This window comes from Miscanthus floridulus, chromosome 8 (genome assembly GCF_019320115.1).
Source record: "Miscanthus floridulus cultivar M001 chromosome 8, ASM1932011v1, whole genome shotgun sequence".
NCBI lineage: Eukaryota > Viridiplantae > Streptophyta > Magnoliopsida > Poales > Poaceae > Miscanthus > Miscanthus floridulus.
The window spans coordinates 47608710-47680798 of NC_089587.1; the positions used below are offsets into that span (position 1 = coordinate 47608710).

Here is a 72089-nt window from a genome sequence, read left to right on the forward strand (position 1 = left end):
CCCTCGGGTTCTCAATAATCCGGCCCGCCGTCCTTGGCTCTGTTTTAAATCCGATTTAGATTTATTTTATTTCAAAAATAAGATTAATCTATTTACAGTTTTACCACTAGTTTTATTTAAGCTATAACTTCTTCATTTTAACTCCGTTTTGATCCGTTCAAGTTGTGTTAGATTCGTAATTACGTAATCTACATGTTCATACCACTGTTAAATATGTTTTCAACTTTTGAAAATCAAGATTAGTTTTAATCTATTATTTCATTAAAGGAAATCTTATTTAATTCATAACTTTTTCGTTATAGCTCCGGTTTTTGTGATCTTCGCGTCTATGTGTTCATAGCGAGACGTAGATTCGTTTTACAAACTTTTCATCTTGATTCTAAGTTGTTGGTGTACTGTTCTAATCTATAGCCTTTGTTTGCTATGCTTGATTGCTTCTGGATGCTTGTATGTTGTTGTGTTGATCGAGTATAGACGGTGAGCAATTCGTGGGTGATCAAGAGTACTACTTTGACGAATAGGATCAGCAGAAACACTTTGATCAAGGAATATATAACATGGAACTATCCTTGTTTCCTATTAACCGTAATACATTTAATTCATATATGCATGTGTCCCCTTGATAAGGATTTCCTAGAATTGTACTCATACCTTGTCACCTATGGGATACGCATTGGGTAGCTATTACTAGTGCTCAACAAAACCATGATCTTGTAACGACTAATGTTATATGCAACAAACATAAAATATGACTTTTTAGCAACTTGATAAAAGGGGTTGGAGTATTTAGCTACTTTCTAAATGCTTCAGGTTCCTTTTCTTAAGGACTTATCTGTAAGTGATCATCGGGGACTTACAGTACAACTGTGAGGGCCATATGGCTCTGGCTTTAGCTCAGTACAAGGACCTTTTCTAGCTTGTTAGAGGTTACCGAAAGGCACAAATGGGGTGTGTTTTGGGGTGGGTGTAGTGCGGCCTCTGTCCTTGTGTGTATAGCCTACGCGGAATGTGCCATCGGGAAGGGGAGCCCTACATTTGCAGGGCACAGAAACCTAGCGGACCTAACTTGTTAGACGAACCTTTGAAAGGCTTCATAGTGTACCCTGCCTGCTCACCTTGGTAGTGTTTTGGGGACTTGCAAACCCCGAGCAAGTGGGAAACACGACTCATAGTGAAAGTGTACAACCTCTGTAGAGTGTAAAACTGGTATATCAGTTGTTCTCACGGTCACGAGCGGCCTTAGAACCCTTATGGAATAGATGATCACTATTAATTATTTATTTATGCTATTCATTAATCATGTTTACACTGATCATGTGTTTACTATGGGATTATGACAACTTGATGCTATTCATATGCTAAAATTGTGACAACTAAAAGCTAAATGTTGTTAAACCTGTGTCAAGTCTTTTGAGCCTCATAAACCCCATGTTACACTTGTTGAGTATGACATGTACTTACGCTTGTTTATTTTCATTATTTGGACAAAAATCCTGGATGGGTAACAGATTGCTATGGTAACAACGACTTTCCTAAGAATTATAAGTCTTGTGGTCAACCAGTTGATGTCCCTGTGCTATGGAGCTTCCGCGAGAGAGTTATCTTTATATTTTCGCTATATTTATGTGAAGACTATGTGATAATATTCATGATGTAATAAACACTTGCGATGGTACTTTTCATAATTTGTCAGCTTATGTATGTGATTGATCTCTGGGCGCACATAACATTATGCATCATATTTTATCTTTAAAATTGTGTGTGACAAATTGGTATCAGAGTCGTGTTGACTGTAGGATGCAAGCCTAGTTTGTAATGGTCGTTTTTAGCCTCTTATGCTCCACTCATTTCATGCTTACTACCTCACTCTTGTTATTTGCTAAATTTTATGCTTCTTTCGTCTCACTGTATTATGAAAATTATTGCTTCTAATCTAACTAAATCTCACTCTGTAGATGCCTTGTGCCAACAAGACCGCTTGCATCAGCACCGAAGGCTACTACCCGCCTCGTTCCTTCTATGAACCTATGGAACCACGTGAAGAGGAACCCCAGGAGCAGGGGAACGCCCGCCTGCACCTGCACCCGTGCCGAAGCTACTCCAGGAAGAGCCAGAAGTTGAGGAAGAACCTGTGGAGGTCATTGTAGTGGAAGATGATGATGACGAGGAGGACACCGCTCAAGGAGATGGCCAACCCCCGTCACCACCACAAGATGATCTAGCTAGGGAAGATGTGCCGCCCCTGCCTTAGGGTGGACTGTGAAGACCTATGACAAGCAGGGATGTGACTCCTCCACTTCACACTACCGACTGGTGGGGATCCTCCTTGCCTACTACACTGACTAGAATGTATCTATGGAGTATGTTTGCAATGAGTATACGCACCCTCTAGAGGACACTTATTGGAAGTCTAGGGCATGCATCTACATTAAGGATGAAGAGAACGGTGCATACCAGCTAGACACGAACTATTCCCATTGGGGTCGTCGTGCCACCATGGAGGATAGCATAGAAGACGCAACCTTTGAAGCATGCTCGGGTCTCTATGGCCACCGCTTTGATGATATGAAGGGGGATCAATATCGTTTCGGCCCTTGCCAACACTCTGGATTGGAATGGGCAATGATGGACCCTGAAGGCATGGATCCAACCACTCAAGTGATGGTAGATTTTGCCTATGATTTAGTGAAGAATAATCGGCGGTTGGAGGGTCAGTTGAAGGCACAAGGGAAGTCTCTCAAGAGGCGCCAACGAGTGATAGATGACCACAGGGTGTGCCTCAACTTGCCAAGGATTTATGAGAAGATTCCCCATAAACCTCGTCAATAGGTGTTGGAGTCCCTTTATGTAATAAAACACTAGTAGCACGGGTTGAGTTGAGTCAAGTTGAGTCTAGTAGTGTTGTGTGAACTTTGGTGTGTCTAGTTGATTTATTATTATGTTTATGTGTGAGTTGGATTTTTGTAATGAGTGCTGGGACCTTGCGGGCATGTCCACAAGTTCCATAGTTAAGAATATTAAGTTTATGGAATGAATAGTTGGGTTAGTTTATTCTGTTCTCTTAGTTTTGTTTTTCGGAACAGTCTGCCTTTATCACGATGCCTATTTAAATATGCTAGACCAAATGTTATCAAATTTTTATGGGAATAACTAGACTTAAGTATCTTTCAAATACCACTGGAATCACCTTTTATTTGATCTAGTTCAAGAGATATAGCTGTTTAAGTTGAAGTTTTTGCGCCTAGTTTCGGTTGTGTCCTATTTTTATTAACATAACGATAGAATCTTGGCATGTGATCTAAATAAAAGTTGTAGATAATTTCTTAAGATTTCCAGCCATATAAAGAATGCCTCTTTTGGATATCTAAAACTCAAGATATGATTGTTTTACCGAACTGCTGATGTTGTAACTCGCCCAGAAAGTTTTTAGATTGCATTCTTTATCTCTATAAGTGCCTTTAGCTTGGAAATCTCAAAGTTTGAATGTTTGTGTTGGATGACAGATGGCTAGAAGAGGAAGAGGCAGGGGTCATGGAGGTATTCCCCCAAATCCACCACCAGCACCGCCACCTATGATTGAGCAGCTTTTGGTGGTGCAGACATAGCTTATGCAAGCTCTGGTGCAGAATCAGCAGAATCATTCAATTGGTGGGGCACCGCGTGACAAGCATGGTGAATTCTTGAAGGGCCATCCCCCGATGTTTTCTCATGCCACTAATCCACTAGAAGCAGATGACTGGCTTCGTGCGATGGAAAAGCAACTGAATATAGCGCAGTGCGATGATCAACAGAAGGTGTTGTACGTGTCGGAACAACTTCAGGGAGAAGCTCAGGACTGGTGGGAGGCTTTTGAGTATGGGCGTCCCAATAATGCTCCTGCTATCACTTGGCAGGAATTTAGAGAGAATTTCATATCCTACTATATACCTGAAGGATTGATAGAGCTAAAGCAGGAGGGATTCAGAGCTTTGAAGCAGGGATCTATGTCTGTAGCTGAGTATTATGACAAATTCACTCAGTTGTCATGTTATGCTCCGAATGAGGTGGCTGATGATGCTAATAAGCAGCATCGCTTTCTTAAGGGTCTGTATGATGGGCTCCAACTCCAGCTTATGACCAATACATACCTCAACTTCTAGACGCTCATGAATCGCGCTATTGTGATTGACAATAAGCGCAAGAAGATGGAAGCCAAGAAGAGGAGGTTTTAGGGATAGACCTCTGAAAGCAACACTCGTTCACGCACCAACCCTCAGCAAGGCTTTCAGCAAAGGTACCAGGGACCACCAAATCAGTGGAACTATGGTCAGTACCCTTCGTGTAATTAGTTCCAGCAGCATCGGCAGAATCAGCAGCAGGGCAGCCAGTAGACACAATGCCAGGGAACACCCAATAACACTCCAATGAAGACCAGTGCCCCTAGTACTCCCAACAAGTGTTTCCGCTATGGTAAAGAGGGGCACATGTCTTATAAATGTCCTGAGAAGTCGAACCAGCAAACGCCCCAGAGGTAGAATGTAACACCCTCGATGTTACACTTTAAATTATTTACTAAAACATGTCATGAGCATCATGTTTATGTGTTAGTGGCTTAGTGCATGTGATAAAGTGTGTAGATCAATTTCTTGTAACCTAAAATAACTAATAATAATGTTAAACAAATGTTTATTCAATAGCTCATGTATATCAAGTAGGGTTTAAAACTAATTTTTATTGAACAAAAATGCTATAGAACATATATGTGGCCTTTAAATAAAGATTGGAATATGAACTTTGTAGATGATAATGAAATACTTGCTGTAGAAAAATAACATTGCTAGCCAACATTTCTAATAGCTTAGAAATGCAATTTGGAATCAAGTTCAGCTCAAAAGACTTAGAATATTTTCAAGTATGTTGACAGTTAGACAATGCCATGTTTGGCAATTTATTTTGCGAAATCAAGTTAAGAAAAGGTGTCATGTGTTAGCTCGGTTTGGTAGCCTTATATGTCATCTTAAGCATGATGAAGGTGGTTTAGGTCCAGAAGCAACCATTTAGTTTTTATAAGTGCTTTAAAATTCATGCACGATATGGTCTCGGGCTGGTTGGCCGCATAGGCGCGGTCACCATGTTCGGGCGCTCGGCGTCACCATGCTGGCTGTCCCACGAGCACACGCGCTGCCACGCATGGCCGGCCACAGCTGCTCTAGCCTTGGTATGGCCTGGCCATCGCTGGCTCCTGGCGTGCGAAGCCGCCGCTGCTGCCGTCGACCTCGCCGCACTATCGACCCACCCCACGCCGTCACGCAGCCGCTACCAGTGCCATTGCCTCACCATCATGTCTGTGCCTCTCTCTGCATCTCTGCGCCGCTGCCAGCCCAGTGCGATGTCACCTTGTCATTGATCGCACTACGGCGCGCAGGCCACGCCGGCCGCGAACGCTTGCGTCTGTCTACTAGCACCTAGATGTGGGTCTCCATGGTCGCGCCAACCACATCCAGCCAAGGCGCGCACAAGCCAAGCCACCGGCCATACCCCACCACTCTCTCTCTGTTTCTCATCTCTTTGTCGCCGTTGAGCCACGCCCACGTGTGAGCCAGAGAGCGGTCACCTCTACTCAATTTCGCCCATCTGGACCTTCGCCCTCCTATCTTCTCACCGCCCAACCCCACACAGACATGATGATGCCCTGGCCAAGCGCCAATTTGGCTCCTTTCCATGGGCGTGCCATTAAGGTTGCGTCCGGTCGTGGATGAGGGCAGCCCTTCTACCGTCCCTCCCGAGTCAATTCACTTGCACCACTAGCTTCGCCTTACCTCCTTATCCACCTTGCGCACGTCAGTGGAACCACTACCGCCTCCCCGTCATTGTAGACGTGACTGTGCCGCTGCGATGCGTCGCCGCATGGCTTGGCCGCATGTGGATAGCCCTCCTCCGTCATCCTCTGCCCCAACCATCATCTCGGCCTGGTCCATGGTAGCCTCCTGATGCTCACGCGCTAACCAATTAGGCATGTAGCTACCCCAACTCACCAAAATAGTGTCGCTACCATCGTGGATGGCCACACGCTGCTGCAGCCTTCCCTAGCCAGTCATGTCACCCCGCACCACCGCTTAGCGTAGCCGCTCGGGTCGGAGATGGTGACCGGCCCGTTAGGTGGTATGTCGCAAGTACCTGGTGGTCGGCACAACCGTGCTGTGTCACCGGCTGTCGCACCGCCGTGCGTTGGGTTGCCAGGGGTGTGCGCGGGATAATTTGTTTTTCGTTTGCATAAGGAATTAGAAATAGTTTTCTAATTTAATTTCTGAGCTGATCTTTGTCAATTAATATAAAATCATGTAGGTGTCCAAAAATTATAAAACAAATTTTGTTAGGCTCCTAAAATTGTGCTCTATCTGATAGTGTATTTAGTTCACACACACACACACACACACACACACACATATATATATATATATATATATATATATATATATATATGTTGATACCTGGAGCTATTAAATCATTTGAGAGTGCTCAATATTATTAGGTTAAATATTGTAGGAATTTTTGTGGTAAATTGGTGATAGCTTTAGTCCTAAAATTTTTATAGTAGCTTCATTGTATTATTATGTTCTCACTATAATTTTTGTAGCCTTAGAATAGACTAAGCATTAGGGTAGTTAAATGCTCTTTGTTTTAATATACATTAAATCACTAGTAGCAATAAAGATATATCCTTAATTTGCCAAGCTAAGGGTTTGTTAGTTCAATCCAACACCTTGCTTGATGAAGATGATAGTTAGCTTAGTACCTTAGTCATTAGAGCTAGCTTAGTAGCTTAGTATGCATATTCTTATTTTAAGAATTGTTGTTGCCTAAATGCTAAATGTTGCATCATCATCGCATGCATGTAGAGACCGAGTTGGTGGAGATAGTGACCACAGACGATCACGAGTTTGAGGAGATCGTCGAGGAGTACAAGGAGGAGATTCTTGTGCAGGAGGAGGTCCTAGAGCCACCGATGACTGACTCAGCTAACACCGCGCCAGCCCAAGGCAAGCCCCGGTGCATAACCCTTATTTTTTATAATCACTGAATATATATATGTGATGTGCATTTACGTTACAGGAATTTTATAAAAACCACATGTATATATATATATATCTGTCCTATGAATCTTACTAGTGCAGGTTCGAGTAGATGCTATGCTTAGGTTTTCGATAGCGTGAGTAATCTACAGTTACTCATAATAAGTGATTATTATATTTACTCTCATGATAAAATGATGAAAGGAAAAATGGAGACAGGGCAGGGATATGGTATGGGTATTAGGGGGTGACGAGTTGTGTCCCATGGCCATGGGGCTTAGCTTGGTTACACTATTTTCCCTGTCCATGTCGATTGAGGACCATCCGTTGCTGTGGATGGTAGTCAGGTCACAGACTTACTATCCTTAGCACATACTTGCTTATGGGAGTGAGAAGGCTCGTTACGCTCTTGTCATGGGTTCTGGCTCTTTCCAAACCGACTGATTGGAGGTGGGGAAAGGTGGAGGTCTAAGCACCATATTGAGATCGGGTCTCAAGTGTCGGGGCTTGGAGTCCAAGTTTGGACGGGGACCTAGACCCCTTGACAGAAGTGGGATGGGTTGGTCTTGTTTATGCCTAGGGTACAAACAGGGCGTGTGTTTTGGGGTATCCAGCTAGGATACATTGGTTCGTGAATCGCCATTTCCGTGAGACGGTACGACTTGGCTATGGTCTAGCACCGTAGTAAGAACTAGAAGATGAAAGATGGTAAAATGGTTCTGATTGCTCAACCCTTGCTTAAAAGTAGAACAAGTGCTTACCTAGAATGGTTAGCTAATGAAGTAATCATGACTGCTAATAAAACTTGATCTTAAGGATGTACTTCTAGTAATGCTTTTTGCAAACAAAAAGAAAATAGCAAACCCATATTGCCTATCATACTTCTTGGAGTCGGGAAACTATTCTCACTAGTTGGGTAAGTTTTGTGAGTACATTGTGTACTCAGGATTTATTTTACCCCTATTGTAGATGCAGCTTGAGGAGTGGCTCCTCTATGGAGGATTCTTCTGGTGGGCACAGATGGATCCTTGTATCGTTTTTGCTAGATGTTTATTTTATTCCGCTGTTTTATTATCGCACTTTGAACTATGGTATTATAATAAATAATTTCCAAGAACTCTTGTTGTATGAAATGGACTAAGTATTGTAAACTCGTACTCATTATCGGATTCTAGAGGTAAAACATGGATTGGTTCGAGTTCTCTCGTGGTGTGTGCTCGACGGAACTGTCTAGTGTAGCTAATTTTTGAGGTGCTTAGTGTCTAGTGGAAGATGAGTACCTCTGAAAGTGTGTTATTTTGAGCGGTTCTGTCACACTTAATAGCAACCAGAAGCCACCGCATTATGGGAAGGTGAACCATGTGTCTGCCAAAATAGCGCTGGAGGCACCAGAAGACATGCTCGGTACGTTCAACGTGAACTCTACTCCTACCACTGTTCTTTTTTATTCTGGAGCTTCATATTCTTTCATATCACAAGCATTTGTTAGAACGCATAGCATACCCTTATGTGCCATGAAGGATTCTATACTAGTCAACTCACTAGGAGGAAGTATGCAAGCTTCTTATCATTGTCTCCCTGCTAGTTTATCCTTAAGTGGGGTAGAATTTAAAGTGGGACCCATTGTGTTGAGAACATCTAGCATTGATGTGATTCTAGGTATGGATTGGATGAAGGAACACCGGGCAGTGATTAAGTGTCAGGAGAAAGTTGTTGTTGTGACCACACCTAAAGGGGATAGAATCAATGTTGATGTGGTGGTGCAAGCACAACCGACAGCCACAGTGAACCATCTTGATGATAGCACCAACAAGGAGGACCGTGTCGTGGATGAGTTTCTAGATGTGTTCCCCGATGACTTGCTAGGTATGCCACCTGACCGTGACATTGAGTTTATTATTGAATTATTACCTAGAACTACACCTATAGCTAAGCGTTCATATAGAATGGGGGTTAATGAACTAGAGGAACTTAAGAAACAAATAAAGGAGTTGCAGGAGAAAGGTTTCATTCATCCTAGTTCTTCACCTTGGGGAGCACCGGTTATATTTATTGACAAAAAGGATGGTCCCCAGAGGATGTGTGTTGATTATCAATCACTCAATGTGGTCACTATCAAGAACAAGTACCTGTTGCCTAGGATTGATAATTTATTTGATCAGTTGAGAGGTGTTTGTGTGTTCTCTAAGATTGATCTTTGTTCTGGCTATCATCAATTGAAGATTTGTGCAACTGACATACCCAAGACAGCTTTTACTACACGGTATGGCTTGTATGAATACACCATTATGTCCTTTGGTTTGACCAATGCACCTACATACTTTATGTACTTGATGAATAAGGTGTTCATGGAGTTTCTGGATAAGTTCGTGGTGGTATTCATTGATGATATACTGGTATTCAAGTGTTCGGACCGGATGTTCTAAGAGATGCAGAGAAGCTAGTACATATGATTAGAGACAACTTGAGAATGGCATAGTCTCGACAGAAGAGTTATGCTAACACTCGAAGAAGAGAATTAGTTTTTGAAGTAGGAGATTATGTTTACCTAAAAGTGTCAACAATGAGAAGTGTGAAAGGTTCAATATGAAAGGAAAGTTAGCACCAAGGTATATCGGACCTTTCAAGATTCTAGAGAGACGTGGTGGAGTGGCTTATCAGTTGGAACTGTCTGAGAGTTTGTCATGTGTGCATGATGTGTTCCATGTGTCCCAATTAAAGAAGTGTTTGTGTGTACCGGAGGAGCAGATACCATTAGAGGAGCTTACAATTAAGGAAGATCTCATCTATGAGGAGTTTCTGGTAAAGATTTTGGAAATGGTAGAAAGGGTTACAAGAAGCAGGATTATAAAGATGTGTAAGGTCTAGTGGAATCGATGTACAGAGGATGAGGCTACATGGGAAAGAGAAGAGGATCTGAGGAAAACTTACCCACAACTTTTTGAGTAAGCATCGTTTGAATCTCGAGGACGAGATTCATTTTAAGAGGGTAGAATTGTAACACCCTTAAATTTGCATCATTTTAAAATAGGATAATTTGATTTATTTATGTATTTATGTGTGCATACAAACTTAGAGAAATAATAACTTTTGTTAAATTAAAATCAACTATAAGGTCTAGCTACATGTTTGTGCATACATGTTGCTGCATATTTATTTTTGTGATGATTGGGTTTGATCAAAACTGCAAAAGGATTTAAATTTAGCTGAATTTGGTTTTAAAAAAGTGTTTAAGAAAAAAAGGATTTTTTTCCTCACTCTACCTCCTTTCTCGGCTTTTGGCCCGAGCAGCCCAGCTACCCAGAGGCGAGGCCCAACTCTCTCCCCTTCTCCTTCTCGGCCTGTTGGCCCAGCCGGCCGCCTTCCTTTCCCCATAGGCCCGAGCTCCTGCTCTTGGGCCGACCCAGCGAAGTAGTGTGGGCACCGCTTCCCTCTCTCCCTTTGGCTTACAGCCCGTCCCCACGCCGAGGCCCCTCATAAATAGAGGCCCCTACGACCGTTGCCTCCCTATCCAACCCAAGCGTCAGCCGCCGCCTCCAATTGAGCCCGCAAGAGTTGCCACAACCCTAAGCGCCGCGCCGAGCTAGGCCTTCGTCGTTTCGCCACATCGCTACCTCCATAAGCTTCTCACCGAGCTTTGTGTCGTGCTTGTGAAGCCGCTGGACCTCTTTTCCCTCTTTTTCTCGCTCTAGGTTGTTCGCTAATCTTCGTCGAACTCTGCAAAACTTCGCCGTCCGCCGTCCTGAGCCACGTGTCGCCTCCATCCGCTCCTTGCCGCTGTGATTTGCCGTGGTGAGTTTGTCGTCTTCCCCTCTTTCTTTTTGTGCTTTTCCCAAGTCAAACCGAGGTCTCTAGGGTTGGTTTCAAGATCGCCAGTGAGCTCCTTCGCCGTCGGCAATGGCAACCGCCATGCCGGTCATGGTTCCAGTCAGTTGTTCTCTCCTTCCCGATCTAATCAGATCCATCCAAATCTAATCCAATGGCTGTCATTCGCCCGTACCCCTTCGCATGTTACTTTTGCTAAAGAGCCCCTCAGGTTCTCAATAATCCAGCCCGCCGTCCTTGGCTCTGTTTTAAATCTGATTTAGATTTATTTTATTGCAAAAATCATATTCATCTATTTACAGTTTTACCACTAGTTTTATTTAAGCTATAACTTCTTCATTTTAACTCTGTTTTGATCCATTCAAGTTGTGTTAGATTCGTAATTGCGTAATCTACATGTTCATACCACTGTTAAATATGTTTTCAACTTTTGAAAATCAAGATTAGTTTTAATCTATTATTTCATTAAAGGAAATCTTGTTTAATTCATAACTTCTTTGTTATAGCTCTGATTTTTTTGATCTTCGCGTCTGTGTGTTCATAGTGAGACGTAGATTCATTTTACAAACTTTTTATCATGATTCTATATTGTTGGTGTATTGTTCTAATCGATAGTATTTGTTTGCTATGCATGATTGCTTCTAGATGCTTGTATGTTGCTGTGTTGATCGAGTATAGATGGTGAGCAATTCATGGGTGATCAAGAGTACTACTTTGACGAGCAGGATCAGCAGAAACACTTTGATCAAGGCAGGTATAGCATGGGACTATCCTTGTTTCCTATTAACCGTAATACATTTAATTCATATATGCATGTGTCCCCTTGATAAGGATTTTCTAGAATTGTACTCATACCTTGTCACCTATGGGATACGTATTGGGTAGCTATTGCTAGTGCTCTACAAAACCATGATCTTCTAACTTGACTAATGTTATATGCAACAAACATAAAATATGACTTTTTAGCAACTTGATAAAAGGGGTTGGAGTATTTAACTACTTTCTAAATGCTTCAGATTGCTTTTCTTAAGGACTTATCTGTAAGTTATCACCCGGGACTTACAGTGCAACTGTGAGGGCCACATGACTCTGGCTTTAGCTCAGTACAAGGACCTTTTCTAACTTGTTATAGGTTACCGAAAGGCGCAAATGGGGTGTGTTTTGGGTTGGGTGTAGTGCAGCCTCTGTCCTTGTGTGTATAGCCTGCGCAGAATGTGCCATCGGGAAGGGGAGCCCTACATTTGCAGGGCACAGAAACCTAGCGGCCCTAACTTGTTAGATGAACCTTTGAAAGGCTTTATAGTGTACCCTCCCTGCTCACTTTGGTAGTGTTTTGGGAACTTGCAAACCCCGAACAAGTGGAAAACACGACTCACAGTGAAAGTGTACAACCTGTGCAGAGTGTAAAACTGGTATATCAGCCATGCTCACGGTCACGAGCGGCCTTTGAACCCTTATGGAATAGATGATCACTATTAATTATTTGTTTATGCTATTCATTAATCATGTTTACACTGATCATGTGTTTACTATATGAATATGACAACTTGATGCTATTCATATACTAAAATTGTGACAACTAAAAGCTAAATACTGTTAAACCTGTGTCAAGCCTTTTGAGCCTTATGAATCCCATTTTACACTTGTTGAATATGACATGTACTTACGCTTATTTATTTTCAGTATTTGAACAAAAATCCCGGATGGGTAACAGATTGCTATGGTAACGATGACTTTCCTAAGGATTATAGTCTTGTGGTCAACTAGTTGACGTCCCTGTGCTATGGAGCTTCCGCGAGAGAATTATCTTTATATTTCCGCTATATTTATGTGAAGACTATGTGTGATAATATTCGTGATGTAATAAACATTTGTGATGGTACTTTTCATAATTTGTCGACTTATGTGTGTGGTTGATCTCTGGACGCACATAAGTTCAAAATGATTATATGGACATTAGTGAGCAACATTACCGTGGATCCATACATTTCAAAATAACATACCCTCCCACTGTAATCTTTCCTGGGACAAACTCAGAAATCTTTAATATAAAATCTAACAGTTCAGGTTGATATTTATTTACCAAACTAATTCAGAAGTTACCTTGCAAGAACAATGCAAACTAAATCTTGCTTGTGAGGCATTGCTGCTTTCTCACATATCTCTGTAATGAGGGCAGGGCATGACTTTTTGAGGTCCTCGAAACCTTGGCTTGTTGCCACATCATCCATTCTATTAGAAGAGTTGATAAATTGAATGCAAGCATCTTTGAGCTTGTAGCAGCGACACTGATCAGCTGCAGCTAGAGTAGCAGCCACGTCCTGAACAGCAAGCCTGTTGCAAAGGATGCTCTCACACATCAACTTCATCCTTACCAATCCATACCTATTTGCAGCCACAAGCAAATGTCTCACGATTTCATCATTCTCATTGCCATCAAGATCACCCATAGAGGGCAAAGAATCAGTGTAGATGAAGCGAAGCAATGCATTGAAAACAGGAGGCTCCATATCTTCAACTATTATGCTCCGCTTTCTCTTGTCCCTCGTAAGCTCAGCATTGAAGACAGGCGACCTCATCTTTAGCACAATTTTGTGGGCTCTGAAAAGCTCGTTTTTAACCTTGAAGGTCACATCCATCCCCTCCCCAGACTCCAGCAGTTTGCCAAGATTATCCTGCAGATCTGACGGTGGCAGATCAATGTCGTCCCACTTGATAACGGTGAGATCGCACTCGATCTCGAGACACTCGTCCTTGAGGTATCCCAACGTTTCCAGGTCGTCCTTCTTCATGAACTTTTTTCTACCCCAGGTTGTGATTGTAGCGTTGTGAACCGCCTGACATGTGAATACGGATGTTGAGATCCCAGTTGTCTGGTTTACAAGCCTGAACTCGAGAAGACTCCTAGCCTCAGTGTTTTTACTCATGAGCTCGAGGAAGATGGAGACGTAGTCCTTGTCGTCCTCGGAGTTTCCATCTGGGTAGTAATGGATGCACCAATTGTGGCCTCCGGCGGAGAAGGGGGCAGAGCGGATGCACCTTCCGACGCCGAAGTTCTTGTGGAGCCCGTTGCCGACGATCTTGAACGAGTGCGTGACCCGCGCCATCTCCGCTGCGACGCACATCGATGCTGTCCTCGTGCCTGGCATCTTGAGTGCCGTAGACATGGAGGCGTTCACGCTTGCGGCGCGGAGGAACCGATCGTTGCGGGGAGGTGAGGAGGCGGCGGCGATGGCGAGGGGAGTTGAGGCGGCGGCGAGGATTTTATCAGCAAGCAAGGAAGCTAGGTTCCCCAAACCTCGGTGACGGATGGAAGGAAGCTATTCCCTTTTCTTTCGCCTAGACAGTTTGAGCCCAGCAGCGGCATCAGAGGTGACTGCCAGGCCTCGCGTCAGCTCTCGGCCCAGAAAGCCCAATTCTATTCTCTTGGGCGTTCTCCAACGTAGATGAAGAAATCGCCAGTGACGTAATAAACTCCAAAAGAACGTCAAAACGTAGAGCTGTGCATGCTGTGAGAGATTTTATTTAAAAGATGTGCCAGACTAGTTAACGTTCTCTCTAGCACGGTACCACGTCTCTCTCGTCCAATAGAATTTTATTTTGAGTAGCAATTTGGTCTCTGTTGGTGACATCATCATGGAAGCGAGTGGATCAACTAAGGGCGTGATTGGCTCGTCTCTGGGAGCCAGGCTCCCGAGAGACAGGCTGAGCGCATACAACACTATCATGACATTTGGTCTCTGTTGCTTGTATGCTTGTCCGAGTTAAGGTGGTGTTTGGTTGCCCATATAAGGATATATTACATAAGATAAATTATTATTGCTTGAGCTAAATAAACATTATCATGACATTTATTATGTGCAACTATTTTTATTGCTCTTAGTTTATCATATTGTTCCTAAAAATTATTTAAAATACATTAATATCAGTTAATATATACTAATCATGCATTAACAATGTTGGTATATGAGTAATTGCTCGTTGAGCCTGGCCTTGGAGAGAAACACTCAAAATCTTCATATGTTGGGAGCCAGGCTGAGGAGGGTGTTGTCGATGTTTCACCACCGATAGCCTGCCACGGGGGTACCCGGGGCAGTATGTTCGGGCTTCGGCGTATGCCGAACTCGATGGTTTACGCAAGAGACAGCCGATTTATCCTGGTTCAGGCCCTCGATCGTAGATTGAGTAATAACCTTACGTCCAGTCGGCCTTAGCCTTTGCGTTGGATTGATTGTCAAGTGTCTTGTTGTACAATTGTCCTTCTCTCAGGAGCCCTGCCCTCCTTTATATAGTCAGGAGGCCAGAGTCCTAGTCGGTTTACAATGAGATTTCCTAATAGGATTACCTAATAGTTCTACTACTACGATTATATGGGAAGAATCCTAGTTGGATTAGATCTTCTTTCTCCCTTGTGGGGTATCCTATGGGTCCCGCATCGACAAGCCCCCGAGCACTTCATGGTTGAGCTCTGAAAATCTCGCTCTGCTCCTTCTAGTCTTGTTGAGTAGGAACAAAATGTCATCCGAGTGTTTTCTGGAGTGAAACCTTGTAGCGCTTCTTGGGATTTTTGGGTGGTGAGTGCTTTTTGAAGAAAAAGTGCATCCATCTTGTTGTAGCCCCGAGCCTCTTGCTATTTGGAACAAGGAGCTGGAGGATCTTATCTTGAAGTTGCTCTGATTGTTCGTTGAAATTTTATCAAAAAGAACTCGAACATGGCTTGTTCCGGGTTCTTTTTGCCGTAATGTCTTGAAGTGGTCTGCGTTGAGGAAGCCTATTGGTGACGTGCGCTTTTTCGAAGAAAAAGCGCACTCACTGAGTGTAGCCCCCGAGCCTCTTGCTATTTGGAACAAAAAGTTGGAGGGTCTTGATCCTTTATGTTGTTTGAAAATTTGTGTTCTGAAGTAGTCCCCGAGACTTGGATTATGTCATCATCCGAGTAGTTTTGCGGTAAGCAGCCTCCGAGCTTATGTCAAAAAATTGCACCCACTGAGTGTAGCCCTCGAGCCTCTTGCTTTTGTTTGCAAAAGTTGGAGGGTCTCCTACGGCCCCGTGCTTTCTCCGAGTTCTTCTCTTTAGAAAAGAAGTCGGATGAAGAGTCTTGATGTGTCGTCGTTGTAGTCTTGAGTTTCTTGTATTCTTGGTCCTTTGTCTTTGGTTCCGAGCCTCCGGGAGTAGTTGAAAATGAAGGCCGAGCTCCCTAGCTCAGTGTTGTTTAAGCTATGATGCTGGCCGAGCCCCCGAGCGTATATCCGTGTTGTTTTGTTCAGGAAGAACTCGGATGCGTGGTTTTGGCGTATTCTTTGATAGTCTTGCTGTTGTCAGATGTAGTTGTATGGTGGTGGTTAAGTGTAAATGCCTTTTGTTCACGGGTTGTACTGTGCTGGTATATTCTTCCGAATATGCCCGTCTTCGAGTACTGCTTCCTCTCGCCTGAGTCGTCCATTATTGTGTCCTGTCTTTTTACTGTGTCCTTTGTTAGGCCTATTTCGTTGGTACTCCTAGTCCATGTGCACCGATCCTTTGGTCTATAAATACTGTCCCTGAGTGCTTGTTTTCATTCATTGGATATTCTGTTGAAACCTTGGTGGTCATGAACATGGTAGTTTGTGAAGTAGAGCAGCCTCCGGGCATGTTTTGTAGTTTCTGTGTGTCTTGTCGTAGCTGGAGGAAGTCTTGTGATAGGGATTAGAGGTAGGCTGATCCCGCGACAGCATTGTGCCAGGATGTATGTGGTGGTAGTTGGAGGAAGTCTTGTGATGTGGGCTTCGTTCCTTCATCCGGCAGTTCTGGGTTGATCCTCGTCGCCTGTCTTGAGACCGTCCGGTGCAGATCAACACCATATCCAGCATCACATCGGTCTTGGGTAGACAGATGCCTGCTGGTCTTCTATGCTCCATGTTGCCCTGCCGTGCTGTCGATTTCCGCCTTGGATGCACTACGTCCATCCTTTCAAGAAAACAGTGTAACTGATGGCGGTTTGTCCTTCCGAGTAGCAATTTGGGACACGTAGTCGTTCCAGAGCCTAGTCGTGTCCGTGTTTCTCTTTGCTACTTTGCTTTTCGTGGTGCTGAGTTCGTTGGGTCTTGTAAGATTTGTAATCTTCTATTTTTGAAGTCGCTTGTAATGTAACGAATCTTGTCTTCTGAGTTGTCTTTGACTTTTCTATTGTGATCCCTGTCGTTCATGAGACTACCGAGTTCTTTCTTACATAACCGGGTTCTTTTGTTCCTCGTGAGGTAGCCCTTTCTTTCTTCTTTCTTTCTTCTTTCTTTCTTCTTGGTTTGACGGGTTGTTCTTGTATCAATCTGATAATCCTGCCGTGGCGTTGGACGGATAAGTCTGAAATCTGCCCGTTGGTTTTTACCGTTGTGAGGATTCATGCCCTCCGTCGTTTTAGCTGCGTCGGTAAATGGACCGTTGCGTTCCCACACTGTGGTTTAACGGGCCTTGTGGGCCGTTTGTATCACTGAGAAATCTATTTAAAGACCTTTTATCTTCCTTTCCCTTGTCGCCCAGCTCTTGCCTTTAAACCCTAGTTCTCAGAAATCCATCGCCGTCATTGTCGCCATCACCCGAGCACCATCATTCTAGCTTCATCTTCCTTAGCGCCTTTTTTGCTTCCGCTAGTTCATGGGAAAGAAGAAAACCGCAAGCAAGTCTCAGGCGACCTTCGTGGACGAGGAGTCATCCCTGTCTTTGATTGAAAACCAGGAGTTCGTGGCCATGAGGGCAGCTCAGAAGGTTTGGCCGGCTCCAACAACAAGCGAAGACTAGCTGCGCGAGCTCGTTAGTGATGGCTTGATCCAAAGCAAAGTCATCGTTGAATGGAGAGTTCCGGGCGAGCATCGGGTTCCGGCTCCGGGTCCTGGTGAGATTGTCCTTTTTGTTTCCTTTGTCTGCGCTGGACTTTGTCTTCCTGCTTCCGCCTTCCTTCATCAGTTTCTTGGTTATTTCGGGGTTAGTCTGAACCATCTAACCCCCAATGCCGTTCTCCATCTTTCTGTTTTTGTTCACCTTTGTGAAGCCTTCCTTGGGATCCCTCCTTCTCTATCTCTTTTTCGCTTTTTCTTTCGTCTGAAACCTCAACCCCGCCGTGAAGAAACCAGTGCCCTCGGCGGTTGCGGGATTCAGTTTCACCAGGGTCTCAAAATTAAGTTTTTTGATTATGACCTGGTTGATTCTGTCAAAGATTGGCGTGCCGAGTGGTTTTACGCTGCCAATTTGATCCCTTCTCTTGTTGTTCACTCCGGATCTGGTCCTGTGGTGAATGACCGATGGGACAAGAAGCTTGAGTCACCTGCTGAGATTCAAGCGATCCAGCCACTCCTTGATAGAATTAGCATGCTGAAACAGCAGGGATTGACCGGCTTTGGTATTGTTTCAAGCTTTCTTCGTCGCCGGGTTCAGCCCTTGAAAGAGCGGGAACATCTCGGCTTTGAGTATTCTGGGGCCGAGGATCCTTCACGCATGGTCCCAGCTCTTGAGCTGACCGGTGACTCGATGAGGAGGTACTCGAGCGCCTCCAGAAGATGCTGAAAGGAGTAAGCGTCATTCCTCCTGCCGTCTCTGAGTTCTCGGCCATCAACCCGCCCCCAGCTATGAGTTGTCTATCTTTTTTATTTGAGTTCTTTATGTACTCTTGCTGCATCCGTTCTTGCTTAGCTTTTCCTTGTCTCGGTGTTTTATCTTTTTTCGCAGGAGCTTGGGCGGAATTTTGTCGATCCGATCCCCCTTGATGTTCTTCCTGCCGTGGCGGAGACTAGGGATCGTCTAGCTGGTACTTCTACAATTAGTAAGTCTCAAACCTTTATAGCCCTTCCTGGGGTTTCTTTCAGATTTGTTGATGTATATGAAGAGTATGTTCCTCGTCTAGTCCCTCGCGGTCCTCGTAGTGTCCCGAAGAGGGGGCGAATGGACGGGTCTTCATCTGGCTTGCCTGTCTCCAAGAAGCCTCGCAAACCAAGTACTCCCTCAGGTACTCCAGTTGTTGCTAGCATGCTCTTAGGTGAGCACATTTAATACTCTTTGTTCTTTTATTTTCATGTTTCTCTCTTGAACCGAGTACTCTTCATCTCCTTTTCAGCGGGTGCTCTGGTTTCGTTGGCTGAGGAAGAAGAGGATGATGAAGTCCCCCTCATCATGCGGTGGTGAGTTGTTTTTCATATTCTTGTTGCATTGAATTTCTCCTCTTTGTTTTGAATTTTAGTCTTGGACTTTTTGAAGTAATCGGAGGTCGGGTGTGAGTTCTTCCGAGGCTCCCGCGCTGACTTCTTCTGAAGCTCCGGTGTCGAGTTCTTTGGTTGCCTCTATCCCGAGCTGTACCGCTCCTTCGGTGCGGAGTTCTTCTACGGCTCCAGCCCCAGCTTCTTCTACGGCTCCAGCCCCGGCTTCTTCCACGGCTTCAGCCCCGGCTTCTTCCGCGGCTCCGTTGTCTGCTGTCCCGCTCCCGTCGCCGGGTGGCGGGGACGTCTTCGCCGTCGTGGTTCCCCCTGCGAGGCCTTCTCTTGGCTTCACGAAGAAAAAAGTAGTCGGGTGAGTAGATTCTAGCTTTATCTTTTTGGCTTTTATCTTCCTTCTTCTGGTTCTTATTGGTGCTTCCTTTTATCACTTTTCAGTGTTTTGTCTTCTCTAATTTCTTCATCGACTTCTTCTCTGCCTCTCGCCGTGCCAACGAGTTCCGAGCCTCGAGACTCACAACATTGTGTTGATGAAGTCGCCGCGGGGGCTTCAGAGCTACCTGGCAGAGTTGCGGACTTGGTCGCTCCGGAGGTAACTGTGGCCGTCGCGCTGGGTTCTTCTGAGGGTTTGGCTCTGGCTTCCCTGGAGGTTGCTTTGGTCATTCCTCCTTCACCCCAGCCGGCCTCTCCTTCCCCTTCTCTTGTCTCTGGCGGCCCCTCCTTTTCCGGTGACGTGGTGCAACAGTTCGATGCCACTCATCGGTTATCGGAGCTGACCGTAGCCTGGGGGAGCTTGTCGACCCTCGTGACTTCTTTTGGTGAAAAGCTCCAGGTAGGTTTTACTGCCGCTCCTCTTTTGCATGCTTGTTTTTTCTTCTATCCTTACGCTTTGTTTCTCTTTGCTTCTTTTTGCTCAGTCTTTTTCTCGTGATCATTCTGGCTTCTTTTTCTCATCTGAAAATGAGAGGAAGTTGTCTTCGGAGGTGGACGCTCTGAAAGCCAATCTTGACCTCCTCCGGGCTGAGTTGGAGACGGAGCGTCAAATGCACCAAAAGGAGGAGAAAGCCCTTCACGCCCGGGTAGTGGAGACGGAGAAACAGAGAGATGCTGCGGTGGAGTCTGCGAAGAATGAATGCAAAGGTGCCGTGGGTTCTGCCTGTTTCTTCTTGTATTTTGACTTCTTTTTCCGCTGACTTGTTCTTGGGTGTTCTGTCTAGCTCTCCGAGTTGAGAAGCAGAAGCTCTCGGAGAGTATTGATGAAATGAGGGCCCTTGTCCGTTCTAGTCATAATAGAGCTGAGGAGGTAATTACTCATGCTGAGGAAGAACTCGCCCTTGCTAGGCTGATTAGGCGTGGAGCTGACAAAGATCTTGTGCAGGCCCAAAAAACTATTGAAGGCTTGTCCGGGAAGCTAGCGATGGCTACTGAGAATTGGAATGCTTTGTGGAAATCTTTTCGTTCAGTAGCCGATGTCCTCTGGACTCCAGCGGATGACCGGCAATCTTGGGCGCAGTTCATTCCCCGGATTTCGACTCGTTTCCAAGAGTTCGCGAAGAGGTGTGCCCAAGTATGTACCAAGAATGTGCTGGCCTAGGTCCGGGTCCTTGCTCCAGAGGTGCCTCTCTCCAAGATAGCAGAAGAAGCTGAAAGCCAAGAATATCTTGACGCCGTTGAAAGGATGGAGCCTGAGGTTGAAGATCTAGCCAGTAGGGTTGTAGATAGTCTAAATATTGATATTTCCCTTTCTGATGACAACGCCTGACTCAATTGAGCGTCCTCTTGTAATATTACACTTCTTTTTAAATGAAGATTCTTTATTTTTGTCGATGTATTCTTTGCCTGGGTGCGGTTGAAGTTACTTGACTTGCTGAGTACCTTGTCTTGTTCCCGTCTCTGCTCCGTAAAACAACTCTGTGCGTTATTCTGACGAGGCCCCTCGATTTGTCGAGTACTTTTCTTTTCTTCCTCCTTTGTGATCCGTCGAGTGCTTTGTCCATGCTATGACTTGTTAGATGTAGATCTTTGCGTTAACAACCTTTTGCTTGCGCTATGTAAAACGACTTGGTATAGAATGTTGCCTCAACAAACTTCGGCATCCGAGTGCTTTCTTGAGTGGCGCTTGTGCTTTTCTGAGGAAAAAGTATTCCTATCTGGATGTAGCCCCCGAGCCTCTTGCTTTTCGGAACGAAGTGCTGGAGGGTCTTTTGAAGTTAAAATTTCGGTCGACTCAGCCAATTTGCTTTTTGTTAGCTTTTAGCTACCCTCATCGGCGAGTTCAAGTGTTTTTTCAGCTATTTTGCTCTTGGCCGGGATGCTCAGGCATGTTTTCAGCCATTTTGCTTTTTGTTTTGGGTGTTAGCTTTTAGCTACCCTCATCGGCGGGCTCAAGCGTCTTTTCAGCTATTTTGCTCTCAGCCGGGATGCTCAGGCATGTTTTCAGCCATTTTGCTTTTTGTTTCGGGTGTTAGCTTTTAGCTACCCTCATCGGCGGGCTCAAGCGTTTTTTCAGCTATTTTGCTCTTGGCCGGAATGCTCAGGCATGTTTTCAGCCATTTTGCTTTTTGTTTCGGGTGTTAGCTTTTAGCTACCCTCATCGACGGGCTCAAGCGTTTTTTTCAGCTATTTTGCTCTCGGCCGGAATGCTCAGGCATGTTTTCAGCCATTTTGCTTTTTATTTCGGGTGTTAGCTTTTAGCTACCCTCATCGGCGGGCTCAAGCGTTTTTTCAGCTATTTTGCTCTCGGTCGGAATGCTCAGGCATGTTTTCAGCCATTTTGCTTTTTGTTTCAGGTGTTAGCTTTTAGCTACCCTCATCGGCGGGCTCAAGCGTTTTTTTAGCTATTTTGCTCTCGGCCGGAATGCTTAGGCATGTTTTCAGCCATTTTGCTTTTTGTTTCATGAAAACAACTCGTTGGAAGTCATGACAAGACATGCTGTGGATGAATATCATCTTTATTGATCATGAGTATAAACTAATACATATGTTGTTGAAGAGTATTGTCTTTCGTTGATTGTGAACGTAGGTCCCTTGTGGCTTGCATATCTATTTTTTCTTGAGTTGTTTTTACGCGTAGAATCTTCTTAGCTGGCTGATGTGCCATGTATTGCTGACTTCTTTTCCATCTTCGGTTATTAACTTGTATGTGCCTGGTCCGGTGACTTTTGTGACAATGAACGGGCCTTCCCAATGACTGAGTAGCTTATGTCGTCCATCAGTCTTGTGTATCCTTCTTAGCACTAAGTCTCCAACTTGTAGTGATCGAGGTTGGGTACTCTTGTTGTAGTGCCGTCTTAAACCTTGTAGGTATCTGGCTGATTGGAGGGTAGCGTTTATTCTGACTTCTTCTGAGCTGTCGAGTTCTAATCTTCTTGTGTGTTCTGCTTCTCCTTCATCATATTGTTCTATTTTTGGGGATGTCCAGATCAAGTCGGCGGGTAGTACGGCCTCTGACCCGTAAACTAGGAAGAAGGGTGAGTGGCCTGTTGCTCTGCTTATTTGAGTTCGTAGCCCCCATACTACTTTCGGTAATTCTTCAATCCATTTGGACCCATAGTCCACTAGTTCTTCGTATAACCTTGGTTTTAATCCGGCTAGTATGAGTCCATTAGCCCTTTCTACATGTCCGTTGGCTTCTGGATGTGCAACAGACGCATAGTCTATACTGAAACCACAGTCTTGTGCCCAGCTCTTGAATTCTGTAGCTGTGAAGGTGGAGCCTAGATCTGTGATGATTCGATTGGGCATGCCAAAGTGGTGCATAATGTCTTGGATGAACTCGACTGCTTTGGTTGCGCTGTATTTCGCGAGTGGTTTGTATTCAATCCACTTGGTGAACTTATCGATTGCTACAAAGATGTACTCGAAGCCGCCTTTTGCTTTTTTCAGGGGTCCTACTTGATCTAGCCCCCAGCAGGAAAAAGGCCAAGCGGGTGGGATGCAGATAAGATTGTGAGCTGGTACATGGGCTTGTCTTGCAAACATTTGGCAACCTTTGCATTTTCTGACAAGCTCTTCTGCGTCTTTCAAAGCGGTTGGCCAGTAGAATCCGGTGCGAAATGCTTTGACAACCAGTGTCCTTGAAGCGGCATGATTTCCACAGCAACCTGAGTGTATTTCGTCTAGGATCTCTTTACCTTCTTCAAATGAGACACATTTTAGGAGTACTCCTGATGATGCTGCTCTTCTGTAAAGTTTATCTCCTACTAGAACGTAGTTTTTGCTTCTGCGAACAACTTGGGTGGCTTCTGCCTTATCTGCTGGTAATTTGTTTTCTTTGATATAGTCGATGAAAACTTGGGTCCATGAAGTGTTGATTATCAAGACCTGAACGCCTTTAGCCTGAATTTCATGTGTTGTTTCACCGGGTTGTTTGATAGAGGGAACTGATAGCTCTTCTATGAATACGCCGGGTGGAACCTTTGCTCTGTCTGATCCGAGCTTGGCAAGGACATCTGCTGCAATGTTGGAATCGCGTAGGATGTGTAAAATTTCTAATCCTTGGAAGTGTTTTTCAAGTTTCCATATTTCAGCACAATAAGCACCCATGTTTTCTTTGGTGCAGTCCCAATCTTTGTTGACTTGGTTGATGACCACTGCTGAATCGCCGTATACGAGTAATCTTTTTATTCCGAGGGTAATCACGACTCGTAGCCCGTGGATGAGGGCTTCATATTCTGCTTCGTTATTTGTAGCTTGCCATAATATCTGAAGGACGTACTTGAGTTGTTTTCCTTCTGGAGAAATGAGGAGAACGCCTGCGCCGGCCCCGCCTAGCTTGAGTGATCCGTCAAAGTACATCTTCTAGTGGTCGAGGATTGTATCTGATAAGGGCTGTTGAATCTCTATCCATTCGGCCATGAAATCAGCGAGGGCTTGAGATTTGATTGCATTTCGTGGGGTGAAATTGATGTCAAGAGCTCCAATTTCAACTACCCATTTGGATATGCGCCCTGTGGCATCTTTATTGTGTAGGATGTCTCTGAGTGGAAAATCTGTCACTACGATAATCTTGTGGCTTTCGAAATAGTGGCGAAGCTTCCGTGAGGTAATGAGTAGAGCGTAGAGTAGTTTTTGTACATGCAGGTACCGGATTTTGGATTCTGATAGTACTTTGCTGATGTAGTATACTGGACGTTGCACTTTATACCCGCGCCCTTGTTCTTCTCTTTCTATGACTATTGCTGTGCTGATTACGGTAGGAGTTGCCGCGATATATAGCATCATATCTTCATCTTTCTTTGGAGGTGTCAGGATAGGTGATGAAGTGAGGTATTCTTTAAGTTTTTTGAAAGCTTTGTCGGCCTCTATTGTCCACTCGAACTTGTCTGCTTTCTTTAGTAGTTTAAAGAAAGGTAACCCTTTTTCGCCGAGTCTTGATATGAAACGGTTGAGGGCCGCCATGCATCCTGTTAGTTTTTGCACATCTTTGACACTTCTAGGTGGGCCCATTTCTGTTATAGCTCGAATTTGCTTGGTGCTGGCTTCGATCCCGGGCTGACTGACCAAAAATCCGAGTAGTTGTCCTGAGGGAACTCCAAATACACATTTATTTGGGTTCAATTTCCATCTCCATTTCTTCAAGTTTTCGAAGGTTTGCTTTAAATCTTCAATTAGAGTGTCTAGGTTCTTTGTTTTTACCACCACATCGTCCACGTATGCCTCCACATTTTCACCGATTTGATTCCCAAGACAAGTCTGGATAGCTCTTTGGTACGTGGCACCAGCGTTCTTTAGTCCAAACGACATGGTCTTGTAGCAGTAGGCACCAAACAGGGTGATGAAAGATGTCTTGCTCTGGTCTTCTTCTTTTAGTGCGATCTGGTGATATCCTGAATAGCAATCGAGAAAAGATAATAACGCAGATCCTACTGTCGAGTCAACTATCTAGTCAATGCGTGGTAGCCCGAATGGATCTTTTGGGCAATGTTTGTTGAGATCTGTGTAATCGACGCACATATGCCACTCGTCCGTGTTTTTCTTCTGTACAAGGACCGGGTTTGCTAGCCAATCTGGATGTAGGATCTCCTTGATGAATCCGGCTGCCATTAGTTTTGTTATTTCCTTTTTAATTGCTGCCTTCTTGTCGGGTGAGAATCGTCATAGCTGTTGTTTTACAGGTTTGGAGCTTTTGTTAACATCAATTCTGTGCTCAGCCAACTCCCTTGGGACTCCTGGCATGTCGGCTGGCTTCCAAGCGAAGATATCTTTGTTGTCCCGAAGAAAGTTGGTGAGCGCGAGTTCCTATTTTGCCGAGAGGTGAGCACTGATAGTTGCTGTCTTGGAGGTATCGCCTGTGCCTAAGTCGATTTGCTTGACGTCGGCTTCTTTTGGTGGTGCGATGATGCTGGGCTTTTTAGCCGGTATTTCTAATTCTTCTTGGCTTGTTTCTACAGCGATTGCGGCTATTTCTTTTCTTCCATTGTCGGCTTGCGCTTTAGCTGCAATCTGGATCGCCTGAACGTCGCAGTCAAAAGCGCGCTTTAAATTGCTTCGAAGGGAAAGGATACCGTTGGGTCCTGGCATCTTAAGTAGTAAGTACGGGTAATGTGGTATTGCCATGAATTTGGCCAGTACTGGACGTCCGAGGATTGCATGATACGATGAATCGAAGTCGGCGACTTCAAATTTGATAAACTCTGTTCGGTAGTTTGAAGGAGTTCCAAAGGTAACAGGTAAAGTAATTTGTCCGAGTGGCATGGCTGCTTTGCCGGGTACTATTCCATAAAAAGGTGTGCTTGTTGGCGTAATCATCCCGACGAGTTGTAGTCCCATTTTCCTTAGAGTTTCTGAAAAGATGATGTTAAGCCCAGCTCCTCCATCGATTAGTACTTTGGTGACGGTCATACCAGCAATAGTCGGATCCAGAACCAATGGATAATGGCCTGCGTTTCCCACGCTAGTCCATTGGTCTTCTCTGGTAAATTGGATAGGATACTGTGACCAATTGAGGTATCTTGGTGTAGCCGGTTCTGCTGTCATAATGGTCCGCAGTGCTAGTTTTTCTTGATGTTTGCTTCTGCAATCCGGAGCCCCTGAGAAAATCACTGCTACCGTTGCCCTAGGTTTTTGGAATCCTTTGTCCTCGTGGTTGTCTTCTTCTCTCTTCTGATTGTCCTCTTTAGTGTTTTCCTTACTATCTTTTCTTGTGTATCGATCATTGAAAGTGTAGCAATTTCCGATAGTGTGCCTCCCACTAGGGTGCAATGGGCAACGTATGTTTTCAATGTCATCATATCTTCTTGGTTTGGGAAACTTCTTTGATTTGTCGGCCATTGCCACAGTATTGTCTGGTCTACGTTTTCTTTCTTGATGTCTGCTATTTCGTTGACTTTGCTTGTCCGGGTTGTCTTGGTTGCTTCTGTCTGGGAACCTCTCTCGTGTTTTTTCTTCTGCAGTAATCATCTTTTCTACTGTACGTCTGAATTCTTCATTGTTTCTCGGATTTTCTTTGCAGAAGTCTTGAAATTGCCATCTAGCCATGATTCCGTGAGAAAAAGCTTCAATTACTTCTCGTTCGGTTATGTCATGCACTTGAGCTCGTAGTTCGCCGAATCATTGATAATAGTTTCTGAGACTTTCACCTCCCTTTTGCTTGAGTCCTTTTAGTTCTGCATGAGTGATTGGGTGTGTAATGATTCCTGCGAAATTCTCACAAAAAGCTCTCTGCAAATCCTCCCAATTTCTGATAGATCCTGGATTTAGTTTATCGAACCATTGGAGGGGCATGGCCTCCAGTGCCATGGGGAAGAAAAGGGCTTTGATATCGTCGTCTCCTCCGGCTAGTTCAATCGATTGTGAATATATTCTGAGCCATTGCTTTGGTTCGGTTTTGCCATCATACTTGGAGTGATTAGATGGTTTGAATTTGTGAGGTAATCACACCAATGCGAGCCTGTTCACGAAGCAGGGGAACCTGTCGTGTGCCTTGGTTTCTTTGAATTCAAATTCGGCGCCTTCCTCTGGCCAACTGTCGTTCTGATGGGAACAATTTTGCGAGGTTGTCTGGGTAGGAACCCTGCTCCTAGTCTTCCTTAGTTGTTCAAATCGGTGGCCTTGATTATGTTCCTTCCTACTTCCTCCGTCATGGCTTCCACCCGGCCCAAGTCTTTCGAAGGCGGATTTCCTTTGATTTGGATCTTCTTGCCGGTGGATTGTTGATCTGGCGGGTAGTCTTGATCGAGCTTTCTCTTCATGCATTCTCGGGATTGTTGATCGGAGCAAGTCCTGGAGCTGTTCATACTTCTCACCAGGATGCGAAGTTGCTCTGAGTTCTTCTAATGCTTCTCGAATCTTATCATAAGGCGTATTCGCCGTGCGTCTCCCTTCGACTTCTCGTTATGATTTTCTTTTGTCGTACTCAGCCAATTCTGACTCGTATCTGGTCCAAGCTTCCCTGCGCTGCCTAGCATGGTGTTAGCGCCCTTGCTTCAACTTGTTTTTTCTTTCTCTAGCTTGTTTCTGACTATCTGTTTCTCCGTCGTAGCCCTGGGCAAAGGGTGATATGTTGGATTCTGATTCATCTGATGATCTGACATTGGGTGCTTCCGGGGGATTTAATGGTGACCGCGGTCGTTGAACCATGAACACTTCTCGCGCATGAGTCATTCTGTTATTGGCGTTAGTTTTCATACTGTCGGAGTCGCTGATAACTTTAGTGGATGCCTCGGTGTCGTAGATCGAGTCTCCTTCTTGGTAGGGTAAAATAGCTGTTGTTGTTGTGCCGACTAGTTGGGTTCCGCTACCTTCAGGAACGGAACCCGGCCAGTGGATGATACAGTCCTGCGATGTTATCGTTAGCACGAGGCCCTCCTGAGTTCCTGTCAGTGATATCCCAAATCTTGGATTGAAAAATCTTTCGACCTATCCTTGATAGGATTTTGCCATGTTGTCGAGCCCAAATGGAGAAGAACTCGACTTCTTGAGAGAATTCTGGGGGTAATCCGAGTTGTTTTGGGTTGTGCTCCGGAATCTTGCCGAAAAAGAACTCGGTTTCTTGAAAGCACTCGGATAAAACTTCGCCTTGGAGCTTGAATTCGAATCGGATACGAGTGGTCGTGAAATCCGATTTGACTCGGATACTATGAGCTGCGCGAATCTTCTGGTGAGCTGATCCGTTGTAGTTGTTGGAATAGGAACTTCTTTTAGATGATCTAGATCTTCGAGGAGATGGCTTTGAAGCTTGCCGTTGTTGTCTACCTCGCAGATCCATGAGCCGAAGATGAAAGTTGATCCCGTCGGGAAAATCATGTTGTCGAGGTCCATCGAGCTCTCGGAAGCAAAGTCACCGAAAGCCCCTACCTGGCGCACCAGCTATCGATGTTTCACCACCGATAGCCTGCCACGGGGGTACCCGGGGCAGTATGTTCGGGCTTCGGTGTATGCCGAACTCGATGATTTACGCAAGAGACAGCCGATTTATCCTGGTTCAGGCCCTCGATCGTAGATCGAGTAATAACCTTACGTCCAGTCGGCCTTAGCCTTTGCGTTGGATTGATTGTCAAGTGTCTTGTTGTACAATTGTCCTTCTCTCAGGAGCCCTGCCCTCCTTTATATAGTCAGGAGGCCAGAGTCCTAGTCGGTTTACAATGAGATTTCCTAATAGGATTACCTAATAGTTCTACTACTACGATTATATGGGAAGAATCCTAGTTGGATTAGATCTTCTTTCTCCCTTGCGGGGTATCCTGTGGGTCCCGCATCGACGGGTGTTGACACTTAAAATTATCCAAAGTGCATAACGGACTATGACATCGTGTTTCTATCATCGAGATGGTCAAACATCATACTTCCCGTTTAGAGCGTGGACGAAGAAAATAGCTTTTCAGGGGGGCTGACCTAACCAAAACTAGCCTAGCCGGTTGCAAGCTGGTTTTGCATCTTTCTCAAATGGGAGAATGGATTGCACCATTGCATTTTTCTCTCATAGAGGTGACCGAAAAAACATATATGATTCGCATCATTTAGAGTTCGGACGAATTAATTATGATTTTTGGAAGGTTTCCTCCCCTAGACCTACACAAACTGGTGAGTCCAATTCTAGAACCGGCCAAGCCGGTTTTGGCAGGCCTAGATTGGATTTAAATTGTGTTTTAAGGAATTTTGCAAGGATTTTTGACCCCTTATGGGATAAGACCATCGCCTCCTTATATAAATATAAAGGGCACAACCGATTGAGGTGCCCAACACACACAATCGATCCAAATTATAATTTACTTTACCTCTCTTTGCCCTAATCTCTTTGAACTTTTATGTTGTTGTTCATTGCTTAATCTGATAACCAAGGACAGCACCCTAGACTTGATGGCCAACCTAGAGTAGCTCAGCAATGTTCTTGCCCCGACAGGGTCCCTCTAGGCCTGAGCTTTGACAGTTCCTTTGCTAGTTTGCCCAGAAACTAGTCGTTCTTCGTCATGTAAGTACGATTGGTTATCATATGCTAGTTTGCTCGTAAACCTTGCCGTTCTTCACCATATAAGTGCGATCCTCGCTACCCTAGGGCTTTCTCAGGCTCAACACGAGAAAATTGGCTGGGACGACTCCTTGAACCAGCTGGGCCAGTTTCTGCATAGTCGAGCTGCCTCGGTCCGTTTGCGACCCATGTGATCTAGCACTTGTGATGTGTGACCAATCTTTGCGTCAACATACTTTTTGGCGGCTCTACTGAAGGAGATTGCTTTGGCTCTACTTCATAGCTAAATCTTTTTCCCTAGCCATATTCTTGATTTGATCCATCTTCTTGTGTTCGCCATCACCGTTGCATGGCCTAAAAGGCTGACCACATCTGGTTTTGACCTCCTGTGATCTTGCTTGCTATTTTGCAATGTGTTGCTCTTATTATTGTAAAAATAAGTAAGGTGGTCAAGATCACATGTACAACAGCAATTACATCATATGATTCTAATAATTATTTTGCAAGTGCTATGAATTCTCATGTTGGTGTTGCTAGTCATAATGATACTAGATACTTGTGTTGATAATGGTCCTCATCATATATAACATAATTCTGGATATCATGTTCAAGAGCCAATGACAATTATGGATTCTTCGAGTTTTAATGCTACTAGCAACATACAACATCATATTCTAATTCATTGGCTAAAAGTTAACAATATGTGGTTTCACCACAAAACATGATATGGTATGACAGAATCGACTATAGTGATACTAACTATTCAATCAATTACTCTCAATTCTTATGTGGTGTACAATATGCTAATAGAACAGAGGTTCTGCCTATAAATTTAGCATAGTATGTAAATGCTAGTTTTCATAATTCGACCTCACATGTTACTAATAACTATGGCCAAATTAATGAAATTTCAGCAGCTTCAATAATCAATAGTCGGTCCGGGTGAATGCTCCATCTCCAAGTAGCAAACAACATCATCTGGGGTCCTGGTGCCACCCCTAGCTGCCAAAACGCAAGGCTGCTCGCATTGAAATGGCTTCTTCTGATGTAAGACATCTGTTGCAATGAAGAAATTCTTAATATGAACAAAACGGATACCGAACCTAAAACCAATTGGAACCAAATGCAAATAGGGGGTGACCGAATCCATCTAACTTCACGGGGTGTTGTCCACGATGACAATGCAAGGTGCTCGAGGCAGGACAAAAGTATAGGCGATGGGTCAAAATGAAGATGAAGCAACGGGTGGGGAGAATGAAGATGAAGCAAGAACGGGTGGGGAGAACTAATGGATTCGTATTGGGGTTTTTTAGTTGGTCGAACTGCTGCCAAGGCACCGACAGGGCCCAAGGGGAGTTGGGAACGGGCCAGGCGCTTCTAGGTTTGTTCCCAAATAGACGGTCCAGATTGATCAACAGCGAGAACGAACGACACGGGATAAGTTAGACAGTGTTCGTATTAAGCCAACCATCGCCACGCTAATCTAACGCTATAATATTGCGATTATCAGCGGTTAAACTGCTTTTAGATTCTCCTGGAAACAACCGCAACCATACAAGATAGTTTTTTATTTTCATTCATCCATTCATATATATACATAAAAACAAAAAAAAAACATTCATCGAGAGATCAAATCCGTGCACATTATGAAAGTAGTATTGGAAAGAACTTGCTTTGCATTTCATATAAAAAAGGTGGCATTCAAGAGATCAAATCTACGCGAATAGATTTTTTTCATTGATTCATTATATATATATATATATCTAACATTTAGATACAATTTGGACAAGTATATGATTGTACTTGTCCGAAAGCATAATAACTAACCAAAACTATTAAAAATACTTATACTAACTATAAACTACTTAATCTAAATATGATCCTCGCCTCGCTCGCTTGGGAGGAGGCGAGTTGAAGTCAGAGTTGGAGTCATCAGAGTCAGAGTCGGAGTCGTCATCGTCATCGGTGTCGGCTCGGTGTCGGCGTCATCCTTGTCCTCGTCCTCCTCCTCTGGGTCCTCCTTCTCAGAGCTCCATGGAGGACTATAATCAGACAACATGCAGTCGTTGGAGGAGACATTCTCCTCAGAGGAGTGGTGGGAAGTCAATTCGTCCTCGCTGGACGACGGGTTGCTTGGAAACTTGATGGAGTTGTCCAACATTTTCTTTGTAGATCGAAAGAGAAGGGGATGATTGATGAAGAAGAGGGGTCATTTCATGGGCACCGGGCTTGAAGTATATGTAGAGCAGTGGGTACGTGGCTCTTAGGCTTCAGGCAGCGGAAGTAATGGTAATTTGATGGCCTTGGAAGTTGAGGCATTTCAATACTCACGCTGAATTTACCGTTGGTTGACCATACGCTAGTTTAGGGCCGGCGGGCAAAATGTGTATCCTAGTCGGCTGGGCTTTTCATGCGTCGGAGCAAATGCAACCGCAATACCATTGCCGCATCTATCATTAACCCACCGATGGTAGAAGTCTAAATTGTCGTATTCATTCCCGGGAGGCCTCGCTATCGTTCCAACCGACGGTGGAAGTATCACACCGTCGCTTCTATCGCTATGGCAGTGAACCTGGCGACAACGATATATCAATCTGTAGTAGTGGGTATAGCTCCTGAGCGATCCTAGAGGGGTCGGTCGGGGGGTCTCTTGGTTGGGAGTCTTTCTCCCAAGGACTTGGCATACCCGTATGTTTGACTCTAGTCAGCAAGGTTCCACCACTGGTTACAAGGCAGAGCGCAAGAGGTGGTAGAGGTGGGGAAGATATGATGAAGAAGGTGATGCTGAGAAAGGAAGAAAAGCTATATGGTAAAGGTACTATCTCTACATCTAAATCAAGTAACGTTAGTAAATGTGTAGCAATGAATAGGAAGATAAATTTAATTTTCCAGAATTAGCTCTGATCACAATCCACTCATTTTGGATATTGGAGGAGACATCCAGAGGAAGCACTTCTACTTCAAATTTAATTCTAGCTACTTGCATCTAGAGGGCTTTGTTGATTGGTTAACTTTGAAATGGCATGTAAGATACAAAGAAAGAGTTCTAGACCATTGGCATGTTGTTTCCAACAAGCTTAGAAGAGATATAAAGGGTTGTTGCTGAATCGTGGGAGTTAGAAGAGAGCTAAGAAGGAGGAAATTCTAAGGAAGATGGAGGAACTAGATCTAAAGAGTGAATCAGTGGATCTGTCAGGCCAGGAATGGAAGATGAGGTATGAACTAGATAATCAGCTGGATGTGATTCTACGTGAGGAAGAAATGTATTAGCAATGGAGAGGAGAAGAGAAGTGGCTGTTACAAGGGGATTCTAACACAAGTTTTTTTTCCATAGGCATGCTACTAGTAGAAAACCGAAATGCAGAATTGTTTCCTTGGAGGATGCTCATGGTATGATAGTTGAGGGTGATTCTTTGATAAAGAACATTACAGATTTTTACAAATAGCTAGTTGTAAAAGAGGAGATAGTTAATATTAACCCTGGGCATAATTGACCGAAGACCAAAGACCGAAGTGAACTAACCATGACCGAGACCGAAGTTTTCGGTCACTAGTTCGGTCCCAAGTCTATACTACCCGAACTTTTTACGGTTAGTTTGGTTATATGGCTCGGGTAACCGAACTAACCGAATATTTGGATTTTGTTGACATATGTGTACTTTATACTATTATTAGTTATATAATATTTATTCTAGTTGGTTTATATCAACCATGACTCTTACCACTTAGTTTAATCTCTATTTTGTATTGTTGTTTTTGCCTTAAAAAGAAAAAATATTGCTAAAATTTGCTACAAATTATACTATTTAGTAGTTGTTTTGTCTAGCCCGGTTAGTTTGGTCATGACCGAGACTGAACCGAACTAACCGAGACCAAACTTGCTCGGTCCTAAGTCTTGAAACTAACTGATTGGTCTCCATTTTTAGATGACTAAACTTTCCAAAAGACCGAAGAACCGATCAGTTGGGTTCGGTCAGACCGAACGCCTAGGGCGAGTTAATATCTATATTAATGATGACCTATGGACACAAAAGGAGAACATATATGGGGTAGAGAACGCAGAGCTAGTACAACCTTTCAATTTTGAGGAACTGGATAGGGCTTTAAAGGAAATGAAGAACAGCACTCGCCCTAGCCGTGATGGGATTTCAGTGTGTAAGGAAATGGACCATTGGCCCATTTAGTTGGGTTTTTGGTGTTTGATGATCAACATGACCAAGTTACACTAATGAATTTGTAAATGTTTGTTTTGTAGTCTAATATGATGCAAAAGTTACTTGAACTTAGGCGACATGATGATCCAGATGATCAACACCTCAAGCAAGACATTAGAAGCTTTATTGAATACCTAAAAGACAAGTAAAGTCAAAGGCATCCATGAAGATGGAACCAAGCGCGATGTGAAGATCGCAAAGAAACAAGTGAAGAAAGAGTTCCTAGAGGCCGTCGGACCATTTGGGTACAGTCCGATGGGTGCTAAACCCTATCCAGGCAGCGTCGTAGAGGGCATCGGACCCAGGGTGAAACAGGCGTCGAACCGTATGGTCACACTATTCACCCAACGGAGAAAAGAATCAACGATCGGACCCTTGCAACAGTGCAAGCGTCAGACTATATGCTAGCATCCGACAGTTTACAGAGAGTTCCAGAAAGGGAAATTGGCATAGGACTCAGTCTGACCGAGCAATGTAGGACCGTTTGACGGTCGGGGCCCAGTGGTCAACAGCACAACGGTCGGCACACTTCCAACGCCTACCTCAACGATCACCTACAAAAAGCGTCGGACCCTGACATTTATTGGTCTGATGGTTTGCCTCGGTCCGGTCCGGTCCGACGGTCACCCGAAAAAGGCACCAAACCCCTAACGGCTATGTCATTGCTTGGGGCTATAAATATGTGCCCAAACTGGCAAAACGAGAGGTGTAGGAGCTGAGAAACATACCATGGGAGGTGATACTCCATTCTAGTGCTCTTGCCCACATCAGTGCTTAAGGAATCACTCGGTGATTAGCGTAGGTGTTTTGCGAAGTGCTTAGGTTAGTTAGATCATGCTTATGCGCTTGCTCTAGGTGTTGGGCCTAGTGTTTAGTGAGGTTTGCATACCTCATGATCTTAGGTGCTTGCGCGCATCGTGTTTGTACTCGGCGGGTCTTGTACTCCTACGAGACCACATCAACCGCGTTTGTGGTGTGGCCGCCATCACGTACTGGAGGGAACAAGGCCCACGGTATTTCGGCTAGAAGCTCGATAGTGAAGACAGCGAGGAGCAGTGTCGGGGTTGTAGATAGCGAGTGCTATTACGGACGCTAAGTTCCAATATTAGCATATTATAATTACATGTAAATTGAAGTACATAATCAGGAATAACAGGTATAAATAAACATTTAACTATACTCAAAGAACAAATATTTCACATACTTAAATTAAGAAAAAACATAGTGTTCCATATAAGTCATCATATATCAGAGTTTATTAAGACATAGATCATTATGAGAGCCATAAATAGTTGATGAGACCATTATTCGTTATTATGTCAGAAAGTAGCAACCTCATCAGTCCTATGATCACTTAAACGTGCGTGTATCTTAAATAGGCTAGGACTATTCATTTATATTATTATTACATACCATACCATGTTTTGCGGCCGCTGCAAGGATTGCCGACTATGGTCTGCTAACTTAAATAACGCAATGCCCTTTCAAGATGCTCTTCCCGTCACTATATAACATTATGAGAAAGAAAAGTGCATCTGTTAGGGCGGTACTGTCTACGACACCATTAAATGTAGCTTTCAGAAGATCTCTGATGGGGTTAATTTGCAAGCATGGCACAATGTAGTGGCCATGGTTGCAGATGCACATTTAAGAAACCAAAGGGATCGCTTTGTGTGGGGGCTGCATTAGAAAGGGTTATTCTCAGTTAATTCCATGTACAGAGCATTATTAGGTGTACAGGCTTTACCTTACAACACTTTAATTTGGAAACTTAAACTGTCCCTCAAGATTAAAATCTTTATGTGGTACTTATACAAAGGCGTAATCTTGACCAAGGATAATTCAGCTAAGCGACAGTGGCAAGGAGATAGGAAGTGCTGTTTTTGTTCCATCAATGAGACCATACAACATTTACTCTTTGACTGTCATTATGCGAAATTTATGTGGAGAATTGTTCATATTTCCTTTAATCTGAAACCCTCAACTAGTGTACACAATTTATTTACAAGTTGGTTGGAAGGGTTAAATAGGAAAAGGAAGTCTCAAATTCTTGTGGGTGCAAGTGCCATTTGCTGGGCTCTTTGGTTAACTCGGAATGATGTTGTGTTTGACAAGATCATAGCACAATCTTATTGCAGGTTATCTTCAAGGGAATGTATTGGACCAGGTACTGGACCATACTTCAGAAGGAGGAGGATCACCATTTCATGAAGGCGGGCTGTAGGACTATTGAGACGGCCACGATGGAGGTGTTTGCTAGACACGACTGGCAATTTAGCAACAGAATTGCTCTTTAGTCTTTTCCTTTTAAGAATTTTGTTGTATTCATGGCTCAAAACTTCGTGTTTGAGATTCCTTGGACTTTGTTTTGCTCGCTTATAATAATGAACAGTCATATGTATTAGTCGATGCAGAAGCTAGGATATTAATATATTCCCTTTTCTAAAAATTCCAACCTACTAATCCTAATGGTAGGAGACCGAACGGCCGCTACAACTGCTATTTAGTACCTCGCCTGAGATGCCCATACATGATCAATAAGATCGGATGATGGCGGTCGATATGCACATACGTTAGTATCGCCGAGATTGTATAATAGTAACAAATAATAATTTTTTAAAACAAAGTAATAAATAATAATGAAAAAAGGAAAAGATGATGTCGTTGAGACTTGCCCCCACCGAGCCCGATATATAAGAGTTGTCAGGGATGGCCTTGCTTCGTTCCCACTGTTAGATTGATCTCTAATCTAACTGGATCTAACAGCCTAGTTGGACCTTTGATTCACGCCCTGATCGGGGGCGCCCAGCCCACCATGGCTGGAGGGCCCTGTCATCATGCGCTATAAAAAGAGGTGAGGCCGGCAGCTCTAATCACGAGGTTCGCCTGATCCGAGCTCCCCACCGATAAACCCTAAACCCGATCTAAGTGAGGGGCGCAGCCAGTGACGGGAAGTACCTCCGCCACAGCATTGCGCCGTCGTCATCTTCACCGCTGGTACCGCATCTCCGACACGTCTTCCCCGACCGTCGCTGCCTTAACGCAGACATCGACCCCATGGTGGACACAAGCGGATCTTCTTCCACTGTGGTCTCAGGTCTGACACGACCATCTTCTACCTCTCCATTCTCTCTAGTTCTACATGCATTAGGAAGTACTACACCTTTTATCCCAAATAGAGTCAATCTATGGCTAGATCTATGATCCCTTTGTTACTACAGTTTTAACATTGGTACCAGAGTCACGTTTAGGTATAGATCTAGCTTATCAGTTTAGATCCGTTCAGATCTGAGAAAAGGAAAGAAGGTTCGGATGAACCCTAACCCTAACTAGGTTAAGGAAAGAAGGTTCGGTTGAACCCTAACCCTAACTAGGTTAAGGAAAGGATAAAAAGAAGAGGGTTTCGGCCTTAAGAACGTAAGAGCCGAACCCTAAACCCGTAAAAGTCTTCAACGGAGAAGAGAAACAGTAAAACCCTAACCCTAACCCTAGCCCTAATCCCCAAATCAGTTGAATCCGAACAAACGAAGTAAATCCGAAGGGGGAAAAGGGGAAGGGGTGGCCTACCGCACCGCTGCGCAGCACTGCTGTCACACCGGCGCGCGAGGAAAAGACGACCGAGCCAGGGGCGCTGCTTGCCCGAGCTCCGGCCAAAGGGGCGCCGCGGCCAGGCCGCTCGACGGCGGCGCTCTCACCCGCTGGGGAGCGCGCACGCCGATGAGGGGACCGGCGACGGCGCCATTGCTCCACTGTTTTCGCCCGCTCGAGTCACTCGGTGGCTGGCTGTTGCTTTCGCTGAGAAGAGAGCGGAGCGAGGCGAAGAGAGAGAGAGGGCAACAGAAAAGAATGAGGTTAGGGTTTTCCTCGGGGGCGCGTGGCGTATGGGTTTTATTCCGAGCGAAACGCGCGCGTGGCCGTTGGATCTGCGTGGATGGCTCGGATCAAGCGGGCCAGCGATGCAGCCCAGGCGGGCGAGCGCGTGAGGCCGAATTCCCGGCCCAGGCCCAGGTTGCGGCCTAGGCGCGGGGGAGCACGCGGGAAGGGTGCGTGCGGCCATGGGTCGTGTGCCGTTTCTGCTGCTATGGGCCGAAATGGCCAAACACAGTGAAACAGAATATCTTTTCGTTTTATTTTTTTTCCAGAAACCTTTTTGATACATATTTGATGAATTTCAATTGAATTTTGGTGTCCTACTCTGCACAATTTTGATCCAGCGACAATTTTGTTTAGAGAAAAGTAAAGTTCTATAAAGTTTCTGGAAAAATAATAATGAGAATATTTACGCTTTCCACTGCGTATTTAAAGATGTTATTTTCATTATTAAATTTGAACCAACGGGGGAATTTAATTTTGAAAAATAGATATGTTTTAATTAATTATAATATTGTTATTATTCTGACCAACGTTGATTAATAGCAATATTATGATGTTTTGTCATGCATTAATTCTATTTCTACCCAACGGTGATATAGAATTAGTGTAGAGAACAATTGTATGTTTTAATTTTGACCAACGTTGAAACAAAGGCATGCAATTGTTGTTGTTATTATTTATGTTCTCACACTATTTGAATTGTGTTTTCAGGCGGATACAACTTGATGAGTTGTATCAAAGAAATCCCCACTTTAAAAGGTGATAACTACATTAAGTAGAAGAAAAAGATCGATCTAGCCTTCATCTTGGCTGAGGTGGACTGTGTAGTCACCACACCGTGTCCCACAGAGCCTGTGGCACCGGTGAGGGAGACAAACGAGGCTAATGCCGCTTGGGCAACCAGAGAGAGGGATTTTGCATCCCAAAGAATGTCATATGACCTTGAGCATAGGAAGTGGATCACTGCCAATAAGAAGTGTTTGGCTGTGATAAAGAACACGATTGAGCCTGCAATTGTGGGCTCAATCCCAGAATATGACACCGTCACCGAGTATCTTGAAAGAATAAAGAGTTAGTTCACTGGCTTTTCAAAGACATATGCTACCCAGCTGATAAACCAGCTGGTGACAGAGAGATACTCAGGTAATGGTGGCATAAGAGAGCACATATTAAGGATGAGCAATTTGGCATCTAAGCTAAAACCAATGGATCTGGCTCTCAAGGATGAATTCCTTATCTATCTGATTTTTGCTTCTTTGCCAAAAGAGTTTGACACTTTTGTTGTCAACTACAACATACAGCCCGAGAAGTGGGACATGGAGAGGCTCATGGCTATGTGTGTGCAAGAAAAGGAGAGAATGAAAGCTTCCAATGGTGGATCTATCAATTATTTGAAAGATAATAAGAAAAAGAATAATAATGCTAACTCCTCCTCAAAGTCAAAGGGAAAGGGTCCCATGCTGCATCAGCCTCAGTAAAACAAGTTCACAGTAGAGAAAGATCAATGTCTCTACTGCAAGAAGACGGGACATTATAAGAAAGATTGTCCTAATTGCCTAAAGATGATCATGGCAAATAAAGGTGAGAATATTATTACGTTCATAAATGAATCCCTGTATGTACAGTATTCGAAATCTACTTGGTGGATTGACTCAGGTGCAACTGTTCATGTTGCTAATTCTTTACAGGGATTCCGTTCGACGAGGACTACGTAAAGAAGCGAAAGACACGTTAAAGTCACAAATGGAGTCCAAGCAGAAGTTGAAGCTGTTGGCGATCTTTCTCTAGAGCTTGCTGATGGTTTTAAACTTATACTTAGAGATATTCTTTATGTTCCCTTGTTACAGAGGAACTTGATTAGTGTTTCATGTTTGGACAACGATGGATATGATTGTTATTTTGGAAATGGCAAATGTAAGACAATATTTAATGATGCATGTGTTGGTCTTGCTATCTTACAAAATGAGCTTTATTTGTTATCACTACGTGATGATATAAATGTTGTATGCGATGATGGGAACGTTGCGTGCGACAATGTGAATGTATCCTCGTCTGTGGATGTAAACAGAAAACGAAAGAGAGCTCATGATACGTTGTCGAAATTATGGCACTGTCGTTTAGGCCATATTTCGAGGGAGAGAATAGAAAGACTAGTTAAGAATGATATTCTTCCTCCATTAGAGCTCTTAGATTTAGAACAATGCAGAGATTGCATAAAAGGAAAGTATATAAAAAAAATTAAGAAAGGTGCCAAACGAAGCACAAGAATTCTATAGATTATTCACATAGACATCTGTGGTCCCTTTCCTGTAAAGAGTGTGGATGGCTATGATTCATTCATAACATTCACAGATGATTACTCCCGTTATGGCTATATTTATCCAATCAAAGAAATAACAGAAGCGTTGGATAAATTTAAGATATTTAAGGCAGAAGTTGAAAACCAACACAACTTAAAGATTAAGATAGTCAGGTCCAACCATGGAGAGAAGTACTACGGTCGGCATACCCCATATGGCCAAGTTCCTGGACCTTTTGCAAGGTTCTTACAGGAGAATGGCATAGTTGCCCAGTATTCAACACCGGACGAACCTCAACAGAATGGAGTAGCTGAAAGACACAATCGTACCCTGATAGATATGGTGCGCAGTATGATAAGTTACTCTACCATACCTTTGAGTCTGTGGATGGAGGCGTTAAAAACCGCCATTCATATTCTCAATAGAGTACCAAGTAAGACGGTGCCCAAAACACCGTATGAGTTATGGACAGAAAGAGTACCCTCACTAAACCACTTATGTGTGGGGGGGAGCCCTGCTGAGGCTAAAGTATTTAACCCAAACATTAGGAAGCTAGATCCCAAAACAGTAAGTTGTCATTTCATTGGCTACCCAGAAAAGTCAAAAGGTTTTCGTTTCTACTGTCCAGATAGACATACAAAGTTTGTGAAAACGAGACACACTGTCTTCCTAGAGGATGAAATGATGAGGGGGAGCATGGTAGCTCGAGAAATTGACCTTGAAGAGAAGCGGGTGTATGCGCCCACTTCGATGATTCATGAGCCATTTTTCTCATTACCTGCTGTCGCTGCACCGACAGTGCAGGATACTGTGGTGCCAGCACCTGTTGTTATTCCGCCTGTGGCAACAATGAATGATGATGAGGAACCTGTTCTTCAGGATCCTGTACAACCTATTGCCACAAATGAGGGAGAACAACAACAGCCTCAAACAGAAGATGTGCCAAATGTGAAGGCCTCTAGAAGGTCTCAAAAAGTTAGAAAATCAGCTATTCCTGCTGATTATGAAGTATACAACACTCAGAAATTTCAAATGGAGGTTGATCCCACCTCATTTGAAAAAGCCATGAGAAATGACAAAGGCCCTCCAGCCATGGTGGGCTGGGCGCCCCCGATCAGGGCATAAATCAAAGGCCCAACTAGACCGTTGGGTCCAGTTGGGTTAGAGATCAATCTAACACCCACCACTCCTCACCGGCCACGCCATAACTTCTCCCGCCTTCGTTGTCCCTCTCCCTCCGGCAGCTGCGTCGGCAGCTGCACCAGCTGCTAGCGGCCGGCATGGCGGAGCTCGAGGAGATCAAGAATGAGGCAATCGATCTGGTACGCTTCTTCAAGATCTTTTGGTTTGTCGTCATGTCTTTCTTGGCAGTCGATTCAAAAACCAACACATTTCTGCTCTCCGCGCGCCTGCTTCTCACTTCTTAGCTAATACGTCTGCCGTCCGTTACTTTGTATTAGAAGATCTACAAGATTTTTCCATGAATAATTAGATGATGAAGATGAAGATAGATCACCAAAAACACTTTTTTTTCTCGGAAAAAACGTTGTGGACAGTACGACTTGTATCATACCAGCTGGCTAATCTGTATTTTTTTTTTCGTTTGGGGGGGGGGGGGGGGGGGGGGGGGCGCATAACATACACCTGGCCTCCAGTCGTCACTCTGTTCAGCGTCGCTCATATGGTAGAGTAGATTAGTGATTAGTAATCTTCTTTTGCTCATGTGAAGCTAGCTTCATGCGGGTGACAAGCCGCTTCATGCGGCTTCCAGAAACTGGCGGAGAAGTGTAAGGACAGTCCCGGCGGTCCATGGGAGTTCGTCGCGCTGCTGCCCCTTTTCGACCCGCCGAGGCATGACAGTGCAGAAACCATCAAGAAGGCGCTCAACCTGGGCGTCAATGTTAAGATGATCACGGGTACCAGCTTCACCTTTTGATCAAAAATATTTCTACTGTTTATGTTTAAATCACTGCAAGCTAAGATCAGTTTGAAAGATTACTTGAGAGTACAAGCGGCGTTGGGTGGGGGACTGGGGGTGGCTGACTCCAATATTTCCAATCCAACTACCGGAACTGAAACCTGCAGGTGATCAGCTCGCCATCGCCAAGGACACGGGCAGGAGGCTGGGGATGGGCACCAACATGTACCCCTCGTCGGCGTTTCTGGGGCAGTGCAAGGATGAAGCCATTGCTTCCATTCCTGTGGATGATCTGATCGAGAAGGCCGATGGCTTTGCCGGCGTCTTCCCTGGTGAGAGCACACCACTCAGTTCCCCCGTAATCTAATAATCTTCGGGCATTATCCAATCTCAAGGCTGCCATGTATCTTGTTGATATGATGCAGAGCACAAGTACGAGATCGTCAAGAAACTGCAGGAGAGGAAGCACATCTGCGGGATGACCGGGGACGGCGTGAACGGCGCGCCAGCGCTGAAGAAGGCGGACATCGGGATCGCCGTCGCCGATGCCACTGACGCGGCCCGGAGTGCCTCTGATATCGTGCTCACTGAACCCGGGCTCAGCGTCATCATCAGTGCCGTGCTCACCAGCCGTTCCATTTTCCAGAGGATGAAGAACTATACCGTAAGCACGTGCCACATCCATCTGATCTGACAACCAGCAGCAGTAGTTCATTGCCGAATGCGTGCGTGCCTGCAGATTGCCACCCTTGTCGCGGTCCGTCGGGTTCATAAACCCGGGATCCTCGTAGACCGGCTTCTCAGCAAAGGCTCGGCTTCCCCTGTTGGGTTTGTCTGTGAAAACCACAAGCTCTGGTGATGGGAATATATATGCAGCTCGGGTTCATGCTGATCGCGCTGATCTGGAAGTTTGATTTCTCGCCGTTCATGATCCTGGTCATTGCCATCCTCAACGACGGTGGGTTTGAAAAACTCCGACAGACTCAGAACCATCTAAATACTCCATTGGCAAGCTGAAGCATGGCACTTGTTGCTTGCTTTTGATGAAAAAATGCAGGCACGATCATGACCATCTCCAAGGACAGGGTGAGGCCGTCTCCGCATCCAGACAGCTGGAAGCTGAACGAGATCTTCGTCACGGGCGTCGTCTACGGCACCTACCTCGCCGTCATGACCGTCATCTTCTTCTGGGCCATGCGCAGCACCGACTTCTTCACGGTAAAAAGCTAGGCACTATCCACTAGCTTTGTTTGCATTGCTCCGGCCGGCGGTCGATTTCTGGGCCATCAAATTCTCTTCTCTTCCAGTAAGATAAGAACCTACCTTTGTTTACAATGCTCCGGTCGATCGACCGAACACGTTCGGCGTGAGGTCGCTGCACGGCAGCCGGGAGGAGATGATGTCGGCGCTGTACCTGCAGGTGAGCATCATCAGCCAGGCGCTCATCTTCGTCACGCGCTCCCGCGGCTTGTGCTTCACGGAGCGCCCCGGCTTCCTCCTCTGCGTCGCCTTTGTCATCGCCCAGATCGTAAGCCCGGCCACATCATCTCCGTCCTGTCCTGCAATCTATCTATTCTTGCATGCTGCCAGCCGATCCATGGCATGCTGCAGCCTGCTGCTGATCATTGCCGAATGCGTGCGTGCGTGCAGATTGCCACCCTTGTCGTGGTCCGTCGGGTTCATAAACCCGGGGTCCTCGTAGACCGGCTTCTCAGTAAAGGCTCGGTCCAGCAGACAACGTTGCGAACCCACGCGTAACTCTTGGACGGCCCAAGGACCTAAAACGACAGGCCAGAGGGACGATCCAATCTCCGACCGGAAGGCCTGGTCGAGGAGGAACAGCGCCCGCTTCCAACTCCGGCCCGCCTCTCTGACAGGAGTGTTCGATTCGGTCTCCAGCCCGCCTCCGGACGGCCTCTCCGACCGGAAGGCCTAGCCAAAACACCACTTTCGACTCCGACCCGCTTCTCCGACTAGGGATGCGGCGAACCCCTGCTTACAGCTCCTCTCCGACTGGCACAATCAGAGCCGACTAGGACCAACCGACCGGAGACGCCCGCTCGGTAACGACCAGGAAACAGATGGAGAAAGTAAGACAGGGCACCCAAGTCAACCGCAATACCGAGGAACGTACCCTGTACACCTGCAGGACAATACCCTACGACCTTTCTGGCATGACAGGACCCAAGCAGTGTTGTAGGCGCCGATATTTTCTCTATAGTATTGTGGACGCCATCAACACCCATACCGGACAAACACGGTAAGGGCCCCCCATATGCCTCTGGGCATCGAACAGCGTTGTGGGTGCCGGCATTTACCGTACCTGAGAAACATGGTAAAACCCCTTGTATGCCTCTCGGCACCAACAGTATGGCAGGCACCGACATCTGTCATACCAGAGGAAGACGACGCAACCTCCCACGTGCATCTGACATCAAACAGTATTGTGGACGCCTACCATTATTTTGTACCCGTCGGCGTGGGCAACAAGACTTAGTAGCATACGAACTCCCTCCCTCTCACTTGTAAGGTCATTCCCTTCATCTATAAAAGGGGATGCGCTCTCTCCCAAAAGACAGTTCATTCAGATTGATCAAGTTTACTAGTACACAACAACAGAACCACCAGGTTCAAAACACAACCACACGCTTGAACACTTATACATAGCGGGGCTTCTATCACTCTCGACCTTTTAGACCAGAGTCTGACCGGGCCTCTTATACCCCCCGTCTTTCTCCTTTCCGTTTGTAACCCCACAACAAACTTCGAGCACCTGGGCTCAGGAATAAAGTCACCGACCGACTTAAACTGGACGTAGGGCACGTTGCCTGAACCAGTATAAACCATGTGTCATTGAGTGCTAGGCCACCTCCGATCACAACGTATAGCAAAACTACAAATATTTACGTGTTGGTCACTTTCTGCACCGATAGTTGGCGCTGCTCGTGGGGGGTGGGGCTGGAGACCGAAGCGAGCGCTTCGGTCGGAGAGGCGGGCCGGAGTCGGAAGCGGGCGTTGTTCCTCCTCGGCTAGGCCTTCCGGTCGGAGATTAGATCGCCCCTCTGGCCTGTCGTTTTAGGTATTTGGGCCTGCCCAAGAGTTGCGCGTGGGTTCGCAACGTTGTCTGCTGGGCCGAGCCTTTGCTGGGAAGCCGGTCCATGAGGGACCCCCATGCGCATAAACCAGCGAGCGGCGCCCAGAATCACGCCCGCCAGGTCCAGCGCAACATCATAGACGGGGGGAACGATCCCCCACAGTTTGCTTGGGCTGATCAGAACATCGCCGCTGAGGCAATGCTTCTGCGTGGCCTTCTCGAGCCGAACGACCCCCTAGGAACAGGCGATCCACCGGAACCTCTAGGCACTGGTGAAAACCATCACCGTTCAACAAGCGGAGAGCTCCGCATCACGACGCCGACTTGCAGCCCCTCTCCCCACCAGGAGAGTGGGGACGCACCAGACGAATCGCTCCACCCGCTCGCCGCCATAGCCGCCGAGGGCAGCATAGGAGGCCGCATCTGCGCCTCGGCTTGACCTAGCGCCTACTCCGCACCGACCGCCTGTACGTGAGCGGCTCGGGCCGAACTAGGACGCTCGCAGCGTCATCAGCAACCGGCGTCAGTCCCGGCAGGATGATAGCATCCATCAAGCAGCAATGATGGCATGCGACATAGACCCCGGCCAGACCATTGCAAGGAGTGGTGAAACACACCCATAGGCGCGGTCGACGGCCGGACGACCGGAGTCCTAGCCCGGGACCACGGGCCTTTGCCCGACGCATCCAGAGAGCGCTGCTCCTACAACACTTCAACGGAGGCCGAGGCAAAGGCAAGGCCAAGCACGAGGATCAGGATGAGGGCCCCTCCACGCAGACGGGAAAAAGAACAGAAAAGATCGCTGCCGACCGGCCAACTCCACGTTGGTCACCACGGCTGATCACATGGGCAAGCAGCCCCAGCAAGGCCTTCCGGACCACTTCAACGAGCTCATGGAGAGCCCGTGCACCAACCACGCCTACCCCATCAAACACCTCTACAAAGGACTGCGAGCTCCTCAAGCGCCTTCTGTGACAGGCCGGCGGGCCGAAGGAAGAAAAGGCGAAGAAGCAGCGACCAAGAAAGGGGGCGTAGTGAGCAAGGATCCAGACGACTGAAGATCGAGGTGATCCGACCGGACGCCTACCGACTGAAGGACGACAACGACAACATTCTCACCAACGCTTGGAACAGCTATGTCGTTTCTTCCCCTAAATTTCAGTCTTACCATTGTTAAAATTTTAGCAATGTATGAAAGAATAATGCTCATGATTCGATTTCACATGTCACCAAAGTTTGTCTTGATCTAAGTTCATATGAAACAATTATGAATTATTTTTTAATGCAACTATTTTTAGAGATGGACATCTTATGATGCCCGCGTCTGTTAATCGATTTTTAGAAATAGATGTTTAGAATGTCTACCTCTGTTAATAGCGATTTTTAGAGGCAGATGTTTTAAGGTACCCGCCTCTGAAAATTGATTTGTATACAGATCGGCATCCTAAGGTGATCGTATCATAGCATGCCCGCCTTTGTAAATGATTTTTTGAGGTAGGCATTTGCCTAGAGGCTACCTGACCATTTACGAATGCAATCTCTTGATGTGCCCGCCTCTATTAATCAGAGAGGTTGTGTCCAAAAGTCATTTTCATGGTAGTATATTTGTTAGTCATTAGTATGACACGGACATAGAATTTGGGTACCTATATCTTTGCAGTGTAGTTTGGCCTCCCTCTTGTTGAGTTCTGTATCCACCACTGTCTCGCATTATAACAATAGTATGATTCTATCTACTCCCTCCATTCTAAATTGTAAGTGGTTCTGCCTTTTTAAGATACATAAACATAATAATATCTAGAGCCATAACGACTCATAATTTGGAATTAGAGGGAGTATTGTTTTTCTTTGTAAACCTTTAAGACATTTTGCCCTTTTAGATATATAGTTTTTGCTATGCGCTTAGATGTACACTATGTCTAGTTACGTAATAAAATTAATGTACCTAGAAAAGGCAAAATGTCTTATAATTTTTATAACAAAGAGAGTAATATACAATTGGTATATGTCCTGTTTAATTATTTTTCTTTTAAAAATGAATGTTCCTTCAAGAATAAGTTGAAATAGCAAAACAATCCATATCTATATAAAACCATTACCCTGCTAAAAGAAAATTTTTACTGTACCTTTTCCTTTTTGCCAATACATATTTGCACTAGCATTTGTATTTTCATATGATAGCGCAACGCCACACATCGGCACATAATATGCTCGCGTAAACGATAACTTTTTGTGACCAAAGTGGTCGAAAATCTATAGAAAAGCAAGACTGTCTCTAATAAGAAGATCCAAACCCAAAATGGGTAGTGAGAGACCTAAAATCAGCCTCCAACAGAGTACTTATACGGAAGACCTATTTTGGGTTGTCTGAGAAACACAACCCAAATATGGGTATCCTCTCTCCTAGAAACTCATTTGCAGAAAGGATTCTCTTTTAGGTCTTGTTGTTGGAGAAGATGCCGAATATGTATTGAACCTTTTGTCTGTAGCACTACTCAAAGTACGAATATGTCTTGTATTTTAGGTGGTGTCGTTGAAGATAGCCTTACTCAATGGTCAGCATCCGATGATTGCAATCGACGCACGCAAGCGTCGATTGTGTGGTCCAGTACAGATGGACAGGGATATGTTGGCAGGTTCATCGTTCAACTTGGTAGCTGTTGTATCTGTCGAAAACAATGCGACTGGCGAGGTTCACATCAGCCACAACCTCCATCTACTGATGATCACTTGCCATCATGAGAAAAACGCCGCGCCGTCGCTCGTGTGTCCTGCTTGACTAGACCATCCGTGGCCACGACGGGTCTGTCAGGGCGCGTTTGCGACCCTGGCCCGGCTGCGCCCGTGGGCTGCAAGTTGCCATATTTGTGGTCGATGGCTCGCAAGCGAGCCTGGCTTCGCAGAGCAACACTCGACCTCTCCGCCTGGCTCTCTGGAAACGACCGAAACCCTCGTTTCTTCGGAGCCGAGCTCATCTACGACGCACGCGGGTGATTTTGGGCGGCGGCGGGGTGGCTCACGCGGGCTCTAGCGGGAAGGGGAAATGTCTTCGCGCGCGTCCCCGCTCTCCGCTCCTGCTCTGGCCGTCGCGCGCGAAGCGAAATGGTGGCGATTTCGCCGGCCTTTATATACGGGTTCCCACTCTCCACTCTCTCCTTCTTCCACTCGGTGCTTGCTCTTCCACCTCCCTCGTGCGAGACCAGCGGTGAGTTGTGGTGCGTGGCGGCGGCGGCGACGACCTTCGGCTGGTTGTGGGTTAGGTCACCGGCGCCGAGTTTCTTCGCCACTTCCCCGCTCCAGCTGCTGCTGGGACTCCGTGGCAGCAGTGTTCCTCTTCTTCTCCGTCCGCATCTGCTTCGTCTTTTTCCCGATCTGCATCCTCTACTTCCAGATCTACCTCCTCTCCATTGTTTGGACCCCGAGCCAAGGTGAAATCGACCCCCAATCTTCTTTTTTGTGGTGCTTCTCGAACCTATTAGGGTTTCTTGTTCGTTGTTGTTCATGATCTGTTAGGGTTTCATACTTGTTATAACTGCTTCATGCTCCTATTAGGGTTACTTGTACCTTGCTGTTCTTGATATGTTGGGCTCGTGATCTGTTAGGGTTGTTGATCTGTTTCAAATTTGTATTGTACCTTGCTGTTCATAACTGTTTGATGCAGTTGTTAGTGTTACTTGTACCTTGCTGTTCTTGATCTGTTAGGGATGTTGATCTGTGTCTGATTACTATTGCTCTAAGTTTTTTGTTCCATCATTGGTCGATGATGTTGTCCACATAGTACTGGGAGGCATCACATAAAGATGCAGTCGTGCTTTTGTTGGCATGCATTCATTTCATAGTCATGTTGATGCCTAGCAGGGCTCATTAACTGAAATCATGTTACATTTTTACATGCTTGTAGATGGATCTGTCTTTGAGCTGTGACATGTTGTGTAGGAAGGCAACTGCCTTGACTGTTGTTATGGTTACCTTTGTATCCACTAGGCTGAAAAGGAAAACCCCTGAACCTAAAACCCCACTGCCTAATCCTATAGCACTGGCCCTGATTAGGGATGAAAATGAACAGCATAGACAGAGAACACTGAGAATGATATACAATTCCACTGATTCAGAGTGTATTTCTATGATTAGGATGAAGATAGTTGCTTTTTTTAAGTTAGTGAGAACTTTTAGAGGGAGGAGTCTTGTCACTGATAGGGAGGGGGTGTTAGTAGAAGAGCAGGTTGCCATGTTTTTACATGTTGTAGGGCACAACCAAAGATTTAGGGTTGTCCACCAGTCCTTTAGGAGGTCCATCCAAACTGTCCACAAGCACTTCCATCAGGTGTTGTATGCTGTGGGTGAGCTTAGGAATAAAATGATAAAGCCAGCTAGCACTACCACTCACCCAAAGATTCTTGGAAGCCATACATGGAATCCATATTTTAAGGTAATTGTATACCCTGGGTTCATTAGTTACATTAGACCTATTGCAATGACTGACCCATGCTTTTTAGGATGTCATTGGCTTTATAGATGGCACTCATTTCCTAGCAAGGGTTCCTAGGCACATGCAACAAGCTTTTAGGGGTAGGAAAAAGGATCCCACCCAAAATGTGATGGTAGCTGTAAATTGTGATATGAAATTCACTTATGTCCTAGCTGGCTGGGAGGGCTCTGCCCATGATGCAACTGTTTTGGCAGATGCTGTAGCCAAGGAAGATGGCTTGAGTTTGCCAGAAGATAATTGCACACCAACACTAATTACATATTCCATGGCCTATTAACACACACTCTCACAGTAGATGTCTTGTGTAGGTAAAATGTTCTTGGTAGATGCTGGGTATGCATGCAAAAATGGTTTCCTACCTCCCTACAGGGGGGTTAGGTACCATTTGTCTGAGTATGGCCCAAGGAACAGGCCACTAATGCAAGGGAGCTCTACAACCTTAGGCACTCATCACTTAGAGTGACTGTGGAGAGGGCTATAGGTGCACTAAAGGGCAGGTTTAGGATCTTGGACAACAAACCCTTCCACAAGTATAGGACACAAGTGAAGCTTGTAGTTGCCTGTGCCATTTTGCATAACTGGATCCTAGGTTTTGGCATTGATGAAGTAGTTCCTGATGAGGAAGGTTTCACTACTTCTGCTGATCCAACCAACCTGCCCCCAGCCCATCTAGACCAAGACTCTATTGACATGGCTGAAATAAGGGATGCCATTTGCAATGCTATGTGGGAAGGGAGGGGAACAAACACTAGTTGATGTAATATGTTCTTGAATTTAGTTTCTGTACCCTGCTATGGAACTCATGTGTGTCATGGTGATGTAATAATTTGGTGGACAAAGCTGAGACCAATTTTATGCTTCATTCATTCTATTCTTGAAACATTCTGTTCTTCATGATATGTTAGTCTGTGGTTAGTTCATACAACTATTAATATTGTTGTTAGTCTGTTCTTAACTAATTCTATTGTTGGTTTCATTACATGCCAGTCCTAGGATGGATTCAGGTGCATTTGAGGGTGGGTTTGTTGCTGGTACTTCAGTGATGGAGCAGCTCATCAATGGTGGTTCTACCCCTGTTGTAGCTGGTGCTGGTGCTAGTGCTGCTGCCCCTGTTGCAGCTGGTGCTGGTGCTGCTCCAGGTGCAGCAAACCCTGTTGATGTTGCTATTCCTGTAGCTGGGAATGGGGCTGTGAGGGCAATGAGGTGGACCAACACCACCTCTGGCTTTGTGCTAAGGAGGATGGCTGCCCTTGTTAGTGATGGTAGCAGGTTTGAGAAGGTTTTCAAGGACAAAGATGTGAATTCTGTGGCCAAAGCCCTCAAGCAGTTCTGTGGGGAGGTTGTTAGCCCAACTCAAGTGTACAACCACTTGAGGAAGTGAAGGCAGAAATGGGCTAGGGTGAGCAAGTTGAAGGACCTTAGTGCTGCTCTTTGGGATGACCAGGCTCATGCTATCATGCTTGAGCAAGAGCACTACCTTGGCCATTGCAAGGTAGCAGTTTGATCTCGTCTTTGCCTTGGCTACCTACATTTGCCTTTCTTAAACTACATTTGCCCAACTCTGCAGGACCATCCTAAAGATGCAGAGTTTCTTAACTGCCCTATTAGGTTCTACACTAAGATGGAGGCTATCTTTGCTAATGCCATGGCCATAGGCAAGTTTGCACTTGGGTCTGGTGAAGCCTTAGGGCAGAACTAGGCTGACAGTGTTGGTGCCAAGGCTGATGGTCCTCCTTTGACCCACACCATAGTTCCCAGTGAACAAGGAGGGGATAGCAAGGCCACTGAACTACTTCCTACCTCCTCAGCTGCTGGCCCAAAGAGGAAGAGAGGGAACTTCTCTGAGGAGGAGATGCTCATATTGACTAACATGTCAGATGTTGTGAACAATATGGCCAATGCTCTTAGGGAGACTGGACCTGCCCATGTTGATGCCAATCTGTACCTTGCTGTGATGGAGATGCCTGGCTTTAGTGAGGAGGCACTTATTGTTGCCTACACCTTCCTCCTGGACAACAAGGCCTAAGGCAGGGGCTTTGTGAATATGAGTGATGCCCACAGGGCCCTTTGGCTTAGGACCTTCCTGGCCAAAAACTACTATGTGTAGTTCCACTACACATGAAGGGCTAGAAGGCCAGGAGGGGGTTGACTGTAGAGATGTATAGTTCCTCCACCCCCCTCACCCACTCTCTCTTCTTTTGACAACAGGACCTTTTGTGCAGTCTGCTTGTTCTTTTGACACCTGACCTTGATGGTGTAGTTTACCTAGGAGGGTGGCTAACAATAGGCAAGGATTTGGGAACATTTGAGCCCTTGGCTGTTGGGCTGAACTTGGTATTGTAAGAAACTTATTTGTAGCCTCTGTTGGCTACTTTTTATTTGATAACTAGTTGCCTATTTTTGTTGTTTATGCCTCTGGTGGTAACTATGGGATTTAAAGGCCTATGATGCATAAAACAAACTTGAGGTGGCTACCTTATTCTTGTTTTGATGGTTTTGTTGTTGTGCTTTCTTCTTTATTTGCCTATCCTTCCATTCTACACTTATGCTCAGTTGTACTCCACAGCAACAACATCCTCTTGTGATGGCTGATGGCAGTGAGTGCAACTGTTGTTTATTTGCCTCTTTATTTGGTTCTTACAATTCTTGGTAGCCACCAATGACTAAACAAGGAAAATAACAGCTAAGGCTAATTTTTTTATCAAGTTGCCGATGATGTTCACCATCATTCAAACTGAATGGTCGACTGAGGCATGTCATTCAGACCACTTACATGTTCTACATTTGGTTGGTTTCAGAGAATGCCTTCCTGCTATGTGGTCTTTGAAGGGAAGAAACCTGGGATTTATTTTACATGATATGAGTGTGCTAAGCAAGTGCTTAGAGAAGAAGGGACTATCTATCAGAAGTACAACAACTATGATGATGCTCTTAGAGATTTTAATGCAAGGGTACCTCAAGAACCCTTGCTGTTACTAATTCATGCCCCTCATGGGGATGCATCAGCATCCCATGAACTGGTGACAGGTCAAGGTTCTGAAATCTATCCTCATTCACCTGGGCTGCAAGGCTGTTGCAAAAATGCTGTCATCTTGATCTTGTTTATGGTTGTAGTTGGTCTGTCACTCAAGCTGTTCATGTGCCACAGCTGTTGTTTTAATTAGGCCGATGATGACACAATAGGATGACTGCATTAGCTGGCTACATGCTTTCTGTTAACTTGTTGCCATTCTCGGCTTGCCAAGGCTAATGGTTGTTGTATTTTGGCCAATGATGACACAATGGATCGATGCATTAGCTGGCTACATATCATTTTGCTGTCTCTTATCTATTTCTGTGAACTTTTTCGTTTGTTGGCTTCAAAACTTGACTGACCCATGCTTCTATTCTTCTTTACTGACTTTGATTATCCCATGTAGCCAGTAATGCCATGAATTGTTAAATTAGCATGTCTGAGGCCAACTATTTCATGCTGAAACTTTGATTTGTTGTTGTAACGGTTATGGAAGAGCAACTTCATTCTCCTTTCATTCATGTCCGTTTCTGTTTGTTGTTATGGGCCTGGCCGACCACAGCCAAATGACAAACACTATCTCGGTGTGGTAGTTGGTGGCGGTTAGCCTCTCAGCCCGGCTACCTCTTCGATGACAAACACAGCCTCGCCTGACTCGGGCTCACTGGGTACATAGGCGCAAACAAGAGCTATTGTACTACTTGAGATAGGCCTGCCCAGGCCTGGGCCAGTTGGGCTGGCCAGGCCGGCCAGGTACAGGGTCGCAAACACGCCCTCAGAAACTGACGTGCCATGACTGGCCCCTCGGGCTCAAGCTTGGCCGCTTGCTGCTGTTTCGGTTTGGCAGATGGTTGACGTGTCAAGAGGGCCGGTCTATTAGTACTCTTTTTTCGTTTAAATTAGCTACCATGCATAGGAGAATATCGTCCTGCCCGAGACCCTAGTTCCCGATTAAGAACAGCCCATTGAGAGAACTGGGGAATATATGGTCTTGTTGGCAGGTTATCGGATTCGCATCAATTTATATGTTTATTGAGATGGATTATAGTGAAATTTAAACTAAATTTCATCATAATTTACCTCAACACATATGAATTGAGATGGAATCCGGCCACATCTAAATAAGGTGGTATGGATTTTCCAAACATTGGTGATGACTTTTCTAGCTGCATGCCAAAGGGACCGGAGGCTGATTGTATGGATTTATTTTTCAGGTAGTCAACCCAGACTAAATCATCGACCGTACACGAGTCGTGCTCATATATAGGTCCTACGCATGCATCCGTTGAAAAAGAAAACAAATTGGATGCGTCGCAACTTTGTGTCGAGATCAGCTGCTCTGACGTGAATGGCTCCTCGCCGTGACTATCTTTGAGCTTGTAAAATTTTCCACGTCCACTTAACGAAGCACGTGCTAATGCACGCTTTTGGAAAAAAAAAAAAAAAGATCAGCAGGTGTCGCTTACCCGCCCGTGTTGTCAATCGTGTCCTTCCACACCGGGCCAGAGGACAATGTACGATTGTCACCATCGCAAACATGCCGTTAACTCATAACTGCAAGGGACAACTCCGGCGATACTCAACGATGCAAGATCGCTGGTGACGAGACTGGTCGAAGGCCCCTGTCGAGACAGAGCGAATATCAATCGAGCGAGCGAGGAGACAGTGGAAAGATCAAATCTGTTGCCTCATTTTCTACCGGACTAGACTGCGGGGGGGGGGGGGGGGGGGGGGGGGGGGGGGGGGGGGGGGGGGGATATCATCTCCTTTTGGCCTCCCTACTGATTTTTTTTCCTTTGTTGTTGTAATAACCCCCTGCACTGTTGCTTGCCCATAATAATAAGTGTTCTTTCAACGTGTAAAGAAAACCTTGATCCTCCGCCTGTCCACTGCCCGTGCCTGCGTATACACACAGAAACACAACTGGAGATAGCATGCTGGCATGCTGCCATTCGTAAATCCTTGTGTTTTCCACGACCACGAAGAAGAAAGGACGCAGAGCTTCTGTAGCTTCAACAATTTATTAAATTTGGTACTTCTTGTACAACAGATTTAGGGCTTATTTGGCACAGCTCACAACAACTTCAGTTGTGAGCTGTTTTTTCCCCAAAATACATTTTCTCAAAAATAGCTTCATGGGTGAAGCTGTTTTTTATCCCCTCTCACATAGAGATGAGTTAGATAAAGCTTAAAAAATAGCTTATTCCAGCTTCATCTCCTATACGTGGACCCCACCGTGCAAAAAGACCGCTTCTGCCCAAAAGAGAGAGAGAACGCTCGTGGGGGTGAGGGAGGCGACACAACGAGGCCGGCTGGGGGCGCGGCTTGCCGCCCACCCGGGGCTCACCGGGGCGCCGCCCGCAAGGGGTGCGGCCACCGGGGGCGTGGCTTGCCGGGAGCGCGGCTCGCCGGTAGCGCAGCCCGCCGGGGGTGCCACTCGCCTAGGCGCGGTCTTCTGGGGCGTCGTCGGGGCGCCGCACTGGGACTGGAGCTCGCTAGGGCGCCGGACTAGGACTGGAGCTCGTCGGGGCGCGGTGACGGTCTTCTAGGGCGTCGTCGGGGCGCCGGGCCTGGGACTGGAGCTCGCTGGGATTGGGACTAGGGCTCACCGGGGCGCAGAGATTGGGGCGCGGCCTTCTAGGGTGCATGGGGCATCGGCCTGGGAAGAAGATGGCAATAAGGGAAGAAAAAGGGAAAGGCCAATGGTAGTTTGGTATTTTATTCTTTTTTCTCTCCCGAGAAGCTGTTTTGCCAAACGGAGTGAATAAAACAGCTTAGCTTCACCTGTAGAACTGTTCATTGAGCTGAAACAAAAAAAAACAACTTCACTAGTAAAGCTGAGCTGTGCCAAACGGGACCTTAATTCACATACCTAGAACGGAAGGTGTGGTACTTCTTGTCCGAGTCAAACAAATTAAATTCGAACGTTTGGATTGGGATTGAGATAAATGGGATTGGTATGCTAGTCTTTATTTCTCTATCTCTATATTCATTTTCCATTATCTAAACATAGGATCAAATCTATCCCACTCCTCGTGTTTTTCTATCCCAACCTCTACTTCCCATGAACCAAATGCCACCTTGGTACAAAATGCTTTTCGAATGCTAAGTGTCACAACCACATAAGGCTATGTGTCTTTACAAACATTTGATTTCTAATAAGCGGATCTCTGCCGCCTCTATAAATCAGTTAAGAAATAAAAAAAATACCCTGCGTGACCCACCGCTGGGTATGCCTGCCATGCATATAACCCGACCATGCCTTGCTCAGGTGGAGCCAATTGTTGCCTGCCACCGGCTCTTCCAGCCACTCCCACGCCTGCCTATATACCGGAGAGTTTCATTATACAGTTACCAAGACTATTATATTAGCTTTTGTGTTGGTAACTATGACAGAGAGTTTTATTTGGATAAAACTCTATGAAACTCTCTCTTTCTCTCTCTTCATTAATAAGTTGCCAAGTCAGTAGATTTGCTGATGTGTCTCTATATTAAGAGCAAGGCTAATAATACAGCCGGCTTGCTGGCTGTAAGGTTTCTTGCAGCATTCTCTCAGCCCACTCATACAGTAGTTAACTCTTTACAGTTAATACATGGCCCACTTGTCTCTCTCACAGACTTTCTTGGTTCTTGTGCCTAAACCGGCTGTAAGCTTACAGCCCGCTTCTCCTCTCTCCTCCACCTCAGCATTTAGTCGGCTTACAGCCTGCTATTATACTTGCTCTAAATGAGAATGAAACTCTTTTGAAATTCCCATTAAAATTGCCCTCAGGGCCACTGTGTGTGCACGCTATGACCACCGCCCCTGCCACCACTAAAGCAGTCACTGGTCCAGTAGAAAGAGAGGAGATAGTTAAGGAACAAAGGAACAATAGGTATGTGGACTAGAGAGAGGTAAGAACAGGGATAAGGATGGAAGAGTACCGGTGGGCCATGCAAATCGATTTTTTCATTTGCACGCTAGGCCCGAGATAAATTTTCAACTCTCTTTCACACCACTACTTCTGAAAATTGATTTCTAAACATGGCTAGTCTTATCACCTCTAGAAATAAAGGTTATTTTTAGAGACGTTTGGCAAGGCTAACCGACTCTAAAATAGATTTCTATAGATGGTCAGTTAGCTTGCCCCTTAGAGGCACCTTTAGAGGCGGTTTTATGGAGCAGCCTTCAGAAAAATAGTAATGCCTCTAAAAATCGTTTCTATAGTGGTAGGTGATGTGTTAACATGTTTCTAGTTTGTACTCCAATTATTTAGATAAATGCAAATACTTTAAAAACCTACAGACTCATGGGAGGGTTCTCCCGAAGAAAAAAATAAGGAAAAAGTGGGTACCTATGCACATGTATGTTTCAAGGGTTGCAAAAATTTTTGTAACTACGGATCTGACATATATGGTGGTTCAGGTTATATCTCATTTTATGCTAACACAAAAGCAGTGTTACTAGATAGGATCTAGCACCGTATTTTTATTAGACTATCATTTACTACAATAAAAATGATTTTTAGCATTGGAGGTATTTTTGGGGGTGACCCCTTATTCAAAATCCGCCTCTAAAATGGGTTTTTAGCATTGGAGGTATTTTTCGTAATTTGGACCGTCTCTAAAAATAAGTACAACACAATAAAATTCATAAGTTTTTCAAATAAAGTCAGATGAATACAAACTTTAATTTGTATCAAAGTTATATTTTGCAGAAATCTATAACTTTGTAGTTAATGGTATTTTCACTTGAAATTCATTTAGATCCAGCAAATTCTTTAATTCAATGACCTTGGATGAACATATGACACCAACTAAAGTTATAGATCTTGAAAAGATATAGGCCCTGTTCTTAAGCACTACATCAGTAGTACTTTTCAGCGAAGGAACAATGTTTTTCTCCCACAACAAATCAGCATTAGTATAAGCCAAATTTTAGAAAAACGAACAGGACCACAAAATATAGTTGATAGCTTTTTCTTTTGAAATAATATGTGGTCCCAAAATTGAATTTGAACTCTTCACATTTTGGAATTCAAATTTTTGAACGACCTCAGATGGAGAAACGACCAAACCAAAGTTATAGACCTCAAAGAGCTATACAAATTTGTAGTTGAAAACTTTTTCATCTGAAATCATTTTTTCCAAGAAAAAATCTATTCGAATTTCTCACATTTTTAAATTCAAAATTTTCAAACAATTTTAGATGAAGAAATGAAAAAAAAATCCCCAAAGTTGTAGTACTTGATGATATCTACAACTTTCGAGTTCAAACCAGTTTTGTTTAAATTTGTTTAGGGCTCCAAATTAAATACTCATTTCAAAATCTAGTCAAGTGAATACAAAAGTAAATGCATCTACATTTTAGTTAACAGTGACTTTAAGGAAGAGTGGTTAGTGGGGTATGCACGAGACTTGAGATTGCCGGTTTGAATCCCATTGGACGCATGTGCGCAAGAAATTATGTGCCTTGTGACACGCGACGATGAAACCTTAGTGGTGGGTTCCTAGATTAAGAAAAATTGATGTTTTTATCTTGAGTTGTGATTTGTAGAAAACGATTTTATGGGAAACTGGATTTCAAGCAGCTCCTAGAAATTATTTTATAGGGACGGCTTGTGTTTTCAGCCACCTATACAAATTGATTTATAGCAACGTTGATTTCAAGAGAAGAACAGGTAGAGGCAACTGGTCCAGCCGTTTCAAGTACTTTAGGTTGTAGTAATTCTAAAAGCATTATTCTAGAGATTAGTAGTAACTTACATGATGAGCACTCGTCATTCCAATGTAAGATACATGTGACTCAAAATGTAAAAATACTTGGAACACTTGATTGTGTTTAATATCATATACTCAACATCCACGAAGCATAAATTTCAATGCAAATATGCGGTAAAAAAAAACAACTGTTGAAACTATCTATGACTTTCAAGCAAGAATTATAACATATCTCAAAATTGAAAGGAGATGTGACACCTGTATCACTTTGCTTGCTAAGGAGGACAGAATCGAGTAGGGTATGGTAGCACCAAAGGTTTTGAAAACATGCTGGTGTAGATAAAACAATCGATTGGTTTCACTTTCACCGCAGCTTTGGTTCCACTTTCCTCTACCATTTTTCTTCATTCTTTCCATCCATTAACCTTTTGCATTTTCTTTTTTGTTTAATCACATCCCTGTTTTTTGCTACCATGAAGCTCATCTAGAGCCTAGAGGGCTGTCACTTAAACTGTTAGCTCGAATCTTCTCAATAATTGATAGCCTTCTCTAGGCCCGTCGACTAAGCTCGAGATGTTGATGCGCATTCATATGTATATCCACCTCTACCCTCGACAAAAGGAAAAGGAAGTAGAGACATCTAAACCCACAGAAAAAAAAAATAACCCAAAATGTTGTCACGGAGCCATATCCATATATTACTGCTAAATGCCACAGTACCGATACATGCATGATAACTGAGCGTTTATGCATTAGCAAAATACGAAATCATATTATGCGGTTCTCCGTTCTAAATTATAGTTCAGTTTAGCCTTATTAAAAGTCAAACTTCTATATAACTTTTTGACAGTTTTTTTTAGAAAACATATTAACGTATCTACAAGTTCCAATAATTCGCTATCAATACATACATATTTTGTTGGAAATTTAATGAAAATGCTTTGGTACTAGTGTATTTTTTTCTATAAACTTAGTGAAAGTCGGAGAGAAGTTTGACTCAGGATAAAACTACAATTTAGGAGGTATTTATTTGTAGAATTAGTCTCAGAATAGTTGTGCAACATTCAGAATTACCAAATGTGATATCATTGAGGGCTTTTTTTGGCTATACTCGTATCCAGCTCAATTCACGTATGTTGGAGTGGCTTAAGGTGTAAACTAGTTAATTCTCTATTCCAATCTATCTTAATACATGTGGATTGAAGTTAAAATGAATGCAGCAAAACAAGGCCAGAGTAGGACAAGAGGTAATTTTAAGCCAAAAAATATTGTAAATCATATATGGATCAGTGGGGAGCTTTAATTAGATTTGATGAGAACCTTACCCCCAATTTGTTAATTAATTTACCAAATGCTAGGTGGTAGAGGCTGGGCCGCTGGGGTTCACTCTGTGGATTAGACAGGCCCTTTTCTCAGCTTCGTTAAAAACTTAATTAAAGTTACTGTAGGCTGTGTCTTTTCCTCGAGACGCACGCGCGGCACGCCTGCGTACATACAAATCCTCGATGCCTCGTGCTTAGCCACCGTGCTCATACTCCTTTTTATACAAAAGAAAGAAAACACAACAATGCTCCAGTGTCAACAAAAATTGTAACCATGCATGTTACACAATGTTAGATGATTTGGATATCTCGTTCCCTTGATACTTGATTAATCTATATTCTATATCTATATCTATATGTAATCTATATCTATATTGACACCTTATATTAAAGAGTAAAGTGATTTTTTCGTGCGTCTTTTTTACTTTCTACAATGTCCCCACGCTTCTCGTTGTCTCGTCTATGACCTAGACTCATAACCATGCTCATACGAATTAGAATCATCCACGTTTGTGCATCCAACAACGGAACAGATCTAATTCCAATACGTATTGTAACATACTGTATGACCGTTACATAAATCTTCGAGCTGCAAGTCGTTCAGGTGACGGTGCAATAAGGTGTATGTTTCTGTTGCAACACGCATTTGATAGAGTGTGTTTGGTTTGTGCATAGAGGTTGCATCGTATATCCGGATATGGGGACACGGGGTGAGTGAAACAGAGAAAGACACAATGTTTGGTGAGATTGCATGAGCAGATGCAAAAAAAATACTAAGATGTTATTTGGTTATCCATATATGAGTGGATGCAACTTGACTATCATGTGTGACTGACGTGTAGGCCCCCCTAGCTCATTCTATATCGGCAAGGCCTGGCGCGGGAGCAACGATCAAAATGCCCACATGAACAAAGCCCGGATGCAGTTGTATTCTTGCATGGGGCGTGGGTGTAGCACATGACAGTTGAGCCGGCCAACCAAGCATCCTTCTCCTATAGTTTATCGGCTAAAGGTGTGTAGGCTGGTAGGATGCAGGCATCCGAACACGCTCCTGGAGTCACCATGATTATTCTCTTCGTCTCAAATTATAAGCTATTATAAATTTTTTTAGAGAGTTAAAGCATCCTAAATTTAACTAAAATTATAGATAAAAATTACAAAAAATTATGACATCAACTAGCTATACTCTAAAAATATAATTAATAAAAAATTTAATGATACTTATTTGATATCATAAATGTTATTATTTTATTATATAAACAAATACTTTAACTTTTAAAAAATATCGAGATGACCTATAATTTGGGACCAGAGAGTACTCGAGTGTAACTTTAGTCTTATCTTATTAAAAAGTATTTCGTACATGTGACTAGACATGATACTGTTTTGAGTAGTAAACATTTGAACTCGACGTAATAATAGAATAATTTTATTCATAATACATTATCTTGATATCAGGCACCTTGACCATGATCTCCAAGACTCCTGCCTATTGCATGCAGCAGTAGATTACTCCTTGTACATACAGTCCAACGGCTATACTATACTTAGGCTTAGCCAACTAATCCGAACATTGAACAGCAAGCAGAAAGAAAGAGGAGAAAAGGTTTATTTATTAAAACAAGAAGAAACACGACGAAAATTGAAACTGAGCATTAATAGGCACCGCGCTTTGCTCTTGTGCCTTTCAACTTCCACCAACCTTGGCGCCACTCCCGTGACGCGCCACGTACCGTGCACTCGCCGGCTCACCGGCCGGCGCCGCACTCTCGGCCTTCACGGGCCACACCAACCTCGATCTATCGATAACCAACACCGGCCATCCACCTCGCTCTGTAGGCTCATCAGACTGTACACACCTACACCAGCCTGACAGGCGCCGCGGCAGCCGCGACGGCCTCGACGCCCTTGCAGCTCAGCGACCGTATAAGCCTCCACGGCGCCCACCCCGCGGCGGCGGAGGACGGCTGCTCGTTCCCGGCGCCGCCAGCCAGAGCCTGCTGCCGCGCCCTCAGCCTCAGGCGCCTCCTGATCTCGCCCATGTCCATGGCCGCCGGCACGCGCACGGACCCGAACGCCATGTCGTGCCACCGCACCTGCTGCGGCTTCCTTGGTGGCGCCGGTGCCGCCGCCGCCGCGATGCTTGGCGCTCCGCGGCGCGCGCGCTGGGGAGGCTGCGGCTCGGCGACGACCGTAGTGGCCGCGACCTGGACGACGACGGTTCTTGGACGCTCGGTAGTGCGCGCGTTGATGCGCCGGCGCCGGGGCCTGTGGAGGAGAGGCGTGAACTCGAAGTCGTCGTCGGGAGAGCACGGGTGGTGCCGGTGCTCGTGGGCTGCGGTGGTGAGCACGGCGACAGACGACGGGGGGAGAGAGGACCCCATCTCTCTCTATAGAGTCTGGAGAGGGGGAGATGGGAGTGTATGTGAGCTTGAGGTGTGTGTGTAGAAGAAAGAAGTGTGTGCCCTTTTGCGTCGTGTGAAGGGCGTGTTTGTGGTTGCGGTGATGGAAAAATAGCTAGACAGGGCAGGGAGTGAGATGCTTTAGAGAGGTGGTGCCGTGATGGCTGGTCATGCCTTTTGTGGCCTCGCCGCCGCTGACGCTGAGCTTGTCGTTGAATAAAAACCAGGCCTGCCTGGATCGAACGCTTTGCTTTCTGCGTAGGTAAGGTACACCACCAGTCACCGGTGTGGTCGGTCTCTGATGACGCGGATGTGGAAGCATCGGAAAGCTGCGTAACCCTGGCCATGCACATGGAGTATTGTATCTGTATAGTGCTTCCTCCGTAAATAAAAAAAAAGGTACAACTATAGGATTTGTGTATCAATCAAATTAGCTTAACTTTAAGTAAATTTATAGTAAATATTATTAACATTCGTGTCTCCGACTAGGCTAACTACGAAAATATATTTTATAATTAACTTAGAGACTATATTTAATAATCAATTTATTTTTAGACGGAGGGAGTAGTACATTGGGGCTCAACTAGCTCGTTGGTCGATACCAAAAGGCTCATATTAAGCTACAAAATTAATATACTAATATATGTGCTTGTGTCTTTCTTGATTGGTTATTTTTAAAATTATAAGTAATGCCACAATCTTTTATGAGGTAGGCGACCTGGTTAGCGACACGAAGCCACTTGTGCTAACTTCATCATTTTCAATATTAACTTAAGCTAATAGGAGTAGAGTGTGAAAACATATGTTCTTAGGGATGAGTATATAAGTGAGCAGTTTCGTGTGTATTTCAAGAAAATAATGTATAATTCCTATATATCTCTGTTATAATTTATCTCTTCCTTTTCCAAGAACAATTTAGTACTGAAATTAGTTAGTTGCACCTTTGTGGACACCTAACTATATATTATGCACAAATCTTAATCGATCTCCCAGATATCTTGAGTAACTTGCATTCAACAACTAGAGTAAAAGTATCATTTAACCATTCTAAAACGATTATTGGCTTTGATATATGTAACTGAAAATGGCGAGGAATACATTCTTGATTATGACGTGTACACAAATCGTGCACAAACTCTATAGTAAGGTTTACTCTTCGACAGGGAGTACTGGGCTTAGCAAATTAAACACTCGTGTGCACTAAACGAACCATCATTTTAGTTCAACTGCTTCTAGATGCTGATCGAGAGAGTGACCATACCTGAAAAAGATGTAGTAAACCAAGGGGATGGAAAAAGGCAGACAGAAGACAGAACGTTTGGGTCAACTTTATGTGATGTAGGCTAGCTCTGGAAGGTCTTCTCCGAACTTATTATATCATACGTACAATCAGTTCAAAATTTCAAAGACTCCTTGGCACGGCTTATGTCGGCTTCGGCTTCATCTATTTTGCGTAAATCGATGCACTGTAGCGTGAAGCCGTTTTATAAGCCGGGATTAAAATAAACTAGAAGCCGGGAAAAACCAGTTTTTCTGGTTTCACCGGTGAAGCTGTTTTGGATGAGCCGTGCCAAAGGAGGCTTTAGTATATGCTAACTCGAGAATAGGCTGCTAAGGAGAGTGTATCTCCACGTTCTCGAAGCTTAAGCTTTTTTTTAACGGTAAAACCAACCAGTGCTCGGGTGTTTTACGGGGCTTGGTCACTCGATTTTTTGTCCATCGGATTTAACACGTGTTGCTCTCTCCGCCGCTCGTTTGTCGCGCCCTAGTGGAGTCCGGGCTGTGCCTGGTCTCACGCCATGTCTCTCTGGCATTGCAGGCTTTGTTGTGGTTGGGAGCTGTGTGCCTGTGTGAACGTGCAGCCTTATCCTTCTCATCCTTATCCTCTTCTACCACTGCAGCTCCGGCCACCTCTCCTCGGCTGCAGGACGGCGCGACGGCAGGCATGCCTCTTCCTCTGCTCCCCGCCTGCCTCCTCCTCCTCCTGTAGCTCCGGCCAGCGCTTCTCCCCTGCGGCGGATTGCTAGTTTCTAGAGTATCTGTGAGCTACGTTGACACTTTCACACTACTACAAAAAAATATTTGTAGCAATGGAATAATTTTTTTTTGTAGGGGCGACTGGTAATGGAGCCACCCCTACAGTGGGCATGCTTGGGACCCACGAGACCAGTCGCCCCTACAAATGACACAGTAGGGGCGACTGATGATACGGCCGCCCCTACAAATGGATCGATTTATAGGAGCGGCTCACTCACCAGCCACCCCCGGTGATGTGATTTATAGGGGCGGTTCAATCACCAGTCGCCCCTACAAATCACACTTGTTCATCATTGATCACCATGAACAGTTCTGATTTTTCTTTTTAATCTCTGGATAAAATTTGTAACTAGTCTTTCTCCCCCATACTAACTTCAAACGTGATGATTTTTTTCTAAAATTTTCTAAAATCATGCCCTATCAAGTTACTGTGTTGATTTGGTCATTCTTTTCGTTTGACAAAGTTTGAGCAATTTAAATTTTTAAATTTAAAAAAATAATAAGTTCTAACAAGATTTTGAAACACCAAATGATTTCAGCTGAAAAAGTGATGAATACCAAAGATGTATAACTCATCGAGATCTACAACTTTTATTTTGATTGTTTCTTCATCTGATAAAGTGATAGTAAACATTATTCACAAATCAACATGTCTCACATATAGTTCATGAAACTGAGTGATATATGAATTTGTGAACAATGTTTACTAACACTTTATCAAATGAAGAAGTGAGCAAAATAAAAGTTGTAGATAATGATGAGTTTAACAACTTTTATGTTTACGACTTTTATAGTTGAAATCATTTAAGGTTTTAAAATCTTGTTTGAAGTTGTCATTTATTGAAATTTAAAATTTGAACTGTTCAAATTTTGTCAAATGAAAAGATGACCAAAATAAAAGTTGTAGATAGTGATGTGTTCAACAACTTTTATGTTCATCACCTTTACAGCTGAAATCATTTAGTGGTTGAAAATCAGGTTTGAAGTTGTCATTTTTTTAAATTCAAAATTTAAAATATTCAAAATTTGAATTATCCAAAATTAATGACAAAGATAGATGACCAGACTAAAATGATAGAGCGTGATTTTAGAAAATTTTAGGAAACAAAACCATCACATTTGGAGTTAGTATGAGGGAAAAAAACTAGTTACAAGTTTCAGCCACAGATTAAAAAGAGAAATCACACTTGTTCATCGTTGATCACCATGAATACTTATGATTTTTCTTTTTATTCTCTGGGTAAATTTGTAACTAATATTTCTCCCTCATACTAACTTCAAATGTGATGATTGTTTTCCTAAAATTTTCTAAAATCATGCCACATCAAGTTATTATGTTGATTTGGTCATTCTTTTCGTTTAACAAATTTTGAGCAATTCAAATTTTCAAATTTAAAAAAATAACAAGTCCTAACAAGATTTTGAAACACCAAATGATTTCAGCTAAAAAAGTGATGAATGTCAAAGATGTATAACTCATCGAGATCTACAACTTTTATTTTGATTATTTCTTCATCTGACAAAGCGATAGTAAATATTGTTCACAAATCAACATGTCTCTCATATAGTTCATGAAACTATGAGTGATATGTGAATTTATGAACAATGTTTACTAACACTTTATCAAATTAAGAAGTGACCAAAATAAAAATTGCAGATAGTGATGAGTTCAACAACTTTTATGTTCACGACTTTTGTAGTTGAAATTATTTAAGGTTTTAAAATCTTGTTTGGAGTTGCCATTTATTGAAATTCAAAATTTAAACTATTCAATTTTTGTCAAATGAAAAGATGACCAAAATAAAAGTTGTAGATACTGATGTGTTCAACAACTTTTATGTTCATGACTTTCTTATTTGAAATCATTTAAGGTTTCAAAATCTTGTTTAAAGTTGCTATTTATTGAATTTCAAATTTTGAACTATTCAAATTTTGTCAAATAAAAAGATGATCAAAATAAAAGTTATAGATAGTGATGTGTTCAACAACTTTTATGTTCATGACTTTCTTATTTGAAATTATTTAAGTTTTCAAAATCTTGTTTGAAGTTGCCATTTATTGAAATTCAAAATTTGAACTTTTCAAATTTTATCAAATAAAAAGATGACCAAAATATAAGTTGTACATCTTGATGAGTTCTACAACTTTGATGTTTACAATATTGTCATTTTAGATCATTTTTTATTTAAAATTCAATTCAAAGTTCACAAATTCAAGTTTTAAATTTTTTAAATATATTTTTTTATTTTACAAAATAAAATGTGTCATTATATCTATATATATAAGAAAGTAATTTTTTATGTGTACAGAAAAATATAACAAATTATTTTTATTACATTTATACATTTATATATACATTTACACATTTAATAAAAAAATATGCAGAAGTAATATTTAAAAATATGTGAAAATATTTGTACGGCGGCTGAATTAGAAACCGCCCCTAGAAATATATTTGTAGGGGATGACTGTGAGTATATATCCTACAAATGACACAAGAGCCCCTGATCTGAATCGAACGGCTAAAGTTCGTCCTAGCCGAAACAAAACCAGCTCCCCAAACCCTAACCCGAAACAAACCCATCGCGCTCTCTCTCTCTCTCTCCTAGCTCTCGCTCGCCCTCTCTTTCCCAGATCTAGTGCGCGCCCCACGACGCCATCGGCCAGCGGTGGCTCGACATCTTCGCCTTCCAAGCCGCGGTCTCGGCTGCCGCTTCGGCGCTCCACCTCGCGGTGTCCCCGCACGGCCGCCGCCACCCGCTCCTCAGCATCCCCACCGGTCTCCTCCTCGCGCTCGAGCCGTTCCTCGCTTTTGCCGCCACGAGGATCCTCACGCTCGTGCTCCTGCTCACCGAGTCCCCGCACCCGCAGCCTCCCCCACTGCCCGGAGCGCGCTCGTGACCGCCCTCTTCGCTGCGGCCGGCACGCTCTGCGTGGGCGCCGCCGCGGCGATGCTACTAGAGGACACCAGGTGGGAGGCCGTCGCTTGGCTCGGGTTCCGAGGCGCCATGCTTGGGTCCATCTTGGTCGGGCACTATTTTGGCCGTCGGAGGTGGTTGCTCTAGTTTCCCGTTGTGCAAGTGAGTAGATTGGGGAAAATTGTGGTTTCTCATACAGAGAACAGTTTTGAGTGTTCTAAAATTCCAGATGATCTGTAAATGTCCACACAACACTATTGCAATAAGAGAGGTTGGAATTCATGCTTAAACGGTGTGCCTTTGGATTACCCACTTAGGTTGGTACTAGTGACTTCTGTTGTTGAATCAACATAAGCATTGGCTGTTTTTCTTTTGCTCTTGTGTGCTTCCTACACTACGGGAGACGTGCTCTTTGCCAAGTGCTCGGAGCTTTGCCGAGTGTCGAAACACGGGCACTCGGCAAAGAGACAGTTTGCCGAGTGCCGCACTCGGCAAAGCCGACACTAGGCAAACGTCCTCTTTGCCGAGTGTCAGGCACTTGGCAAAGAACAACCCTCGGCAAAATACCTCAGGTGACGCCGGTGGCCCCTCCGTCATCCTTTGCCGAGTGCTGGCCGTTAGCACTCGGCAAACGTGCTGTCTTTGTCGAGTGCTGCAAGCCTGGCACTCGGCAAAGAGGTTCCTTTGCCGAGTGCCAATTGCGACACTCAGCAAAGTATTTTTATTTTTTTTTATTTTTGTGTTCAAAATTTTTCTGTGGCATTTATACAGTACCTAGAAGCACATGTCCCAATTTGGAACTTTTCTATGACTTTTTGGTATATTTTTTAAAAATTTTATGTTTACTTGAATTTTTCTTGAAAAAGTAAATTTGAACTGCAGGTGCATAAAATATTAGAATTTAGCGATTCAAAAAATGGTATTCATATTTTTAGTGTATTTTGAGGCCGTGTGCAGGGACATTCATGAAATTTCGAACATTTGTTTCACGAAACATGACCACCAACTTGTTAAAAAAGTGTTTTTTAATTATATAAAATGCAAACGAAGTTCGAAAATCACAAAACTTGTCGAGGTGTCGTGTCATCGCATGTAGAGGTTGTGTTAAAAAATTTAGAAGTTTCCGAGCAAGTTGTGATGTACGATGCCTAAAACCCAGACATCTCCACATGTGGCCCCGCCCCGGCCCCGGCCCCGCTCCGCCACCGTTTCTACATGCGATGACACGACACCTCTACATGCAAGTTTTTGGGTCAGGGCTAGGGCTGTCTGGGTTGTCCGAGTCCACAGGAGAAGGGAGAAGGAGAAGGGAGGCGGAGGAGCCTCGACCGCCGGCCACGCCCCTCGCCGTTCGTCCCCGCCGTCGTCCCCACCCCTCGCTGGAGACGAAGGTGACCCCGGCACCGCGTCGCCCGACTCCACCGCCACCCAAGGTATAAAGCCCCCCCGGTTGTCGGCCTTCGTGCCTTGTATGTCATTGATGGCCTTCGTGTCGTATGTGGATGTGTGGGCATTCGTGCCGTACGTGGATGTGCGGGCCTTCATGCCGTATATATGCTATCGGCCATCGTGCCAGCTTTTTTCTTGCAGGTTTTGGAAACCTCCCCGTATAGGGGAGGTTCTGCCGAAATTTTTAACTTATAGTATTATAATTCATCTTTTGTAGAGCAGGGCCCGTCGGAGGGGACCCGGAGTACGTAGATGACCCCGATCATCTTCGTCAGCGCTGCGGTCCTGCCTGCACAGCATCGCTTCGCCACTGCCCCACTAGCCTGACTCCACCACCACCCTAGGTATGAATAACCTCTCTTCCTTATCATTATCATAGATCGGTGTAACCTAGTTAGGCGTCTCCCGTTCGAAACAGATACGGTTGGAGGTATGCGGATCTTCGCATATCTAAGACCATATCTGTTTTAGATTGTTCACTTTTTTGGACAGCCCACGGATGCGTAGATGGGGTTATTTTCATGTTCTGCTTCGATCTGAGATAGAGTTTCGGCATCACCTCCCTATTGTTCTCTAGATACACACTCTCCCTTCCAGGACGTGTATCGGGAGAACATTGAGGAGGTGCTGCCAAAATTCTGTCTTGGATCAGAGTAGAGCATGTAAACTAACCTCATCTATGCATTCACGGGTGGGATTAGGACCTATCCTCACCCATTACACAGTAGGCACGTCATTCAGATGCAATTGGTGGTTATATTACTCGCTCATGTATATGCTAGAGGATGGATAACTGTGAGTGGATGTACATGGGCCGCCCAAGTCAGGCTGAAATCACCCCTGAATGGATGGACAAGACTGAGGGTTTCTTGAACCAAGCATTTGGCAAGGCAGCTAATGGAGCGAGAGACACATTCTGTCCCTGTAGCGAATGCAGAAATAGAAAAAGAAAAATAAGGAAGATCATGAGCTATGAAGAGTGGCGCAAGATCATGATCTACGTGTTGACCAACCTTGACGAAGTGGAAACATATCTAGGGTAAGTTCTCAACGAACTTGTTACATACTCCGTAACTTTTATACATCCAACAACATTGTTCCTTGTCGGTGCAGAGAATTTTTTGATGAATCCTGGCACCATTCAAGGCCACCTTCTGACCATGAACGAGAGACCCTTCTTCAACATGGTTTGCCTGATTTCATTACATGGTTCCAAAAAAAGGTACCGGCCAACTTAGCTCTTACTAAGTTTGACGTTCCAAGTTGCCTGATTTCATTTCTCTCCTGCTTGAACTTGCAGTGCCAAAGAGATGTGTCTATAAGTGCTGAATTACGATAGGTGGCCAATGGCTTTGACTATAAGGTCTTGTCATTTAACGCTTATGACGTGAATGGATATCGCTTCCACACAATAAGGTACGAGCAGAATCATCCCAATCCAAGGACCACGAATACCGGAGTATTTACGCCGAGCACTGATCAGGAGGAGTATTATGGGACAGTTGAAGAAATATACGAACTCGACTACTGTGGTTCCAAAGCACTTAATCCTATCATATTCAAATGCCAGTGGTTTGATCCTGCAGTATCGAGAAAGTCCCATCAACTTGGGATAGTCGAAACTTGACAGGATTTCTTCTATCTAGGAGAAGATGTCTATATTGTGGCTCAACAAGCCACACAAGTTTATTATTGTCCATATGCTTGCAAAACCGACCCACGTCTTCAGGGTTGGTATATTATGCACAAGGTATCACCACACGGTAGATTACCTCGCTCAAACCCTGATGATTACAACTTGAACCCAAACACGCATGACGGAGAGTTCTATCAACAAGAAGAGGGGCTACCAGGGATGCTTGAGATAGACTTAACTGGAGAGATCGAAATGGAAGCAGACGAGGAATGGGTTGTTGACGAGGACGCTGCAAATGAGGTGCATGATCAGAAGGACTTGGAAATGCTTGACGGACTACGACTAGGCAATGACAACGATGAGGATGAGGCTGTTGAGGATTTGGACAATCTTGATAGTGATGACGATACCTATCGTCCAGATAATCCCGATCATGAAGAATATTAGAAATACATGTAATACTATATTATTTTGTAATTACATTTTCTTTATTTTGCATCTCTTACTAAGTATGTCTCGTTTATCTGTACTTACTGGTTTACTCTTTTTAATTGCAACTGATGGGGCCCACTAGGAGGAGCTGCCCCTCGGTTTACGCCAACCGGAGGGACATGGCGGTGGCTGAGGAGGCATAGTCATCAGAGAGGTCGAGGAGGCCGAGAGGCAGGCCCAGGCGGGAGCCGTTGACTAACCATGGGCGCAGCTCCTCATGCGACCCTGTGCACGACGACGACCTTCAGCACACGGTGGACGGGGACGGGGGTCCATGGACGGAGGATGAGGAGGCAGTTCTAGCGATGGAGGACGAGGAGGCAGCGACGGTAGGGGGTTCCACTTCCTCTGATAGGTCAAAGCCCTACCAGCGAGGTCCCGCAAAGCTCCCGAAGCGACCGATACCTGTTGAGAGGCACCCACTGATTGCACCCGAGGGCGATAAGTAAGTAACTTCATATGTTCTTCATTTGATATGTTGAAAAATCATAATAACAACTAATAACTATTGTGGACCACTTGTGCAGGAACTGGGTGCTTGTGGACCAAGCGGCCCCAGCATGCAATGTGAATGGCATCCTAGGACTTCTGTGCAAGGAACACTTCCCTGGCCTAGTTAGGAAAGGAGATCAGGATTGGGAGCCGGCCTGGACATTCGACCACTATGCCCTCGTGCAGGATGCTCTAGATCATAATGGCATCCGCTATAGAAACAAGGCAGATCGGGTGATTAGGGAGTTGTGGGTAAGTCTTTCTTGCACTACATTCCTCAATTCCTCGCATTCATTGGACATTCTTGAAATAAAATAATGGATACCTCGTGTCTTTATGCAGGACTTCTTCAGAATCCAGGAGGGACAGGAGGAAAGTGCGTATCAGGTGGCTTACGCTTCCTGTAAAAGGCGTGTCACAGACTTGCACTACGAGTCTCGCATCCAGGCCCACATAGACTACAACGCCAAGTTCCTACTCAGGCATGTCAACAAAGAGGAGGCAAGACGGATGACGCTGACAAGGGAGCAGTACATACAGGTAAATACAAAACATGAATATTCATTTCTTTTGAGATTAAGTATGCCTAATTTGATCTTCTGATATGTTGTCTACTTGATGTCCTGTAGGCGATTCCAAGCTGGTGCGCCACCCACCCTGATTGCTAGGAATATATTGTGGACACCTGGTTGGACGGGGATTGGTAGAAGAAGCACGAGGAGGCCCGCGATAGGCGTTTGCAGATGCCAGGTGTACCTCACCATCAGGGCAGCCGCAGCCTCAGCAAATATGCAAAGGCATATGTAAGTCTCCGCCATTGCTCTAATCTAGCCGCGCTCAATTCTGCATCATTTCTAACCACATGTTGTTGTCTTTCTCATAGTTGGATGCACACGGTGGCCAGCCAGTTGGTCAACTCAAGGCATATGCTCTGGCTCACATGGGCAAGGCGACGGCCGACATCGAGTATGACCCAGATGCCCCGGTTCAGGCGTACACCAACTCCAGCGTCCACACCCGCCTCTCTTTGTACACGGAGGCGGCAAGGTCAGTCCATGGGCCAGGCTGCGATCCGAGAACCGAGGAGCACCTTGATCCTCAGCTCATGATGAGGGTGGGGCAAGGCAAGAAGCATGGGCGGTTCTGGATTGGCGATGGCGTCCTCGACACAGCCTCTACTCCTCCTCTCCACCAGCTCTGAGCATCGAGCATGAGCTCAAGCGTGCCCATACACCAACGACCGACCGCGGTGTCGGCACTTCAGGTAAGCATTCCTAT

General features: G+C 44.7%; 1 protein-coding gene and 1 pseudogene across 1 annotated transcript; one reads left to right on the forward strand and one right to left on the reverse strand.

Moving 5' to 3' along the window:
- Positions 1-12951: 12951 nt before the first annotated feature.
- Positions 12952-14144, reverse strand: LOC136471898 (BTB/POZ and MATH domain-containing protein 1-like). The gene has a single exon (XM_066469649.1). It carries the CDS (start codon positions 14042-14044, stop codon positions 12977-12979), a length of 1068 nt encoding a protein of 355 aa, XP_066325746.1. The 5' UTR covers positions 14045-14144; the 3' UTR covers positions 12952-12976.
- An 18471-nt stretch (positions 14145-32615) lies between these two features.
- Positions 32616-51376, forward strand: LOC136469001 (ATPase 2, plasma membrane-type-like; annotated as a pseudogene).
- Positions 51377-72089: the final 20713 nt, after the last annotated feature.

Coding starts and splice junctions, on each gene's coding strand:
- LOC136471898 (XM_066469649.1), bottom strand. CDS start 14,044: ATGTCTACGGCACTCAAGATGCCAGGCACGAGGACAGCATCGATGTGC.